General features: G+C 40.9%; 2 protein-coding genes across 6 annotated transcripts; both read right to left on the bottom strand.

Moving 5' to 3' along the window:
- Positions 1–27,523: 27,523 nt before the first annotated feature.
- On the bottom strand, positions 27,524–54,268 carry UCHL5 (ubiquitin C-terminal hydrolase L5). Of its 5 annotated transcripts, none has more exons than XM_089515802.1 (12): positions 54,064–54,266; positions 49,854–49,917; positions 48,719–48,824; positions 43,163–43,288; positions 42,960–43,021; positions 42,742–42,872; positions 40,261–40,324; positions 39,018–39,120; positions 35,633–35,746; positions 34,680–34,709; positions 32,511–32,609; positions 27,524–28,244 (listed from the first exon to the last, which is right to left on the bottom strand). In XM_089515802.1, exons 1-12 carry the CDS (start codon positions 54,146–54,148, stop codon positions 28,200–28,202), a joined length of 1,029 nt encoding a protein of 342 aa, XP_089371928.1. In that variant the 5' UTR covers positions 54,149–54,266; the 3' UTR covers positions 27,524–28,199. The 5 variants fall into 5 exon arrangements, with proteins under 5 accessions (XP_089371928.1, XP_089371930.1, XP_089371927.1 ...); XM_089515801.1 differs by lacking the exon at positions 27,524–28,244 and adding an exon at positions 28,254–28,978 and having other exon boundaries at positions 54,064–54,268; XM_089515805.1 differs by lacking the exon at positions 27,524–28,244 and adding an exon at positions 34,456–34,575 and having other exon boundaries at positions 32,507–32,609; positions 54,064–54,267.
- A 2,128-nt stretch (positions 54,269–56,396) lies between these two features.
- LOC149316550 (uncharacterized) lies at positions 56,397–67,594 on the bottom strand. The gene is made up of 5 exons (XM_089518313.1): positions 66,835–67,594; positions 66,049–66,150; positions 65,709–65,777; positions 64,953–65,168; positions 56,397–56,494 (listed from the first exon to the last, which is right to left on the bottom strand). The coding sequence occupies exons 1-5, from the start codon at positions 67,364–67,366 to the stop codon at positions 56,397–56,399; spliced, it is 1,017 nt and encodes a 338-aa protein (XP_089374439.1). The 5' UTR covers positions 67,367–67,594.
- Positions 67,595–72,089: the final 4,495 nt, after the last annotated feature.

The following is a 72,089-nucleotide window of genomic DNA, read 5'->3' as shown; positions in this document are numbered from 1 at the left end:
AGATCTTGGAAGAGAAACCTACAGATGCTGGTCAGGTTTCTGTGGAAGGAGAGCTATTTTGACCTTTGCACCATGCAACTTGTGTGGGGAAAATCCAGAAGCCACCTTTCTCTTCTGGAGTAATCAGAAGTCTTGCTACACTCCAGTTCTTCCAGCTCAAGATATTGATGGCCTTCAGATGGACATTTTAAGAGCCAACTAAGTCACCCATGTTTCTCTCCATCATGGCCTTAATAGCCAGCAGGAGTAACTGGCCTTTTTTTTAAATCAGACATGTGAAAACACTCAGAAATTCCTTTGCCATATCTCTCTTTACATGTTTGTTAAGAAAAAAGCAATATACAAGAGCAGTGCTTCTTAATCTATCTCATGTAGAGGACCAGCAAGCTTCCCCACCCCTCCATGTGCCAACCATATTTATATCCATTGCCCATAACTGTTTCTTTCTTTCCTGGAAACATGCCACAGATTGGCACCAGTCCACAGTCCACTTTGAGTAGCACTCTACTAGAATGCTGATCTGATGGCTGTTCAACATTAATACAGTATAATTAAATATGAAGAGGAAACCTTTTAAATCAAACTATTTCCTGTCTCCCTTCTTCTCAAATACACTCAGCTCTTCAAGGCTACTGAAACACTGACAGAAATCCTTCAGTCTTATGACTTGTGAAGTCACATGCCTATTTTTGGTACCAGATGGCTAAACAATGCATGATCTCTTTAGCCAACCCTTGAAAGCTCTTGAAGAAATTCCAAGATTTCTTTTATATATGCCTATCTAGAAAGTAAAAATAAATAAAGCCAGCACTTTTCCTAACTGATTCCACATTAATATATTATACCCAAACTAAATATTAGAAGAAGGGGTTATAACCTTTGCTGCCTCCCCCACACTCTTGAAAGCAATTGAACCATTGACTGAAACTCTTTAGCCTCATGATTTGTGATTTCATGTGGCTATTTTTGGTACTAGTTGACTAAACACTGAATATTCTGTGTATGAGAAGAGATATGTTGTGTAAATGTTTTTTTCTGAAGAAGTAAATAGGTAAAGGCAGTGGGAATGGTTCAGAACTGAAAAGTTATTTTAAAACGTAAAGTGGAGCAAATGATCACAGAAATAATGGGAAAGAGGTATCTAGATTTATTTTTAAGCTATGCAGGATGTGTGTGTGTGTTTAAAAAAAAATACCTTCTAACAGGGTACACAGTTTGGGAGAAGTCAATTTAGAGTAGGAGAAGAGCACAGACCTAAAAGAAAACAAGACAAACATTCTATCCTCCCATATAATCCTGGTCCAATTTGCCCTTCCTGTTTTTAAAGCAAGGACAAAGAGACAAGAGACCCAACCCACAGAATTCCAATGTCTTGTCTACTGTCAAACTGTTATTTACACTTTTAGGAAAAATATACATGCATTACAAATCCTTCAAAACTCTCCACTGATCATATATACTCTGTTGTTTATTCATCAGACACTTCTTTCAGAATGCCATCTCTATGGGCAACCTTTAAGGGTGTCAGTTCAGGATCCTTGAGGTTTCCATGCCAAAACCTGACACCCTGGCATCACAATGACTGGGAGTGTAGGAAGAAATTAACTAAGTAAGGCCCGGTACAGACAGGCCACTTGTGCCAATATTAGGACTTGATAGGGCGCAGCATCCATATGCGCCAAGCCCTAATATCAGCACCCTTACGTCACAAGGCTGCGGCCCCGTCCAGCCTCAGAGGAAAGCAAAGGCAAACCCTCTCTGTATACAGATTTTGCCAAGAAAACCCCATGATAGTTTCACCTTAGGGGTATCATAAATTGGAAACTACTTGAAGGCACACAATTGCAACAAAGCAAACCAAGCAACATCCAGATGGCCACTTGTGGGAGTTTTAATATATATAAACAGGCATTTTTAAAAATGCTAAATAGTGTAACCGTGTGTGTGTGTGTGTGTGTGTGTGTGTGAGATAGATAGATAGATAGATAGATAGATAGATAGATAGATAGATAGATAGATAGATAGATAGATAGATAGCCACTGTTGGGAGCTCCAGAGGAGGCATTTCATCCAGGGCTGAGTATAAGAAGGGCAATCCAAGAAGCCTGGCGAGGTTGAGGATCACACAAACACACACGCCATGGAAGAGGGATGCAGTTCTAGGGCCAAGCCCACATGGTATACACAGCTTTGCCTCCAACAGAGGGGAATGCCTGGGGTGGGTGAAGAAGAGCTGATAGAGATAATATGTTTTTAATAATAATATGTTTTATTTATATACCGCTATTCCAAAGATCATAGCGGTGAACAGCAAGTAAGCTAATTTGCCCCCCAACAGTCTGGGTACTCATTTTAGCGACCTCGGAAGGATGCAAGCCTGAGTCGAACTTGGGCCCTTTTGCTGGTCTTGAACTCGCAACCTTGTGGTTTCAAGTGAATGGCTGCAGTACAGGCATTTAACCACTGCGCCACCATGGGCAGGTTGGCTTTCCAGGCTCTCTCCCTCACTCCCTGCAGCATTTTTGTCCCAGTGGCTGCCTGTAACTGCTCTCACTCTCACTTGAAGAAATAATTAAAAACTAATCTCTAATGTTTTACCTTTTCTCCCATTATTGTTTCTATTTTCTCTTTTGCACTGGCATTTGATCACTACCTCCTCTCCCCATTCCTCTTCCCATCTTTTTTGTTTAATTGTACTGGAACACTGCCTGACCTCTGAAGAGCAATCTCAATTTAAAAGCAAGCAAGCAAGCAAGCAAACTTGAGTTCTTAAAGACAGAATTTTCTGGCATCAAGAATATCATGGATGCAGGAAAAATAAACAATAACAGCAGAAACGACATGATTAAATGTTTTCAAGCTGTGTCATAACTTCAAGAATCAAATCCAACTGGAATCAAAATGCTTTTGGGACCCCCCTCAAATTTTCAGCCTCAAGTAAAAGCATAGCCAGTTTAAGTCCTGTATTAGGAGACAAGCAGGATATTATTAATTAATTAAACAAATAAAACCATGATGAATAATTGAGTTTGATGGGAATTTCTTGGGAACTTAGAATCATAGCGATGGAAGAGACCACAAAGGCCATCTGTTACAATCCCCTACCATGCAAGAGTACACAATCAAACACTCTGACAGATGGCCAACCTGCCTGTTTAAAAACCTCCAAAGAAGGAGACTCTACCACACTCCAAGGCAGCTTGTTCCACTGTTGATCAGCTCTTACTATCAGGAAGTTCTTCCTGATATTGAGGAGGAATCTCTTCCCTGTAGCTTGAATCCATTGCTCTAGGACTTGTTCTCTGGATCTGCAGGAAACAAATTTGTGCCATCTTCAGTATAACATCCCTTCAAATATTTAAATACGGCTATCATGTCACTCCTTAACCTTCTTTTCTCCAGGCTAAACTTACCCAATTCCCTAAGTCACTCTTCATAAGATACAGTATTCCAGATGTGGCCTGACCAAAGCAGAACAGAATGGTACTATTACTTCCCTCAATCTAGACACTATACTTCTATTGTTGCAGCCTAAAATCACATTGGCTTTTTTAGCTGCCACATCACATTGTTGACTCATGTTCAGCCTGCGGTTCACTAAGATTTCTAGCTCCCTTTTGAATGTACTGTTGTCAAGCCAAGTGTCACCCAGTCTATATCTATGCATTTCGTTTTTACTGCCCGAGTGTAGTATCCTACATATCTCCCTTTTGAAATTCATGTTTTTAGTTTTGGCCCAGCTTTCAAATTTGTTAAAGTAATTTTCAAATATGATTCTGTCTTCTTGGGTATTAGCTACCCCTCATGATTTAGTGTCATCTGTAAATTTGATAAGCATGCCCCCTATTCCTTCATCCAATCCATTGATTAAAATGTTGAATAGCACTGGGTGCTGTGGCACCCCACACTGGTCACTTTTCTCCAGGATGAGGAGGAGCCATTGTTAGGACACCTTGGAAATCAGATGGTCAACTAATTACAAATACACCTAACAGTCACATTGTCTAGCCCATATTTTACTTGATTTTTTGCAAGAATATAATGGGAGACCTTGTCAAAGGCTTACTGAAATCAACACCCACTACTTCCACCGCATTGTCTTTATCTACGAATCTTGTGTCTCTCTCAAAAAAAGAGATAAAATTAGTCTGGCATGACTTGTTTTTGGAGATTCATGGTAAATTTAGTAATCGTGACATTCCTTCCTAAATTCTTATAAACTGACTGTTTAACAATCTGCTCTAGAATGTTTCCTGGTATTGATGTCAGGCTAACTGAGCAGTAATTATTTGGTTCTTCTTTTCTTCCTTTTTTGAAGATGGGGACAACATTTGCCCTCCTCCAGTCTGCTGGGACCTCTCCTGTTCTCCAGGGATTCTCAGATTTTATTGCCAGTAATCTTATCTGAGATTACATTTGCCAGTTCTTTCAATACCTTGGGATGTAGTTCATCTGGTCCTAAAGACTTGGATTTCTTTAAGTAACCAGGTATTCCTGTATTATCTCTTTACCTATTTTGTGCTGCATTTTCCCTATTGCATCATTGGCTCCATTTTCCCCAGGCTGAGCGTTGTTCTTTTCTGGGAAGACCAAGGCAAAGACAGTGAATAGTTCTGCTTTTTCCCTGTACCCTGTTAGCATTTTGCCATCTTCTGCAAAATATATGGTATCTGACTGTGAATAAGAGCCTACAGATATTCAGTCTACCCATATTCATTATATGGGAACTACTTTGCCAACAAACCAACAAAAGCACTTCTAGGAGCAGAGAGGCATACTATTGCAGACCCACTCTCTACTTTTGTGTGTGTTATGGACGGACAATCTGTAGGCCTCCACATATTGTTGGATTTCCCTTCCCATTAGACCTAGCCAGCAAAGCCAGTGGTGACGGATGATGGGAGCTGGAGTCAAACATCTAGAGAGCTACAGACTCCCCAACGCCTGGTTTATATTTAGTATTTTAAAATGATCCCAAGGCAGTGCTATTTCTGCCTGCTTGTTTGTCATAAAGTGTTATGAGGGGTTTGCAGTCTCTACATACAGGTACCACCCTGACAGGCATGTAAAGAATATATATGGAAGAAATGAGCATTTTTAATTAAAAAATCAAAATCTATGGAAAATATGTCACAAAAATGGAAATATAACTGGAATATCTTCCAGTGTGACACAACTTACAACTGCAATGAAGTATGAAGTTTCTTATGGGCAACATCTATTTGTGCTGAGGGTAACTTCAAAGTCTCATCACTTTAAACAAAGCTGATGACACTTTCTTTCTGTTGGGGAATAATCTTTTGCGGGACCCATCCTACTCTTGGGCACAGCAAGTGTCATAAATTGGCAAGGACTGAGGCTCAGCATGGCCTGTTGCTAAGCCTCTCCCTCAGTTTCACAGCTTTCAGTCTCCTTTTGTGTTTCTTGCAGAAGCCTAGTTTGTTGTTGTGTACCTTCATGTCATTACCAGTTAATGGCAATCCTAAGGCAAACCTATAATGGGGTTTTCTTGGCAAGATTTGTTCAAAAGGGGTTTGCTTGCTGAAGCAGAGAGAGTACCTCCCCTCTAAAGGACAGATTTAGTCAAGGAGGCTCCAATTGTGTTTTCCTAGTTTCAAGTGTCAACAGAATGTCATTATAAACCCTGAGAAAACATACTATTTACTGAACAAATGTAGGAGCCCTCTGGAAGTGATTAGCTGGAAAAAAGGCCTGAGGCAAAAATAAGCATTTAGTTTTTCTCTGTCTCTCTGTTTCTGTGAGAGACAATGGCTATTTCAGTGCTTTCTATCAACAACTTCTGGCCTGTTTAAACTGAAAAGCTGACAACTCTGTGGGGCAATTTATGGCAGTTATAATTAGTTCCAACCTGAATGCTCAGTGGAAAAAAGAGGAGACACAAGGGCCACATTGCTGCAAAATACCACATCATTTGACAACTTCCTTTGAGGCAATCACCGAATCTAAGAACTATGTATAATTTTAAATTAAGGAACATTGAAGGTTAGCAGAAAGTTTAAACAACATATACAAAGTGCAAAGTGTGGAAGAACCTCCTTAACTGAAGCCAGCCTAGAAAGAAAACAGCAAGAAGTGGATATCCATATAAGAGTTGCCACAGTAAAAACTGGAGAGGCCTCCTGTACTTTTAATGGCTGTGCAACCAGCTAACAAGCAATGCCTGCTGAAATTCCCTCTTCTGCACAACCATTAAAAGTACAGGAGTCCTCATAAACTCTCAAAAGTTACTATATGACAAATCATCTTCTGCCATGTCTGTGCCACTTTGCAGCCTATTGAAAGCGTTCCTTCAGCATTCTTATTTTTGGCGAGTGTGTGGATGTCTAGATGTTGCTGAACTGCATCTTCTGCATAGCTGGCATAGCCAATGGTGAGGAATGTTGTGAGCTGCCATCCAACAGCATCTGGGAAGTTGTAAAATTCCACCCTCCCTGCTTTCTACCAAAGATGGGAATCCTTTTTTGAAAAATACCTTCTTCCATTTATAGGACTAATGGTTAAGATATGATCTGTCAGCTTCTGCAAAATGGCAGTATCTTCAACTGCACGCATGCTGATATCTAAATAGGGCTCTGAGTACCCTATGCATAAAACTGGATGCATAAAACAGAAAATAAATGCAAAGTAATTTGTTTATACATATTTATTGCTGTTTAGTAAAAACATACCCTCCAACATTTTGCAGATGGAAACCAGGCCAATTAGTTTCCTTTGAGGATATGTGTGGCCAGGTAACATCAAAGTGTGGACAAGGTGGCAAAAGTTATTAATGAGGAAGAACAGACAAGAAAGGAGAGGCTGCAGCAGCTTGCTTCTGTCTCAGTCTACTGGGAAGGCCAAGATTCAGTCTCCTCTTCTCTTCTTCCCTGTGCTTAGTTAATTAAGAAAAAACAAAATTTTCACTCTGAACTTAGGCCTGTTACAGACAGCCAAAATAAAGCTGCTTTGAGTCACAGTGGAGGTAAGGTGTTTCAATGATGCATGTGTCCTAAGAGTCCAGAAGTCACACCAAAGCCATGCTCCAGACTGGAGCGTGGCTTTGGTGTGGCTTCTGGACTTTTAGGACGCATGCATCATTGAAACACCATACCTCCACTGTGACTCGAAGCAGCTTTATTTTGGCTGTCTGTAACAGGCCATCGTTTGCAGAAACTGGTCTTAGACTACAACTCTGGAGATCAGAGTTCAATTCCCTGCTCAGCTGTAGAAACCCACTGTGAGTAACACACACTCAGCCTCAGAAAACCCTGTAACAGGGGCTCTATAAGCCAGAAATGACTTGAAGGCACACAACAACAAAAAAGCTTCCCTTTGAAAGCCAACATGGCTTGAGTGTTGGACTATGACTCTGGAGACCAGCATTCAGTTCCCTACTCAGCCATGGAAACCCACTGGGTGGCCTTGGGTTAGTCACGCATTCTCAGTCCCAGAAAACCACTTGATAGGTTTCCCTTAGCATTGCCATGAGTTGGAAATGACTTGAAGGCACACAACAACAAAGCTTCCTTTTAGTGAAAGGTCATCGTTTGGATTAATTCGATTTTGGAACAGATATACATGTTTGGATGATATGCATCTTGAAAATTAAATTTGGTCAAGGGAAACACATTCTTCCTGCCCTTTAAGTGGCTAAATACGGGAAAAACAAGTGGCTACCCTCTGTTATTCAATGGATGGGAAATGTCATAATTCTCCCAACATTTCAGTGTACAGCATATAGACATCAACTCTACGTCAACACTTATTGGGATATTTGGCCATGTTTTCTAAATGTTATGCACAGCTAGATTTCAGACTAATTTTAATGAAATGGTATTACAGCTAATGAGACTAAACTAAAAATTTCAAAATCACCAAAAGGTGAGATTTCTTCCTATTACTGCCGGTAACAACATTCTAGATGGAGCTATTTTCAATAGATAGGGGTAATACCAGGCTGGCTCTTTGCCCTACTTTATAGAGGTGATGCCTCTATTTGAATGGTTTGTCCAGTTTATGTCAACCGTTTATACTTGACAATAAGTCAACGTCATGTATAAGTTGAGGGCAGGCTTTGAGGCCAAAATTATGGAGTTTGATATTACCCATGTAAGGTAAATGTAAGTCGAGGGTAAAACATAGGGGCATGTAAAGAAAAAAGTTAAAGGAAAGGGAAACAATGCCAAAGAACTTACAAAATTCTTGCAGGCTTAACTGTTTGCACTCACCTTAAAGACTAGATGGATGAGAGAGTAGAAGGGCTTTGTGCTTCTTTTAAGTACTCCCAGGACAGAATAAGTCCTTGCCTTTCATCACTCTACTCAGAGAAGGGGATGGTTCTGTACAATACTTACATACATATAAAGTCCTATACATGTACAGTGGTACCCCGGGATACGAATGCGCCGCCTTACGAAATTTCCGGGTTACGAAAAAAATCCAGTTAATTAATTGTTTCCGGGTTACGAAGGTTATTCCGGGTTACGAAAAAAATTTTGGTGCTTTTCGGCGCGATTTCACACGAAATCGCGGCTTTCGCTATTAAAGCCTATGGGCTTTTCGGCTAGCGAAAGTTTTCCGGGTTACGAAAGCGGCGGCGGAACGAATTAATTTCGTAACCCGGGGTACCACTGTACTTGTGTACTTATATACATTAACCCATGGATAAGTTGATCCAGGTTTTTTGTGTCAATTTTTTGACTAAAATTTCTAGACTTATACATGAGTATATACAGTTGTTTAAATTAAAGAATGCTAAGAAGGGAGAGCTGCCTTTAATCCCATTTTGGGAGAAAGGCAGGATATATAGTCAGCTCTCCAAATCCACTGATATTTTATCCACAGATTCAAGCATCCATGGCTTGAAAATATTTTAAATATATATTAATTCCAAAAGGCAAACCTTGATTTTGCCATTTTATATAAGGGACACCATTTTACTATGTATTTTCATTTAATGGATCTTGAGCATCACGATTTTGGTATGCACAGATGGTCCTGGAATCAAACTGCAGCAAATAACAAGAGCCCACTGTATATCCAATAAAAAGAAAGAAAGAAAGAAAGAAAGAAAGAAAGAAAGAAAGAGTAGAGGCTTGCCATTTGCTCATCAATAGTGAGTCCCTGGATATAAAATTAAACAGGCACACTAACCCATCTTCCTCACTATGTGATAATATATTATTGTGTGCCTATTTGGATTATGACTGCTACTTCATGGCCCACTTCAGTTATGGCTGCTATTTCTAAACCAGCATTTATCTTTTGGTCCATCTGAGTCAGCAGACCATACCCTTCAACATTTCATAGTTGAAAACCAGGACATGCATGGCTAAGCAACATCAGAGTGTGGTGAAGACTAAACATCATTAATAAGGATACACAAGCCAGGAGAAGCTGCAGCAGTTTGCTTTTGCCTGAGCTTGCTGGGGAGGGCAAGATTCCACCCCTTCTCTCCTCTGATCTCCCTCCTGCTGAGTTAATTGAATATAAAACCACTTTCACACTTTGAACTCAGTTTGCAGAAACTGAAGAAGGCTGAGGACAAACACAGAAAAGTGGGAGAAGGGGAAACTGGGACATTTTTAAAAGCAGCTGAAAAAGTGGGATGGCAGAGAATTAATCAGATCTGTTTTTGCCAAACTGGGCCTGTTGGAGGGTTCTGTGACTTCTTTTTGGTGTGTGTGTGGGCATATTTCCCTTTTTTGGTAATGCCAAGATCCATCAGCCCTACAGCCAGAAAGCTGAATTATTTGGGGGACCTCAAGACAGTATGCAGTGTACCTGTGTAATATGCAGGCGCGGCTTACACAACTTCCAGAATATGCTGGAAGCCTGCGCCGGAAGAAGCCTTGGTGCACCAGGAGGAAACAATGGGGCGTGCATCTACGGCATGTGTCCCGCAGCACACTGCATGCAGAAGCCCCATTACTTCTAATGGGGCTCGAGCATACGCATTTTTCCTCTTACGCGGGGGGTGGAGTCCAGAAAAGATCCCCCACATAAGGGAAGGGCACATTGTATATATGCTCTCACAACCAGCTTGTGAGCTAGGTAACGCTAAGAAAGTGACTCAGCTGAGGACCCATGGACTTCATTGATGAGTAGGAGGGGAGATCTGAACCTGAGCTTTCACATTCCTGATCTCGTGATCCTAACTGCTATACGATGACTGGTTGGTAGATAGAAATGCTGAGTAATTTCCATTGCTAGGCCTGTCTGTTAGATTAGGTTGTCTGTGGAATTCAAGGCACTTTTCTGTTTTATATATAATATCCTCCGTCATTATCCAAACCTAATTTGACCATGGAGCCTTTTTGTCTGATCTGGATAATCTCTGTCCTTTTCAGTAATAACATATAATTCTGACGGCATTTTCTGTGCCTACTGCTGGTCATCTGGTGATTATTTTGCTGTAATAAAGCAATGTTTTTCAGCATCTGCATAGTTTATTTGAGCCTTCAAATTGCATGCCCTAAATATTCACCAACACTTCTTTCCAAAAGCAACATGGGTCCATTAAATGTTTTAACCCAGTGTGATCCATGTGTCCAGCCACCATATTCTGTTCTCCTAGGTTTTCATACTCCTACCTATATTGCACACAAAGAGTTCTAGCATTTCACCTCCTTAGGAAATGCTTTGAAGTGTTGTTCAGGGAGAAAGGGCTTGAAATCTCTTAACAAAGAGAACTTTCACCATCAAGGAACACTTCCCAGGATTTTTTGGTAGGTCAAAGTCCAAGGAATTAAATTGGCATACCTTTAACGATTCTCCATTTTCTTGCCAAAACGCTATGATTCATGTCAAGCAGAAAGCCATTGACTTTTCGTGGTCACATGATGAGGCTAGTGTGCAGAAACACAATATTTAGTGACATCCTGCTTCTATTGCTGGAGGGCCCATTTAAGACCCATGAAGGCCAAATGCCATTTATAGACCAACTTTCAATGAATTTGTACAAGATTTCCACAAGTCTTTAGGGGAAAAACGTAATTTAAACCATTTATATCCCACCTGTCAATACAGTTAGCATCATAATGGCTTACAATGGGCTACAATGAGGAACACATCTCATACCCAAACTCTCAAAACCCAACAGCACATAGTCCCATTGTAACTGTGCTTTTTTCCTTTAGTTTTGCAGTCCCAGGACCATTAATAACTGGTGTATACCAGCCCTAAGTATTAAACAGACTAAGAACTTTATCGCACACAGCTTTTTAAACGTTCCAATGTTCAAATGGGAATGGAACGGAACAGATTTTATTGCATAGCCTTGTTCGCAAGACATTTTCACCCGGTTCCCTGTCTGTTCCGTTCGCGTGAAATGTTCTCGACAATTGTCTTCCGTCCTCCCTTTCCAGTAAACATTATGAGGCCGTGAAATCCATGTGTGCGATATCCTACACATCCCAATTGCGCCCCCGTCCGATCCCTACTGTTATGACATGCCATGAGACCTCTCCTCCGGACTTATCTTCCCTTGCTACTTTTCCTTCCAAGATGTGATATCGACTTAATCGCCTCAAAATTATTGAACATTTTGTATTGAAGACATTTCTTTATATCTTCAATACAGCAGGATTCAGTGTATGCTACCAGAACAAGATCTGATGGCGGGCCATTGTAGAATAGATATTTTAATATGGTAAAGTCTTTGTCCAACCCCCCCCCCACACACACACACACACACACTTTTAATAACAAAATTCTGTTTTGAGGAAAAATAACAATTTGAGGATGAAACATGGGAAATGAAATGCATGGAATGCTGGTGCCACAAACATAATTCCTTGAAAATTGGATGTTTCATGTGGAAATGTGTCTCCCACATGTCGTCATTCCACAAAGCCATCACCTCTTCACACCACCAATTCTTCCTCTGAATGGGATGTAACCACCATCTCTGAGGTGATGGAGATGTGGATAACCATTCCAGACCAGAGGAGGATAGATCTTCCGTGTCAAGGATCTCAGTAAGGGCATGTCTCATAGCAACCTTATGGAAAAATAAGTGGTAGAGAAATTTCCTCCTTCTTCTCCGTTCCTGCTCCATCATCAGGAAATGGGAGATGGTATGGAGAAGAAGAATCCAAACACGTGAATCCATTATACCACAGGGAATGTGGAACTGCTTTAAGCTCCCTTTGAAAATCGTGCCCGGTTTTATTTCCAAAGTACGCATGTGCAGAAAAGGGGCTGGATGGGGCGTGCTTGGGATGGGACCTGGCTGTGCAGTGATATCCATTCACAGCCAGGTCCAAGAACGATAATAAGTTGTATTCTCCATTATCGGTGTGCGACAGCAATAGTTCTATTCACGTTAACATATCACTAAGAACACTTAATGCGGTAGCATTCATCTTCATCCCGTTTCATGATTTGACCGCTTTGTTAACAGGAATGGAACAGGAAAACTATGAGTGCGATAAAGTTCTCAGGGTTCATTTCCACTTACCTTTTAAATCACTGCTGAACTGAATCCTGGATTCGGTTCTAGCAACGAGCGTGGTTCCCACTACGTTTACGCTGGCTCAGGCTGGGGGAAGGCAGCTGCAAGAGCCCCCGGCCATCTCCTCTGTCACTGTCCTCCCTTGTCTCCCTTGCCGGACTTCCCTGGGCTTCCCTGCAATCTTCCTATGACCTCCTTACCGGCTTTCCCGGCCGCAGGGAATGGAAGAATGTCACAGAGAAGCCAGGGAAGCTGGGAAGGAGATCGCAGAAGGAAAGGGAAGCCAGGAAGCAGACCACGGAAGGCCAAAGACAAGCCCAGGTCAGGCACGGAGAGGCAAAGGAAACAAGGGAGGCCAGTGACAGGGGAGATGTCCCTTGTAGCTGCCCCCCCCCCCCCCCCCCCAGTCACAGGAATCAGTGGATTCGAATCCACTGGTTCCCACTTGGGCTGGATCGTTTTATTTGAAAATAAATCGATTCAGCCCCAAAGGAGCAGGAAAGTGTCTTTTTGACGTGGGTTAAATGGGGGAATACTATGCCCCCCCTTTCCGAATCAGTTCCAATTCGATTCCCAAGTGGGAATCATGGTGGTTTAAACCAGATCATGATTTGGTATAATCCAGTTTAAACTATAATGGGAATGAGCACTCAAAGAATCACTTCTGTTAGAAAATGATGGAGACCAACAGTGGCATCATCCTGGATGTTCCTTCTCAGCATGTGTGATGTGGTCTGCTCAGTGCCATTACAACTACCATGCTGCCTTCAACATACCCTCCAATATTTCAAAGATAAAAACTGGGACATGTGAGACCAAGCAACATCAGAGTGTAATCAAGATGGCAAGAGTTATTAATGAGGAAGAACAGGCAAGCTACGAGATGCTGTAGCAGTTTCCTTTGGCATGAGCTTACTGGGAAGGATAAGATTTTATCCCTTCCTCTCTTCTCCCTCCTGCTGAATTACTTGAGTGCAAATCTCTTTTGCTCTTTTATACTTTCAGGAACTGAAGACAAAGGGGAAAAGTGGGAGCAGAAGCAAGACACTAGGAGATTTTAAAAGCAGCTGAAAAAGTGGAACAGCAGAGGATTAATTGGGACTGATCCTGCCAAATCAGGAGAATTGGAATGGATGCTTCAGGTGTGGTAGAAGACCCTGTTCTGTCACCAATACTGAGATAAAAATTAACTGCCACTCCATTGCTTCTGTATTTGAAGTGTCATTTTGTCCTTAGTCTCAAGCAGCAAAATGTCTTGGTTTGGGTCTAAAGAATGTTCTTTTGGTCAGGAAGAAGAGAAGATGGCTTCCTGAAGCAGACTGTTTTCTGGCCAGTGAATAGCAATAATTTGGTCTTCGCCATGAAGTTCTTCCTGGTAGGTGGCGTGTATGTATGTAACATCCAACCAGTCCCTACTGCATCACAGGGCAGTGGAGGAGGCCAAGGCAATCTTAATCCCTGTAGCCCCAGGGCAACACTTCAATGTACCCCACTGAATTTTTACACACTAATTTTGGAACTGTCTTCAGTGCTGATTCCTACTAGGCTTTATTAGGGTACAGGAGCTAATGTCACCACACACTATAGTAAGGCTGGGAAGCCTCTTTCAGCACCGGTACCAATTCAATTTCATAGGGTTCTTTGGGGGTCACATTCCAATGGAAAAATGGCAGGCCAAGGTAAAATGGCAGGCCCAATAATACTAGTATTTTAGCTTAAAGCAATTTATTGCCAACAACTAAGCCTTAGGAAAATAATTCCAACTGTTTGGGGGGGAGGGGGCATCTAGGAAATCTCTAAATGACAGTGTCATGAGGAAAGGAGCATGGCCCTCCAAAGTGGGGACTAGGACCTCAGGAGGGCCAGGTTTAGACCCAGTCTGAGGCACCCTGCCCTTGCACTAGAGCATCAGTCTCCTCTATGCAAGAGTCTTTTAAATTAGAACTTGAGTGTCACAAAGTAAGTTCAGTAAAGGGCTTGGAACTGTGTGGCTGTCCTCACCTTTAGCTATGCTGGGAGTTATAGTTCAACAAGTCTGGAGGGCTGTATGATTTCCACCTCTGATTTATTACAACAGAGAGATAAATGGTAGTGGAATGGGACGTCATGTGGTAGAGAGAAAAATATGGACCAGATCTGCTCCTTTGGAGATTTAGCCTCTCAAACTCATTTCACTTTGAAATGGTTGCATACCTAGGCTTTTAACCTTAGGCCACCATTATATCTATTTTATCAACAGAGCTCACCAGCAAAGTGTAGGGTTTGATTAACCTCCTATCTTTGTTCCATGCATGGGATTGCAAAGATGTAAAGGGTAAAGTAAACACATGACTAATAGTCACAATTTGGCTTGGTGGGTCACAATATTGTACAGTGCTGGCATTGGAGAGTATCATTGCTTTACAGAACTATTCATGCTTTTCTATCCCCCCTACACCAGTCCTCCACCTCAGCCTCATATAAAACCTATTTGCATGCCTAGCAACCAACAGGAAGAGTTTGCCATGTTTTAACAAGTCTAAAGATAGCAATCTATATTCATCTCTACAGCTACAGCCCTTATTGGGGCCAAAGTTTCCATTCATATTTGAATTAATTTTCCTAACAGCAGCAATTTCTGTCTTGAGCCACAAAGATGTTTCTGGTTATTGTTAATTTCCTGTGCTCACTGCTACAACACGTGTGTCGAAAGTCACCAGGATTTACTACATCGTATCTACAACTCCCCCCACCCATTTGCCTCACATTATTAGCTAGCTGTAAAACGTGCAGGCTTATGAGAACTAATTCAGTATTCTCCTATTTGCTATATTGTTTATTGCCCACGACAGCTTAACACGGAGTAAACAGAAGGTGTTATCCTTTATAGGTCAGAAATGCCATAGAAGTTAATGACTCTTTTATAACAGCTGTCTAGTGGAGACATAGATTACATTTCCTATTTTCGATTGCCTGTGTTTATACATTTGTGCAGATCGTAGAGTTGTGCTTCATTTCTACAGACTGAAAATATGGTGACAAGGATGCTCTTTTGTGAAATCAACCCCTCACAGCAATACTTTTTATAATTCTGCAATTTGCATTGGAAACAGTCTCACAAACACTCATACACCTTTCTATGCATCTGGGATGACAACTTTCTGGAAAACATTATAAAATATCTTGAATTTTCCTTTCACGTTAAGTTGTTTGTGTGGTCTTACATCAAAGAGTAGGGGTGTTCATTCTACGCTGTTTCTATGTTCTCTCTGTGTTATTTCTTTAAATAAACATTTCACAAAAATGGCACTGATATCAGCTGGGCCATAAGGAACTGGTGGTTGTTTTGTGCTTTCATGTCATTTCCTACATATGGTTACCCTAAAGTGAACCTACCATTGGGTTTTCTTGGCAAGATTTGTTGAAAGGGGGTTTGCTATTGCCTTCCTCTGAGGCTGAGAGAGTGTCACATGCCAGAAGTCATCCAGTGGGTTTCTATGGTCTCCCAGAATTCTAGTTCTACACTCAAATCACAGTGGCTCCTTAATTAATATGCCTGTTGAAAAATGAAGTGCTGCATAGGCATGGCCTTGGCATTTTTATTGGGGGGGGGGGGGATTCTAATTTAGCAACATAACAGTAATAAGGCAAGATGGTCATGCCACTGTATGTTGCAGTGTAGAGTATTCCCACTCATGGTCACAAGCCAGCCAATTCCTCTTTTGGGATATTCCAATGCATTTCTGTCCTCCCACTTTTTACATCTCCTGCTACCACGGTACTCCCACAGGCCTGCTGATACTTACTCCTTCTCACATTTTGACTATATATAGATCCTCCAAACGAGTGAGCTATTGCTAAATATAAAGTATGCAGCAATTAAGAAAAGGTATTACAGCACAACCCCCATATCTGAGGGATCAGTACCCATGGTTTCACTTACACATGTCTGAAAAATATATGTTCTCTCTAGACATTTTCTACGTTCTCCAATGCAATTCTATAGTATGCCTCTGGCAGAAGTTGACCATAACGTCATATTTGAAGATCTAGAAATGCTTACAGTGATGTTCTCTCCAGGAATTTCTAGGCTCCCCAGTGTGATTGTATGGCCATCTTCCATCAGAAATCATTCATTTCAATAGGGTTTGTTATTATCCAGTTTTGCATTTCCACAATAAGTCCAAGAATGCATTTCCAGCACAGATGGGGTTGTACTGTAGATATCCATATCCTCCAAAATTTTACAGATGGAAACCAAGGACACATGGCCAAGCAACATCAGAGTATGGTCAAGATGAGGGAGATCATATTAGCTAGGAGAGGCTGCAACTGTCTGCTTTTGTCCAAGTCTACAGTGAAAGGTAAGGTTCCTCCCTTCCTCCCCTCCACCTAGTGAGCACAAGCCACTTTTGCACTTTGAACTCAAGTTTTCATCACTTGACGTATGCAAGGCCAAAGATGGAAAGTGGGAGAAGGAGAGATAAACTGGAACATTTTAAAGGCACCTTAAAAAGTGGGATTGCAATTGGGACTGTTCCTGCCAAATTGAGCTCCATAACTATGTGGAGCTGAGCTGACGTGTTCTATGGGAATCCTAAGGCATTAATATATGGAATTATGATATATACATACAGTACAGTGGTACCCCGGGTTACGAAATTAATTCGTTCCGCCGCCGCTTTCGTAACCCGGAAACTTTCGCTAGCCGAAAAGCCCATAGGCGCTAATAGCGAAAGCCGCGATTTCGTGCGAAATCGCGCCGAAAAGCACCAAAAATTTTCTTCGTAACCCGGAATAACCTTCGTAACCCGGAACTCTTTAATTGAATGGATTTTTTTCGTAACCCGGAAATTTCGTAAGGCGGCGCATTCGTATCCCGGGGTACCACTGTAGTTGAATCCTTGCAGCAACAGCAGGGGAAATGGGGCCGGTGGACCACAGACCCTCCCCTCTCCCTGCACTCCAGGATTCCATGTTATAGCAGATTTCCAAAGCCCCTGGAGTCCTTGTTATGTTTTCCACAAGCTACCAAAAGATGGTGGATTGGCTTAATTGTCCTTACCCTATATATCTCCAACCTTCCAATGAAAAAAAGAATGCTGAAAACCAGGGAAAAATCAAAATAGGAAATCACTTCCAGTTTTGATTTGCCTTTATTTTCAGCTGATTTTGATTGTTGTAATGTATTGCTGTGGTCAGCTGAGAAATGTTTGTGTGTATAGGGATGAAAACTGGCTCTTGCCTTTGGTGCACTTGCCCAGCAATATCTTATCCTATAATCAGAGATTTGATTACATTCTCTGTCACCTACAGCTTCTTTTATTTTCAGCTGGATCTGTAGTCATGCATGACGGGAGTGGGAAAAAATTATCCCTCAGTCAACTGACTGACTGACTGATCAGTCAGTCAATCCATCCATCTATTTATTGATATTGTGCTTTTCCCTGGAAAATGGTTCTCTCCAAATGGTAAAAAATGGCTATTCTGATTGAGTCTTCCCATGGTCCAGCCTGGCTACAGCTGGCAGCAACTGGAGTTCAGAAAAGCTCCTCTTCAGCTGCCAGTTGTTCCAGAGTTGCAGAGCTGAAGGGAAGAATGTTGTAGTCCCATCCATTTGCTGCAAGTCTAAGGGTTGCTGAAAGTTTAAAGCCCCCTGTGTCCTCCGCAAGAAGGTTGTAACAAAATAGATGACCAGATTAGCATCATCCTTTGCCCAAAGAAGGTTCCAGCTTGCTCCTATACCCACCTCTGCCCTACCAGATACAACAATCAGCCCCAATTCCCAGTTACCTGGAGACTGCCAAACAAAAGAGAAGTCCAATCCAAGCCCCGGCCATTGGACCAAGAACCTCTTGAAGACTGCACCAAAGATATTCCATAAGAACATCAACATTTTCAACACAAGATCATATTTACTTTTTTTACAACATCAGGATGCAATTGACCTTACTTACTTTACAGAGTTGTTTTCCCTCTGAAAACTGGGTCAATGACTTTGTATACAGACAAATGCAGCTCTAATGCTTTGCAGATTCTGAGCAAAGAAAAGAGGTCCAGAACTTGCTAGCAAATGATTGAATCAAGGATCCACCTTGGTATTCTCTTTTCAGATGCTGACAATCGCAAAGATTTTAGAGAAGGCCAAGGACAGTTTAGTAAGAACCATGTTTCTGGTCTTACAGGCATTCAAAGTTAAATGACATTTTAAAAAGGTATTTTAAAAGCATCTGCTATATATGATATGCATCACACCACCTATAGTGGCCTCCCCTGGTGTTCTCCAGAGGCATTGGACTGAAAATCCCATCATCAACAAATTCCTTGATCAACAGCAATGGCTGTTCTGATTGATGATGGAACTTGTAGTCCTACACATCTAAAGAGCCCAAATTGAAGAAAGTTGAAGTACAGCATGGGCAATCTCTACCTACCTCTTTCCCTTTAAGGCAAAGAGATTTACATTATGTTTAGCATGAATACATATGAATCAGAATGGGAGTATCCATGCCTCTTCAGACATTGATGAACTAACATGCTGATTATTCCTCACAACTGGCCAGCCCGGCTGAAGATGATGGGAATTTGATTGGGGGCAGGGGGGAGACCTAGGGGCTCTTCAGACCAGCCATTAAGGCTTGCCTGGGGGCAAAGTCGGGGCATTGCATCCACATGATGTACACTCTGACTCCACCCCCAGGGTGCCATGACACCACACGCCGCTCCACACAACACACGGTGACACGGCACTCCTCTGGCGCTGTGTCTGCACAGCACAGTGCCAAAGAAGCACCATATAGCCATGGTGTCATGGCTATCGTGCCCTTTCCAGGGCACAAAACAGAGCTGTGGCATGTGGTTGCCATGGCCCCGATCCAGCTAGGAAAGGGGCCATTTCGGACCATCCCTTAGGGGCTGTAGGTACAGCCCCCTAGAGGTCACTAGGTTCCTCAGCCCATGCTAGAGAGTTTATAGCAATTTATTGCATGCGATATCCATGCCAAGTTACACACAGCTTATACCATATATACGCGTGTATAAGTAGACCTCATGTATAAGTCGAGGGCAGTTTTGGGGTCCAAAATAATGGATTTTGATATGACCAATGGATAAGTCGAGGGGCAAACACTGGGGCATATTACAAAAGATCTAAAGGGGGAAACAAAGCACCACTTCCCTCCCTACATCTCCCTCTCTGGACTTCTCCCAAGTGTCACATTCTTGGCATGGAAAATGTGGAAATAAACCTCGGCGCATGCGTGCACACACACTAACTCTTCCCTTTACCAAAAGCATCTCCAAGGCTCATGGCTTGCAAAATGGGGTCAAACCCCCCCCCTTTACCCTTCACCCCCAGGATTTCAAAGGCTCATGGCTTGCAAAATGGGGAAGAAACCTCTCTCTCTCTCTGTCCTTCACCCCCAAGATTTCAAAGGCTCATGGTTGCAAAGGGGTGGGGGGCAGACCTCTCTCTCTCAATGGTACTTATTTTTGGGGAGAGATGTATAAGTGTGTACTTGTCACATTAATGCTTAATTTACATGACATGTCTGAAGGCAATCCTCCTCTTACGGGATTTTCCTGGGATTTAAACCCTGTTTATGCATGGGATCTAGGCGCTTATGAGAACCTAATGAGATCTATTCAATAAAGCACACTAATGCAAACAATGGGGAAAGCTGGCTGTAGAACAAAACACTGGAAGGGCCAAAGGGCAATTTGAAGAGCTCTGGTGCCTCTAACCAAATTTTAAGCTCCAGGATTCCACAGGATGCATCCATGGCAGTTAAGGAATGATAGTGCTATAATTGTGTAGTGTGAAAGGGCCCCGGTGTATTGCAAATCTACTCTTCTAGTCTTCTAAAAGCATGGTATAGTAGTTTGATTTTTGGACTAGAACTCCCAAACAGGATTTGAATACCCGCTTGACCATGGAAACCCACTGCATGACCTTGGGCAAGGCACACTCTCTCAGCCTTAGAGGAAAGCAATGGCAACAAATCTTGCCAACAAAAGCCCATTATAGGTTCACCTTAGGGTAATCACAAATTGGAAATGATTTGAATGTGCACACTACCACCACCACAGGAATTTATTTTAGACATAGTACTCCATCTTGACAAGTTGCCCATTTTAGAAACAGGTTTCCCAAAATATGTGCCTCCACGTTGGCTTCTTTTTGGCTCATTGTTGCCTTTTCTATTTGGAGATAATTTTCTTCCCTTCAGATGTAGCTAAAAAGGCTTTATGCCTTTGTATGGAATGGGGAGGCTAACATTTTCCAAAATCATACAAAAATAGATCTCTAAAAAAAATAAATCTGTATGACTGTTGCCTGGTGACCAGCTTGCATCCGGAAACGTGACAAAGAAATGCTCATATGATCTTCTGGATCCAATTCCTAGTGAGTGCTATTATTGACTTATGTGAATAAGTGAAAGCCCTGGGCTGTGTGTGTGTATCGGCACGTCTGCTGGAGCACACAGCCAACTGTTTTCGCATGTCTGTGTGGTAGAATGACTATTATTAAACTACCAGCAAAGTGCCTGTCATTTGGACTGGCTGAATGTGTTGGGAAAACTACATGGATGCTGGCCAGGCTGGCTGAAGGATTCTGGGATTTCAACTTCAAAACAGGAATGGTTCCAAGCTCTACTAAGCACACTGCAGCACTTCCCAAATGTGACCCCCACACTGGATAATAAACATGAAGTTCATTTTCAGGACATTAAGGAAGGGAATAAACCTGTTGATTCTCCCACCAATGTAAGAACAACCTTGCAGATGAGACCTATGTTGTATCTAGTCCAGCATCCTTTTTACTACCTTAGTAGCCAACCAGGGCAGTTCCAAAACCAGGATATTAAAAAAAAAAACCACAGTATAGTATGTACACTCCTCTCTAGGGCAGGAATGATTCTCAGTGTGGCTACAAGGAAGAGGAAGATGATTAACAGTAGGAGAAGTAATATCACAGACAATGACAGTCTCTGTCCTTAGACCAGTACAGGATTGAAGTAATAGCTAAGTAAGCTACTACTTACTGTATACAGTAGTTAAATAAGATACTTGAATACAGGTAATACCAACAACAAATAGTACTTCTTAAAGGACAACTGTGTAGTCCAAGGACCACTCAGCTCCATTTCCCACTGTTCCCCCGCTCCAACATTAAAATGCTCAGAAATGCCAACAAAGGCTTCTGGAATTACTGCTGTTCAATCTAGTTAATTTTTTCCTTAGGCACTTTATTCCAATAGTTATTTGAATTATACTTTTTTTTGGTAATCCTCATACCCACAGATGATTTATATAACTTTAAAACAGTTTATGAAGACATTTAAATACATCAAGATTTTCTACACCTTGGCCCAGTTAATTAATCAGAACGGAGACTGTGCAGTCAAGAAATCAGAAGACTAGGATTTGGAAGGGCAGCTATGAAAGAATTAGACAAGATCCTCCAATCTGAAGGTTTATCATTCAATTGCAAAGTCAGGAATATCCATGCCATTGTATTTCCAGTTTTATGTGTAGTAGTGAAAGCTGAACAATGAAGAAAGCTGATAAAAAGAGAATCAATTCATTTGAAATGTGGCACTGGAGGAGAGTTCTACACATACCATGGACTGCCAAAAAGACAAATAAATGGAGCCAAGAGCAAATCAAGCAGACTTGCCATACATACCAAAATGACTAAACTCAGACTGTCATACTTTGGGTATATCATGAGAAGACATAACTCATTAGAAAACATAATCTTACACTGTAAGATAAAAGGCAGTAGGAAAAGAGGAAGACTGAACAGAGTCGATGAAGGAAACTATGGCCTTAAGTTTGCAATATCTGAGCAGGACAGTTGATGACAGATGATGTGGAGGCATCTCATTCATAGAATCATTGACAGCAATTAATAACAACAATGGAGCTTCTCAAACTTGAAAGAACATAGAGTATATGTCTTAATCTGGTCCTGCCTCAGATTTACAATTCAAAAAGATAAAACTCAGAAAGAAAAGGGAATGGGAAAGAAAAAGGATAATGAAAATTCAGGCAAAAGATTTGTAATGTTAAAAGCTTCTTCAGTCTGGCAAAATGATTACTAGATGCTAGCTGACGTTTTAAGATTTGTGTATCTGGCTTCTCAACCAGCAACACATTTCAAATGAATTGACCCTCTCCTCCTGTTGTTCTCCAGCAGAATATTGCATCTGAAATTGAAGGTCACAGATGACACCAAGTTGCTGGACAAGGGGGTGTAATGAATACTCCAGAAGGCATGACCAGAACTCAAAAAGACCTTGACAGATTGACAAGCTGGGCTAAAATCAATACAATAAATTTCAACAGGGAGAAATGTAATGCACCACAACTAAGCAAGAAAAATGAAATGCACAAATATAGAATTGGTGACACCTAGAATGTGACTAGAGACCACCAACCGATATGATCTATGGTCGGAAAGCAAGCCTTGTGAGGAACAATTTAAGACTATGTTTAAACTGGTTATGTTTAGCTTGGTGAAGACTGAGAGGTGACATGATAGCTATATTTAAATATCTGAAGGACATCTTATGTAAATGACATGTCAGAAAACAAGCCTGCTCCATCTTCTGGAACATGAACCAATGGATTCAAATTACAAGAAAAGAGATTCCACTTATACATTAGGAATAACTTATTTACTCTAAAAGCTGTTTGACAGTAGAATGGCCTGCCTTTAAGGGTGGCAGACTATACTTAACGGCAACCCTAGGCAAGCTTATCATGGAATTTTATTGGCACGATTTTTTAGAGGAGGTTTGTCATTACCTTCCCGAGGCTGAGAGCATGTGACTTGCCCAAGGTGACCTAGTGGGTTTCATGAATGAGCTGGGAACTGAACCCTAGTCTCCAGAGTCTTATTCCAAAACTCAAGCCACTATGCCACAGACACACCCCTATATAACCATACAGCACAACATTCTAGTTACTTTCTATAGCCATTTTAACAAGTAGCTATCATGCCTTATCTCCTTTCATCTGTCCTTATCCCCTGCTGATTTGTTTATTGCTTGCTTAAGATAGATTGTCTTTGGCCCTAAGGCAGTAAATGGGGAAATATTAAAATAATTTAAGTGGGAATCAAGTAGTATGGAAAAAGCATCAGAGGAATAAAACCAGTAACCATTCCTTAAAAAAAAAAAAACAAATACTGAGCAGAACCAAAATGTTCTTCATGTCCATTGGAAAAAGAACAATGAAAAGGATAAACTAATCTTCCTGGAAAGAATCGCCAAACTGGATGCTTACCCTAGAAGAGTTCCTGCTCTTCCCTCTTTGCTAAGTTAACCTCTCTCAGATATGGGACACACAACATGATCTTGAATGAAGATTGCAAAATACACGTTCGTACCAAAGTAAGACATTACTAAGCAACTGAAGTAAAACTGAAAAACTGGCACACTGAACTGAATCTAGGAACAATCTAAAGCCAGTGCAACTGATGGAGAAATGATATAAAACACGCCCCAGAAAACTGTCTCCCTGCAGCATTTTTGCACTAGCAACTTTCTATTTTGGGGGTAGTCCCAAATAGAGCATTGTTGTTTGTGTATGTGCCTCCAAGTTGCCTGTCATCGTATGATGAGCCCATAATTTCATTGGGTTTCTTAGGCAAGGAATATTCATAGGTGGTTTGCCAGTTCTTTCCTCTGAAATATAGCTCAGAGCACTTGGTATTCATTGGCAGTTTTCCATCCAAGTACTAATGAGGGCCGACCCTGCTTAGCTTCCAAGATCAGAGAAGCTCTGGATATAGCATGTTGCAGCAATCTAAATGGAAAATGACAAAGGCATTTGCATTATGAACTGATTTGTACTATGTGTGTGTTTTTAATAAAGATGATAAACACTAGGGGGGAAATATGTCACTGTCAGATACTACCTTTTTTGGCCAATAGAATGTAGAAATAAATATTATTTACATAGTGTGATCACATAGCAGGCTATGGTAAAGTGTTCCATTTCTTCAGGGAGCCGTGGTGGCACACGGTTAAATGCTGCTACTGCAGCCACTCACTCACAGTTGCAAGGTTGTGAGTTTGATACCAGCCAGGGGATCCAGGGTTGACTCAGCCTGGCATCCTTCTGAGGTTGTTAAAACAAGTGCCCAGCTTGTTGGGGGAAATTGGCTTAAACATTGTAAACCGCTTAGGGAGTGCTTAAGTGCACTGAGAAGCAGTATAGAAATGGACTTGCTATTGCTATTCTTGGCCATGTTATGGAGTGATCAAGTGCAGGAACTGGTTGTCATACGCGCACCTGGAATCTCAGGGGTTTAGAAACCTGTGGCCCTGCATTTGCTTTGGAACACAGCTCCCATCAGCCTTCATGAGCATGACCCATGATGAAATGATGGGAGTTGTAGTGGAACATCTGGAGAGCTACAAGCTGCCCAAACTACCCTAAACTTTATTCAATTTATTTAAACTTTATTAAAGCAAAGATGAAGATTACACAGCCCTTCTAGATGGTGTTGGACTGCAACTTCCATCAGCCTTATCCAGCCCAGTCAAAAGTGAGGAATTCAGGGAATAGAAGTCCAACAACATCTGGAGAGCCACATGATGACTACCTATTTTAAACCAAGAAAATATATTGTCTGTAGACACATTTTATATCCAGCAACATCAAGCCAGCCACAGGCTATTTGTGAAAAGATTTAAAGAACACCACAAGCTCAGTTGCTTAGCAGTAGGCTATATTGTTGCAAACTGATGGGACTACTTGTAAACTGAGATTCTAAATATCACAAACAATGGCCTTGGAATGCTTAGCCAGGCAGGGTTATCTAAAAGCTCTCTGTCTCCTTGGATGACAAGGATCTTTGTCTAGATGGAAATTGATTGATTATTTTTCCCTTTCCACATTTCCTCAAAAGACCCTACAGGAATCTTCTGGCTCCTGTTTGTCTTCCTGCCACATATTGCAGTGAAGTAATGGAAACTAGGATTCTCATGAGGCAAGAAGACGGTGCTTCTGGAGACAAAGACTGCTATCTCATTAAAGTCACAATACCTTGGGCAGCCATTTCTTACCATATGAATGTCTGTAGATTAAACTAAAGCTAAAGGGTGTTTCTTTAATAATATTGTTACCAGGACAGGTTTTTAAAAAAAATCATTGTAGCATTGGTGTCTAACATTGTGAAGCTAGTGCCTAAAAATCAGAACTGCATTTACTTTACTCAGGGCTAGCTTCCAAGAATTTGAAATATTTCTGCTATAACTGTTTTCTTATCTTAGCAAACCTGACCATGTGATAAGGTCATCTACAGAGCCTTGTATGTATGCCATGACTCCTTGAGAATGCAGGAAACCTGAAGAATTTAACACAGGATGCAACACTGAGATGAAATGGCATCTGAGCGGCATGTTTACCCCTCTATCCACCACAGTGAGGCATGCTTTCTATGTCCCTTTGCTTCGTAACCTTGTGAAATGGCCACTTCACATGGGAGTATACCAAATTATGTGGAGGAGAAATCTGCTATAGGATTTCCAATACTATCCCTGTAAGCAGATTTCATATTGAACCGGGAAGGAGGGGAGTCAATCAATAAGATTTTTTCCTCTCTCAGTCTTATTTTTTTTTAAAAAATTGGGAGAACAATGCAATGTTTATGTAGAAACCAAATCATGCACATATCTGTCCAATTTTCCAGCTCAGGTTCCTAACACTTTATTACCGCCACCCACCCACCCCAGCCAGCTTTACCTAAAATTAGTCTTTTTTCATCAATAGGATAAAAAACTATTCTTCCATGGTTAGTATTCCTGGCAATTTCAATTAGAAAAGGAATACTGTAGGTAAATTACATATTGGGCAAATCATATTTGTTGCTACATCCCAGCCTTATTGCCAAAGTAACAAGTTATGCCTGTTCTGCTCTCTTTGCTGTAAGCTAACCTAAACCAATTCTGAGATGAAACCAATTCAGTTATTCTTGGAGAATAAACAGATGGAGGTTTTTCCAACTAAGCAACTGATGTAACTACTAATTTAGAGAATGTTTACAGCAAGGGGTAAAAAACCCCACATCTCTGCACTCGTACAATGACTCCGATGGCTATTTTTATGCCTATTGACAAAGGATCCTATAGGCATCAGGGAGGAGCAGAAATACACCTAGGGAAATGGTTCTCAAATGTCTACTTCCAGAATCTTTGAACATACTGTCTGAAACTTTTGGGAGTTTAGTCCAAAAACAGCCAGGAAACCAACATCAAATTTGGAAACCATAGTCCTAGAAGATACACGTATACACCTAATCTGTATATGTATCCAATTGCTAAGTACCTTCCTATTCTGTTAAAATGGTAAGGACTCCACAACCAGTTGGACATACTTGTATTTCACACTGGCTGTTACTATATATGCCCTGGGCATATTGTGTGAACTATTTCCAAGAAACCTTTAGTTCAGAGTTGGCGAATGATGTTGCCACTCCAGATGTTACTTAACTCTAAGTCCCATCAATCCTCAGTTGCTGTGTCCAGAGGTTAAAGGCAACATGCTAGTCATTACTTTGTCTCTCTCTCTATATATATATATATATTAACCAATTTTAACTTTCTCTATTTTAACTAATAAAGTTACAGGATAAATTATGGTTCCTCATGAAATATATTATATAGGCTCATGAATACGTGATCACTATTCAGTGAACATAGTACATACAGACTGTTACTACAGACTGCAAGCATTTTGCAGCCATAAACTTTTACCATCCACGACGTTTAGTACAAAAATAGAGATGCACGTGCATATTCTATGTAGGTAGAGAACTTGTGTGCTTCACCCATTAAAAATCACTGACCATAAAAATACCTTTTCTTTTGAAATTCAGTAGGATAAGTGAAAGATGCTTTCTGCCGAAACCCTGTATGATACAACCCTATTCCATAAGTAAATATTTTCATAGTGGAAAATACTGCAAAGCTTTTTTTGTATAACATTGGTATCACATAAAGAACTATTGAGAAGATAACAGACTGGTTTCCTGTCTTAAATCACACTACTTGTTGAAAATAACACCTCATACAAAGATTTGCCAAAATAAAAATGGGAATATTTATTTTTCTACTAAAAGCAATAAACTTTTAAGCTTCTTCACTGGTCTTTGTAAATGATTCTACCATTTAATTTTTTTTCACTTCCAACTCTGTAGAAAATTTAGACACAACTCCATATAAACAAGAACACAGAGCAAGCCACTGAAAGACTCAGAGACCAAGACAGCTAGTTGTGACAAGCAAAGAAAGTCCAACTTATTTGTTAAAATAAGTCAACCTTTCTTCACATAACTATATATCCAGGTTCCACTGCAAGACAAGATATTTAAATATGTTCATTACAGTAAAAAGATCTACATTACTTGCACAAATTTGGGTCTATACAAATTTCAGCAGCATTTCCTGATTAAATATGAAGAATCAATCATATATCCTGTTGAGTACTCGAATCTGAAAGAGTCTCTAAAAATCATTACTGAGAGGCAGTACATGCACATGATGCGGGGTAGGGGGAAGCTTTATAGTTTCCGTGCATATGGGACAGGACAAACTGTTACAAACTGGCAAACATGCGCTGGACAAATTTAAATTTTACAAGACATCTTGCAGGGTTATTTCCATGAAGACAAAAGAAATTCGGAAGCGCAGTTCCCCCTCCAAATAGAAAAATAATGCACAAAAATAAAAAGAAGAAAAAGAGACACTAGTCTTCATTTGGCTTCTTGGGCTTTCTTAGCGTTCTGTTTTTCTTTTGCCTAGAATACAAAGGCAGACATTAAGACAAGACTGCATTGTTGTAACAACATTTTTAAGACCAGTTTTCTTTTCCCTAAAACCTAAAATATTTTCTTGCAATTTTTTAAATGACATTTAATATAGAAGCACTGCATTTTACAAATCTGCCAAACACCCTTAGATGCAGTTACACACCCATTCACAATACCTATGAATCACTTCAGCTAATTATTAAACAACAAGCTGTAAGCAGAATTGCACTTCTGCAAACAGAACGGCTTCTGTCATTCATGGATGGAACCCGGATACAGTACAGGCTAAATATGAACTACCAATGGGACAGCTAACGGAAGATGAAGAAACACCTTCCCTTTATCTCCTTTTTCCCCAAACACTGGAAATAAGAAGTTGATACCTTGGGAACAGGGTCTCTTTAGGATGCAAAAACTCTTTAAACTCTTTATAGAATAAATATATAAATAAATAAACACTTCCCAGGTGTGCGGAAACTTCAGCTTGTGGGTCACATGTAGGCCCCTGTGATTTTTGTGCCTCTCCCATTTTGAAAAACGGTATTTGCTCTGAAATTATGCCATGGGGGGTAGTTTCACTGTTTTGCCCTCCTAGGCTGTTTTATACCAGGAGAAGTCTTTCTTTTCTTTTTTCAAACAGGAAGTAGGCTGGATGTCATTCTAATTCAAAAATTAGAATTTAGCATTTCCATAAATTCCAGTCTTCTGGATGCTTTCTCATACTGGATTTGAATGAAGAACAACATGCATTTGAAATATGCTGGGAATATTTTTAAAAATCAAATTGTTCTGTAAAGTCAATTGTCTATATCTTTCAGACTGTTTTGCATGGCTGCGTAATGCAACCCTCTGTTTGGTTAAAATACTATGTCAGGTCATCATTCTGCAGATGGTCAGACTTTATAATAGAATTGGTGCCATTCAATGACAATGACTTTTTAGTTATAGCATTTGTGTGCTCTCACACAATTAAAAAATTAAATTCAAAACAGATAGCTTGAAAACTTAATGAACCAGATCATGTACTGCTGTGGTGGTGAACCTATGGCACGCAAAGCCATTTTTCAGGGCATGTGGAGGGTGGAGAAGAGGCCCAGGAGGATGTGGTGGAGGAGGACCCTTCTCCCTGCCTTGCTCCCCTAGGCCTTCAGGTGTCTCCAGAGAGGCAGCTGAATGCTTGGGAGGGTGGGGAAGAAGTCCTGTCCCTGGAAGGCAGAAGTCTCACCCTGGAAGTCCTGTCCCCCTGAGGTCCTGACCCTGGTAACATCAGGTAACATCTGGTGCTGGAACGCCTTTTAGTTTGGGCACTTGGTCCCTAAAAGGTTCGCCATCATTGATGTATTTTTTGTGTGCCATAATCACAAAAAGTCAACACGGGTTTCAGAGAAACAAATCATGCCAGAGAAATCTGATCTCTTTTTTTGATAAAATTACCAGCTTGGTAGATGAAGGGAATGCTGTGGATATAGGGTATCTTGATTTCCGTAAGGCCTTTGACAAGGTTCCCCATGGCATTCTTAGAAACAAGCTTGTAAAATGTGGGCTAGACAAGGCAACTGTTACATGGATTTGTAATTGGTTGACTGGCCAAACTCAAAGGGTGCTCAACAATGGCTCTGTTTCATCCTGGAGAGAAGTGACCAATGGGGTCCCCCAGGGTTCTGTCTTGGGCCCAGTGATATTCAACATCTTTATCAATGACTTGGATGACAGAATTAGGGGCATACTTATCAAATTTGCAGATGACACCAAACTAGGAGGAGTAGCTATCACCCCAGAGGGCAGGATCAAAATTCAAAATGGCCTGAATAAACTGGGAAGCTGGGCCAAAGCTAACAAAACGATATTCAACACAGAAAAATGTAAGATACTGCACTTAGGGCAGAAAAATGAAATGCATAGATATAGGATGAGGGACACCTGGCTTAAGGAGACTACAGTCCGTCCTCGCCTTACGCTGGGGATCCGTTCCATATCCTGCCGCGTAAGGCGAATTCCACCTATGCTCGAGCCCCATTGGAAACAATGGGGCTCGTGCACAGCGGTGCGGCGGCGCGCAGGGCGCAACGGGCGCACGCGCCCATTCAATTGAATGGGACACGCCACCCCTTCCGCCCTGCGGCTTGAGCACGTATGCTCAACGCCGCGTATGGCGCGCCTGCGTATGGCGCAGGCGCGCTGTACATGTGAAAGGGATATCGGAATCCAAGTAGACCACATGACATTTAACTAAAAGGTCCAATGCAATTTTGGGCTGCATCAATAGAATTATAGTGTCTAGATCAAGGGAACTAATAGTGCCACTCTTGGAATACTGTGTCCAGTTCTGGGCATCACAATTCAAAAAGGATGTTGAGAAACTGGAGCGTGTCCAAAGAAGGGCAACTTAAATGGTGAAGGGTCTGGAAACCATGCCCTATGAGGAACGACTTAGGGAGCTGGGGATGTTTAGCCTGGAAAAGAGAAGGTTAAGAGGTGATATGATAACCCTGTTTAAATATTTGAAGGGATGTCATATTGAGGAGGGAGCAAGCTTGTTTTGTGCTGCTCCAGAGAACAGGACCCGAAACAATGGATGTAAGCTATAGGAAAAGAGATACCACCTGAACATTAGGAGGAACTTCCTGACAGTGAGGGCTGTTCGACAGTGGAACACACTCCCTCGGTGTAGTGGAGTCTCCTTCCTTAGAGGTCTTTAAACAGAGGCTGGATGGCCATCTGTCAGGGATGCTTTAATTGATATTTCCTGCATGGCAGGGGGTTTGGCTGGATGGCGCTGGTAGTCTCCTCCAACCCTATGATTCTATGATTGCTTCACACCTAGATTTAATATTGCAAGCAAATTCTTCTCCATATCTTTGCTGCAGCTGAGGTCAGATAAGATAGTGTCAAGGACCACATCAAGCTCATCAATGGGTTGCTAGCTGTCTGTCCCCACAGAAAGCAATGTTAAATGTTTGTCAGTTCTCTCAATACCTAGTCTAACCTATGAAGGGTAGGTCCATTTCAAAGTATTACACTATTCTCCATAGGGGCAGTGTATAAGCTTGATTTTATACATATCGCCTGAGGCTGTCAGAGAGGCAATCGAGATTCCTCATCTGCAGGATAACAAGTTTATCGTCTACCATTTTGTATACATATTCCTTGGTTTCTGATATAACTGAATGCTCCAAACGATATCGATACAAGACACAAAATAAAGGACACTTTCCTTTGTTAACGAAATAATCAACACGTTTGTCACAACAGAATTGTGTTAAGGCTTAAATTTAAGTTGCCTGGGTGATAATGGATTGATAGAACTTGTTTAAAACAAGAGAAGTGGGAACACTTATTATGGATATGAAATTCTACCCATACTGACAGAGAACATTTGTAACCCTGTATCTAACTTTACACAGAGAGAGAGAGAGGGAGTGGGAGAGGGAAAGATTTACCAGTATAGAAATCATGGGGGATACAGGTAGATTTTGTTGAGAGTAGGTTGACTAAAATAATGAAATACAAGTCATTAATAAATTAAAATTCACTTATTTTAACTGGATTCAGCCCATACAGCTCAGTGGGATTTACATTCCATTAATGATCTTTACATTTACAACTTTTGCTGATGCTCTTATTGCATATTAAGAGTTCAGTCTATACCCAAACACCAATACTACAATAAATTGTGGTTCATTAAAGTACTAAAAGTACTCTGCTGTTTTAAATGCTGACTGATGTTTTGACTTGCATTGACTTTTTTAGCACTATAATCCCTCATTTTCTATCTAGAGCACATGGAAAGGACACGTGCAAGGCAATTTCAGGACAGAAATCCAAATCAGGTCAGCTAAACCACCACAGTTTAATAGCACCACGGGGACAGGCTGAGCACGTTACTTTCCTCAAACGTGTTTGGAGCTGAGCCATATCAGCAAATCAATATTACAACTCTAATCAGAACACCGAGGCAACAACAACACTAAGAAGTCAATATAATCAGTAGAAATCATACAGAAGCAGAAATCTGCTATATGCTAAGGCTTTGGAGAGATGCATCTTAATAGACAGTGTGCCACCTAGTGTCCCCAGGCTGATAGTCCAACAGTGAGGCTTCAGATACTCATTTTATTCCGAAGAAGTAACAGCATACTAGCGTGTGTATCTACTTCTACTGAACATTTTGGGAGTTTCTCACCAATAGTCAGGTAGATACTATTTTTTAAAAAACAGCTTCCGCCACAACAAAGCTCATAGCAGAGCACTTACCTTTTCTACAAGTGGGATTAATTGCTGATGTTCTGCTAAAGTCTTTAGTAATTCCATTATAAATGGCAGGTAGTTATGTTTTCTTCTAATGTTTTCTATCTGCAAGCACAGAAGGGACATGGCATGAATTAGTATTAAATTCCACTACTTGGACATAAAACAAAGTGTCCAATTCCTCACATGAACAAGTGCAATGGATAATATTTCTGCAGTATGTACCTGAGGAAAACCACCGGCTCCTCAAGTTAGTCCCTAACTCTGATCTTTAGAAATGACAAGGTCAGAGGAAAGAGATACAGCTAAAACATACAACACAGTATCAGTTTCCCTGCTACCTAGACAGTTTAAATCTTCCTGAATCAGGAGAAAGAAAAATCAACAATCTGAAAGTTGGCTGTGCGCACAGAACTTAAGGTATTTGGGCCTATACTGGAAACACATTGAATGAGGTTCATGCAACATGCAAGCACCTCAGCAAAACAGCTCTGATGGTTAGGCTTCCAGTCTGAATGTAACTGACAAGAGACATAGATTACTGTATATACTCCTCTATAAGTCTAAAAATGTATGGCCAAAAATTGACCCGAACATCCCAGGTCTACTTATTTACGGGTCACTATGGTAATGTGACAGCAGCTCTTTCAAATTTCTCCCTGCAGTGCACAGAGTTTATTTTTCTCTGGAGCCAAGCAGAAAGAGTCCTGGGTGATTGATTGATATCGCTATTTGTTTAAGAATCCATCTCCTGCCCGTGTGTCTGGCTGAAACGAAAGCTGAAACGATGAAGCAAAAAGCTTCAATGAGAGTCTCTTTTGCCATAGGCACACATACACACACTGAAGAAGCCTCCAGGCCAGGGGTAGGCAACCTGCGGCCCACGGGCCGGATGCGGCCCGGCGAGGCCTTGGGACCGGCCCCAGCCCGGTCCTGCCGCCGATTGCCGCCGGGGTCTTTGGCGTCTCGTGCAAGGGGCATGGTGGGGCAATTGTCTATAGAAGCCTCAGAAACATGCATTTATCTTAACATTTTTTAAAAAATCAGCAAATTTTTTCGTGTGTCCTCCATTTTTTATTTAAAAAGTGCCCTCCATTTGAAAATTTTGCCCTCCATTTGTCCTGGTTTATTTATTTATTTAATTTTTAAAAAAATATTTAATTATTTGTTTTTTGGCTTCGGCCCCCCAGTTGTCTGAGGGACAGCAACCCGGCCCCCGGCTCAAAAGGGTTGCCTACCCCTGCTCCAGGCTTTACTCTCAACCTATCCACGATCGTGGCAAAATCTATAATTTTGGCCCCAAAACCTGACCTCGACTACTGTCTACTGTCAGAGGCACTGTGGGAACAATAGTCCAATATAGTGATCTCTAAGCTCTGATTCCAAGTAAATATCCAAAAGATAGATTTGTAGGCTAGGAAACTATTAATGGGGGATTATAACAAGTAGGCATACAGCATGAACCTCAGACAAATATTTTTAACAACCAAACTTAGTTATTATAGATCTGTATATGATGTATTAACGAATGACACCAGTTGCCTGCAAAATCTTACACATCTGAAAATCAGAATAAAAAGCAAGCAATTTATATATTTAACTTAGGGAGGGACAACATTATTTGTGAAAGAATTACAAATACAGTGAATATTGATTTTCTCATTATTTTAAGGAAAAGCTTGCAGTCTTCATGGCTAATCTAAAAGTGCACACTGCATCATGTAACATTACAATCACATTGTTAGATCAAATGTAAAAGAAATTATTCAGAGACCAGAGTATTATGACAGGCAGTTGCCCTGCAAATAACTACTCGAGCAAGCAGATCTTTGCATGAAGCACTTTGTCCAGTGATCAAGATCAACCAATATCATCTCTTGGTTCCCCAAAATAGCAGTTACCATTTCCCTCTCCACGCCTCAGGTGAGTTTAAGTCTTTCCATGTAAGTACCTCTTGTATATGCAGTTATCTAGTAGATTTACTTGACTGCACTAATTCTTGAACTGGCTTTGTGCAACACGCTAACACTGGTCCCACATAAGAGAGGCCACAAGGCAAGTGAGGGGATACCTTTTATTAGAAAATGAGAAAATATTCAAGATTATGGAATCTAGCTCAAATAAAATAAGTTTGAAAAAAAGGAACCAAATGAATTAGATTACAAGTCATCTGACCTTGGTGGAGGGATCAGGTTGCACAGTCCCCTAGAATCAAGGTAGAAAAGAAATTTCAACAAGGTATGGGAGGGGCGGGATAAAACTAGCCATGAAATATAAAAAAACTTAAGAGTGCAAGGCATCTTTCCATTTCTAGTATCTTCAGGCCCTGCATGTACTTTCTAAAGCAGATTATACACACTAAACTAAACATTCAATAAGCAGAACTGAAAATAAATTTAGAAAAGGTCAGTTCAGGTTGAATACTGTGGCCCTGAAGAAGATTTTCTGAGATCCTCCTAACTTTCAAGAAGAATACAAACTTTACTGTATTAATATTGGAGTTTGGGACATATCTTTTCCAGTCAATATTTGCTTTATTTATGTCTGAGGTTGTATAAAAGAATCTAAATCTGATTTAAACACATGTGAAAGAAGCATACGTGAAATGCCTACTCTTTTTGAACAGATGATTATTAATCCATCTTTGAAAGAAACAGATTTAATTTTTTTGCTAAATTACTTCTAAAAGGTTACAAGGTAACTGAGATGCCATGCCCCTCCCAATGATGTTCAAACTGTGTTCTGAGAAACCCTGGAGTTCATTACTGAGAAAGTCAGTCATGATGCAAACACTTCTCAGAAAAACAGCTTACCTTTCACTACCAGTCTGCCCCTGAACTGCAGTAAAAAGACTTTGCTAGGTGTGGGACAACCATGGGGCCCAAGAGGTTTACGGACCAAAAGGTCCAAATGAATTTATTGCATGCTAGATAATATATTCTCAATGTTTTTGTTGTTGTTGTTCTGCACACCAAATGGACCAGTTGTTTGAAAGCTCACAGTATCTACTTTTTCATCTGTTTCATCTGTTCATCCTTACAACCTGTGGAACCAACACAGCCATAGAGTAACACGATTCAAACATATGATTAGCTCTTTTTACTATTCAGAGCAAGAACACCACATACCTTGTACCTTTTCAATTTTTGGTTTTCTTCTTCAATTAACATCTGATACTTTGCAACTTCTGACTGAATAGAACTTAGTATATTACTGCTCTGGTCTGTATCCATGGGCTCTTCCTTTTTGGGAAAAAATAGTTTATTAATTTGCATGTTAGCATTTCCAACACAGCAAACTCTAGTTAATATATGTACACATAAATAATAATATTTAATAGACAAAAGAAAATAATACTTCAAAATGATCTTTGCAGACCCCAGTGGCAGAATCACATTTGAAAAGGGCAGCAATTCCACCTGTTTCTGAATAATGAAATTTATCAACATAAAGAGTACAAAATACACCTGCTGCCCCAATTTCTACTATGTATTCTAATACTTGTTTGAATGAATAAATAAGTATTACTCATTAAATATTTTGCATTATTCTATGTACAAAGAAATAAAGGAAAATACCATATAAACTCGACTATAGGTCGACCTCATGTATAAGTTGAGGGCAGGTTTGGGGGCCAAAATTATGGATTTTGATATCACCCATGGATAAGTCGAGGGTAAAACTTAGGGCCATGGAACAAAGGATGCAAAGGATGGTGCGAAGGAAAATGATCTCAAAGAACCTAGATAATTTTGGCAGGCATAACTGTTTGTGCCCATCCTAAAGGCTGGATGGATGAGAGAGTAGAGGGAATCCATGCTTCCTTTTGGTGCTCCCAGGATGGACTATGCTCTTGCCTTTTATTCAGAGAAAGAGAATGCCTCCTGACCCATGGATAAGTCGACCCAGGTTTTTTGGGTCAATTTTTTGACAAAAATTTCTAGACTTATACATGAGTACATACAGTCTATGGTTAATCTATTATGTGGCATGTTAAATGCAAATTTACCTAAAACAACCTAATTTTAAAGGAATTAGTATAAATGTCACAAAGAAAACAAGGCAGACATTGAAAAGCATACATCCTGAAATGCAGTAAGATAGTACTTCTCAGGTAATCTGACATGGAGAGCAGTATTCCTCCCCCCCCCCCCCCCCAATATGCCAGGGACTGGCACCACTACAGGGACTACCACTCTAAAGTAGTGCTGCTGTAAGATGTGAAGACACAGCAGCAGCAATTTGTTTCATTGCTAAATTATACCCTGCATGTGTTTGGCCACATTGGGTTAAATGCTTTCATTAACATTGTGATGACCGCTATGTATATACAGATAGTGTTTTCATATTCCACTTGCTTTTTACATAGACAGTTACATTGATAATGAACATTCTAATATGGGAGAAATCTGTAAGAAGAGCTGTCCTCAGTGTAGGCTAAAAAATATTGCACGATCAGTCAATTCTAAGCCATTTTATATTATTAACTATAATTTCATCCCATACCCCACCCTGCTCCTTCTTTAAAACTGGGCAGCAACATGACTACAGGATCACATTTAGTATTCATAGAATCTTGTGAAGTGAGTGGGTTGAAATGCTGGCATGAAAAATGAGGGAAGGTGAAAATCTCAAACTTGGTCCAGGGTTTTCATGGTTTGGCCAAGGCTGTGCATTTCTGATCAACTGACTGGCACTTCCAAACATCATGCCAATGTTTTCAAGCTCTGTGAGAGTTTTCAACAGTGAAGCCACCCTGGCAGGCTGCAAGAAGCAGAGTGAAGTTTGGAGGAAGGTCAGTCAGTTGAACTCAGGAGTGGGGACGTGTGTGTGTGGGTCAGATGTGCACATGTTGGCACAATATATATATATATATATATATGAATCTCTCTCTCTCTCTCTCTCTCACACACACACACACACACACACACACACACACACGACAGAGAGCGCGGGAGGCAGCTGCACTCTCTATCCAGAAAGCATTCAGACTCACACCCAGAGGGAAAAAGAACATGAGGAGAAGCAGTGCCTTGGAGAGACCAGAAGTCCTCGTGCAGCTACTCCAGGCTGCTTGTTGCAGTGGTTGCTTCAGTTGGTCCCTTTCCTGGGTTGCTCTTCTTGTTTGCTGCTCTCTCCCTCCTCCTTCCCTATCGCCCCCCACCTCCTTATCTTTCCCAACCAGTTTAGCAAGCAGAGAGGAGAAAACAAAGCCTCATATTTAAATTGGCAGGGCTGAGTTGTGCCAGCAGCATTTTTACACTAGTACTCTGTGAAAGGGAAAGGAGGGGTCTTTAGCAAGGGATAGAACTTCTCAGGAAAAAGGGCAGGAAGCCACCTAAGAGCCATGTGAGGCAAGTGGCTTGAAGCATTGGCAAGGAGAATGAGGGAGTGTGGAAATCTCCTCAAACTCAGGCCACGCTTTTCAGAGTTTGGCCGAAGTGCACGCATTTCTGACTGACACCTCTAAACCTCACTCTAATGTCTTAAAACTCTTGCGCTCTTGCTGTAGTCCATCTGGGGAAGAGCTCTTGCAAATCCTCTCCCTGCCACAGCTCTTTGGGATTTAACTGTTATGGCAGGGAGAGTGAAGGGGATTGGCACATCTTTTAGGACCCTCTCTGCTCTCCCTGTCATGGTAGATAAATCCCAACTAGTCACCACTATTTTTAGCAGTATTACTGTACTGATCTGTGTAAGTTACACAGGCTTTTTGGTCATTTTTTTTTTTTTGGCATTTCTTTTTAGCGATGTGGTCTCTTGCAACTGTATGATTCTTTGAACACACACACACACACATTAGGCTGGAGCATATGCTAAATCAGGGTTCACTAGTTAATAATTTTCTTTACATACCATTTGCTATGTATTTTGCTTTTATTAGTCAATATAATTTACTTTACAATTTTATTTAACTTTTCATTACTATCTTGTACATTATTTGCATGGTCTCCTCTTCAGTTATGTTTAAGCATCACCATTGATAGTTAATAAGAATGATGACGACAATAATATAGTACATTCTGCATTTTCACTGCTTTTAAACTCATCTATTGCTTTTCAGTAACGTGTAAAGTGAATTTATTTTTGACGTTGTTCTGGTTTAACCACCACTCTCTATAAACTCACTGGAGCAAAATAAAATAGTGACAATGAAGAACCCATTATTGAATTTTAAGATTAAACCTTTCCCCAGTTTGCAAATATTTTCCAGTTATTGCTTATTGTTATAGGCAAAAAAGCTCCATACTATTTTGGAAAACCCAAAGAGTGAGCATTTTCAGGATTTCAAACACTTCACTGCTGTTCATATTGTTCAAAACTGATATATACTTGTTAATATTATACTCCACTTTCTCTCTTACATGGAGCTACCATTTCTTTTCTTTAATGGAACTGATTAGGTCACACCTACTCTGCTTTAGAAATGTTACAGAATAAATGTCTAAAACAGTCACTAGACCTTACAGTCCAAGTGTTTTAAAGAAACAGTCAATTTAATTGGCAAAATACCTCAGCAAGCTGTGCCTGCAATTCTACAATTTTCTGTTCATATATCATTTTTCTGTCAGATACAATTGCCATCAAGTTAAATCTTATTTCACCTTCACTGTACCTACAAAGTAAGAAGAAATTTGTCATTTAATGCCATCATTGTAAGACCACCCACAGAGCCACAAAAAAGTAATAATTTTAGGCACTTTAATACACTATTAGGTCAAAAGCCAAGATGGCAACTGAATGCCATCATGTATCCATTTATCATGAAGAAAAAGTAATCTGACAATACACAGAAAGTAATGATCATCTCTTCTTAGGCACCAACTTCATAATGTTTCAGCAAGTACCAAACATATTCAAGTATATTCTGACATGATTTCTATCGTTCTATATACATCAGGGCTGGAAAACATTTTCCCTCTAGTTATTTTGGACTACATATAGCTTCCATAATATATTACTACTGCTCATAGTAGCTTGGGCTTCTGGGAACTGAAGTCTCAAACATCTGTAAAACCAAAGGTTCTCAGCCTTGGGTTACCAAGTTCTAAGTTAAATCAGCCTGCAAGTTTGGTTAGTTTACCAATTGTTATTTTAATATTTTTCTAGTCAGAAAAGCAAGTGTGGCATGGGTGGCAATGTAGGCTGCAATCTTCTTAATTTGTTCTAGTTTTGATGACTGAATATATTATTTGTTATCTATCCAATAATTTATCTGAATGTTCTTCTTTTCGATATAACTGAAACTGAGATAAGGATGCGAGTGCATGCATGCATGAGTTCTTGAGACCTAGTGCTCCTCCAGTCTCTCTTTACCTTTATTTGTGCATACTTAAAATTGCATTGTTAAAATAAGAAAACTTGAGAGATCTAACAGTTTTTGATTAGAAAATGTGAATGGTCTGCTAAATGAAATCAAAATATCAGGGTAACCCATGTGAATAGTTGCACAAATAGGCAGCTGGTAAGGTCCTATGGCTGCTTATTAAGCTGTCCTGAATACTCCTTCTGGCAGCCTACTGAACACAGGGTAGTAACTACCATTAACTGTCAGAGTCAAAATGCCCCTTTGTTAGAAGTAGAAGACTGGCAAATAAAAGTGGGTTTCCAAAACTAACATTCTCTAAAAAGACAGACAAATGGGTAGGGAAAAACTAAGCCCACTTCACTTTCATTAGCATTCTAAAATTAAATCTAAGGGGACTATAGCCTTCCCAGTAAAAAACAGCTCAGCCATAAAATTATAGGTGCTTACTTTTGTATTCGTTTTTCTATGACAGGCCTTACAGCACTGATCCAATCATCTTGATTGCATACCCCTAAAATGAAAGTACACAAATATTGCTTGTTACCATTTCTACATAGTTTCTCATGCCATTCTTCAATACCTATTCAACTAAGATATATTTGTTAGAATAGTGGTATTTTTTTACCTTGGGACCCCTCTTTACATCCACATGTGGACGTTGTGCCCCCCTCCATTCAAGGTAGTATAGGAATAAAAATATTTTGTTTATTGCGTGTGTGCATTTTCATTTGCACATTCAGGTATATTCATATTTTAACATTTTCTAAGGAAATAACATTGCATAAATTAGAACAGTTTTATTTAATTCAATATTTAACAGATGTGTACATTTTACACATAAAAATGTTTGGGAAGAAGAGGAGGGGGGGATCAAGATCTCCAACTGTTGCACCATCTGGGGGTCCCACCCCACCATTTGAGAAGCACTGTATTAGAAAATTGAAGGAAATGTCCCAGGTGATTTTTGGAGATGTTATATGAGTTTATCTCAAATAAATCTCCTGAACTGAATCCATGCTTGGCTTACTGTAAATGGAACTACTTTCATGGAAGGCTTTTCATCTAGCAAGTAATCTCACTGATGGAATGAGGGAGAACACAAGTACTCATTCTCCACTTCTCTAGCCCTCAGTGCCACTTCACATATTACTCTTTCAGACACTTCTAAGCTTCCAAATCAGATTTTTGAGAGACTCAAAGAACTGCAGAGGGAACTCTGTTTACAAGATGCTCTTGTAGACATGATGCAAGTCTAGGTCCAACTCATTCATTTTAAAATTAATATTTAAATCCCAGAGATGCCATATAAAGTATTTTTAAAAATACTAATAACACATTTTTGACATAGTATGTAACCAGCAACGATGATCATAGTTGACATTTTTTTAAAAAAAACTGTAACAAGATGACTAAATAACCATTGCAGTTCAATGTTAAAGGTGCATTTATTTAAAATTCTCTACTCTTAACATGAGGTGAAGCAGACTGGTGTCTTGGAATGGCCTCTGGCCACTCCAGCCACAAATGGACCCCGACTGGCCAGGGACTGAGGCGACTGTATGGCCTGCTCTCCAAGCGGGCCACTGCTGTGATCCCAAATGAACCACCAGCAGGTGCACTTTTTAATTTGACTTTTTAATATGGCTTTGGGCTGCCATATGCAGCCTTGCAGTGTTTTCTGACTGATCTAGGGGCATGTGTCATCTGCACGACATGCCCCCAAAATGACCGGAAGCTGGTCCTTTTGGCTTGTCTGTTTTGGGCATCAATTTTACATGTTTTCTTCAAAGGATAATCTGTGAAATACAGATGATGGTAAAGTTGTTAATCTAATATGGGTTAAAGTGAAGAAACCAATTTCTTGAGGGCACAAGAGAAATCTAATTTAGACTTCTTAAGAATATTTGATGGATGGATGGTTTGAAAATTTTGGTTTCCTCTCATTCCTAAAATAAATATCTTAATGATTGGGTATTTTAGTGGAATACAAATGTTTGACTAAACCCCATTACCTGCTATTTTGAAACTATATAAATTATTAAAATAAATATTTTGGCTGACTTGATAGATAAGGAGAAGTGCTAACAATGGGAAGATATATTTTTAAAAGGCTTCACTGTGTAGACATGTAGTTCTCAACCTTTGGTTGTTCTTACATTTCAAGTCTCAGAAATCCCAGACATCACTGCTAATGGCCAGTAATTCTAAGAATTAAACTCCCTAACATCTGGAGGACAAAATCTAGGAACCTGGTGTATACCATTTTCCACTACTTGGCTTACATAATTTTAAACTACAATCTTCTATTTTATCTTGATCCCTGAGATATACCAAGGGCATGTTTTGGGACCAAAAGTATGTATTTTGATATGACCTGTGTATAAGTTGAGGATAAATTTTAGGGGCGTATAATGAATGATGTAAAGGGCAAAGCAAAGGAAAACAGTGCCTAGGAACTTACAAAATTCCAGCAGGCATAATTAGTCATGCTCATACTAAAGGCTGGATGAATGAGAGAGTAGAAGGGGGTCAGTCTTTCCAATGCAGATTAAACTCTTGTCTTTCACCAGGAGTGATGTGTGTGTATGTGTGATTTTCAGTATACTTACATTGACTCTTGGAGAAGTCGACTCAGGTTTTTTGGATCAATTTTTAACCTAAATTTGTAGACTTATACATGAGTATATATACAGTAGTACTTTTTCCCACCAGGAAAAAACCTTTGAGGTTTAGGCATTAATTATCCCTGAATTGTGTGACATTTGTTATTCTGTTCTATCTTAAAGCAGTTTTTCATCCTCCAGATACCACAACACAACTAACAATCCTACTATATACATTCCGTATGTTTATAGTAACATATGTAACAACAAGAAATTCTGCATGAGAAAGAGGCAGATTATAACACACACTAAATGAAAACTTTACCCAAATCTATTGGGCCTTCCCGCAGACCATCCAGTTCATATAACCTTCCATTTACAGGAACATAGCTGACAAAATGAAAAGCATCTTCTTCTTTTGCTGTTGACTTTGCATCAAACTCAAACATTTGTTGTCTAAAGGCAAGTGAAAGAAAAGATTGAAAAATAAAATAAAGTATCTTTGGAAAGTGGAAGATTTGGAGAGTTTTAACTTTTTGTTACCTGGCAAAACTGTTGTGAACTTGTCGAATCACTTCTGAGTTACTTAATGCCAGGCCCTTCATCTAAAATTAAAATAAGAAATTCATTCAACTGATCATGTACAAGTTGTTTAAAAAGAACAAAACCAACAAAATAATGTCATGAGCAAGTTCTTTTAAGAACAAAGAATAGGTGATCATAACTAATAGAATAATTTCACATACCGCTGCATCAAAGCTTTGAGAGAATTCTTTAAATTCAGCCAGCGTTTCCCCTAAATGGACATCTTGGTGAGTACAGTTTAATAGTACACTTACTATGGCTTGGGTTGCACAAGCATTATTTATTACCTGCAAAGGTGTAAAAAATAATTCAGTTCAGATCAAATTTATAAATCAAGTTTCATTAACTTTAAATAATAATAATAATAATAATAATAATAATAATAATGTATTTATTTGTATCCCACCACTTCCTTTTTGGGGATTGAGGCGGGTGACAACAGAAGTTAATACAATACAATACAATACATTTATCCACTGCACCTGCAACCTTATTTACAGACGAATAACAGAAACCCTTCATATATGTATAATGTTGCCTCTGTATCCTCTACGGAAATGTGTGCATCTACAAACATAATGGTTTACGCTTTGGTTTTCATTTGGAAAACAAATTCAAACTGCTGACCTATTACCCTGAACATGAAAGACATTATAGATACACAGACCATACTTCTGTATAGTTAACAAAAAGCTATTGTGTTAGCATTACTTAAGCAGCTTTTCTTGTAGAAGATAGCTGTAATCTTCTTCAACAGTACAGGCTATGATCCAAAATACTACTTCAGTTATAATCAGCATCTATAAGATTACCTGAAGAGTTACAAGCAAAGTTCTTCATACTTTAAAAGAAAACTGACAAAAAAGATTTAACATCAAACCCAGACTTTCTAAACAACAGCTTCCTATTAATTGCTTGATATAAATAAATACAGAAGGCTTTAAGATGCATTTTAACTAAGAGTTACCTTACAGTGCAATTCTATTCAGGTTTACTAAATGAGTCCCACTAGGTTCAATGGGAGATACTCTAGGTAAATGGGAATAATCAAAAGATTTTCAGAGGTGAAACTATGGTCCAAAACACACGGCAGAAATTATTCAGTTTGAGACTGTTTTAACTGTCCTGGCTCAAAGCTAGGGTATCCTGGCAATTGTAGTTTATTGTGGCATCAGATCTCTCTGACAGAGAAGGATAAATGTCTCACAAAACTACAGTTCCCAGAATTCTCTAGCACTGAGCCAGGGCAGTTAAACCAGTCTCACACTGGATTATTTCTGCAGTGTATTTTGGATCTATGTCTTTAAAATGATAAAAGAAAGCAAGGTACTATTTCAATCATTAGCAGGAAAATCAAATATGAAAGGTGACCTAGCTCTTTCAAGAAATACCCTACAAAGAAGAATGAAGGTCTTAAAAGAGCAGTGATAATGAAGTGATATGCACATTTTTCAATTTTATTTATTCCAGGGTATTAAATTAGGACAATGCAGAATTATAAGAATGCAGAAGAACAAGGTCCTACTGCCAAGTATAAACCACATTAGCAAAGTAAAAGACTGCAAATCTCAAAGCTACAGACTTTTCTTAAAACACCCCACCTTTTACCTTGTTTAAAAGATCTTTCTATTACCTGTTCCTTTCTTAGTGATAGATAACAACATTTTAAAACAAATGTAAATATAAATACTAACATAACTGCACACACTTAAAATATTGCCCCATATGCTCTATATCACACTGTAAACCAGTTAATACAGTCTGAAAGAGATGTACTTCAGAATGGGGGGGGGGGGGGGGATACACCAAACTAAACCATAGATACTGAGTAGTCAGAACTGTATTTATGTGATCCATTTTTATTCTACTTTGTTTGATTTCTACTTACTACTCTATCACTGATCAAGGACAAATACCAAAAAATGCATAAAAGTGAATGCCAGTCCAACAATTTTAATGACCTAAAAATGCTAGTGAATTGTAGATGTCAGTGTCTTTGTACCCAGCTAGGCTCAGTGACTGGAAAACAGTTTCCCACAAAATATAAGAATTCAAGTTGCATTCTTATGCATTCTTATCTAGAAATAAGTCCAACATGAACTTAATAGGGCTTAGTTCTCTGTATATATAACATTACAAGATCATATTGTATTTACGTAGCAGGGAGGCCAAATTTCTACCAGTGTGGATATGAAGCTAACTACATTGTAGTTTGCTTGCCAAAGATACACTGAAGAATTCCAGACAACATTAATACACTAAGTATCAGTGATAGTTCATTAATAATAACAGAAACTGCTACAATCAGAATAAAATAATTGGGCCATGTAATGCAGCACAGTCTACACTCACTGGCAGAATATGCTGAGTTTCAAATGAGTCTTTCCCAGCCTTACACGGTTATCCCAAGGAGTGAATCCAAAAAGACGTGCATATCAAGTATTTGTTGTATCGCTGAACTATTGCTCTGTTCATTAGCGTTCTGCCAATGGATCCAACTGTATGTATGTGCATATAAACAATATTCAAATTTCACAATACAAAGATATGATATGCCACATCAGAGTATTAAACTGGACCCAAATACCACCTAGATGGCATGTTAGATTCTTCCTAAAAGGTCAGGCAAATAGATCTTAATCCACTATGAACAGCTTAAAGCAACCAATTAAGTAATTCATATTTGAAACACAAAGACATGACTAGCAATGCCCCATCTGAAATTTAAATTTAAAATTGAAATATTGCCAATGTATGGCACAAACAACATTCCACAAACATCTGTCAGTGGAATCTGCCCTGAGGGACCGTGATGACATGAAAAGCAGTGTGTTTGATATATGACACAAAAATTAGAAGCACAAGATTTTCAAGAGAAATGATGAGGCACAAATTCAAAAATATGAAATGAATCTTAACTGATACCTCAAAAACAATATACGCTACCACAAAAAGTGACATAATTTAGCCTACTGAATTATAAATAGAACACCTAGGAGATATATATAAGAGGAGAACTAAAAGGAATACAAAAACCTATTTTATCATATTCACTCTAGTCCTAGCACAACACTTTTCACAACATGGTTTTGGGTGCCATCAGGTGTCACTTTCTGTGAACTGCTAGTCTGAAGTGCTTTCTTTCCGAAATTTTCTTCAAACTACAAGAACTGCCATAGTAGCTCACTGGAATGCAAAGTGTTCCCAAAATAGTGACTATTTTATCTTAAGGAATCAGAACATGCATAATTCCTTTTAAACAAAGTTAGTTCCAAGTTATTTAATTTTTTTAAAAAATCTTGATATTTTTGCTCAGAAAAAAATGTCCTACCTGAAAAAAATGTTGTCTGAATTTGACATTTTGTAGTTATCTAGACAAAGATTTAAAATTTAACTCCATCAAGAAACAACACAGCTCACTGTTATAACTCTGTTACAAATGGCTTCTCTACCTGGAAACTACTCCTTCAAAGAATTCAGAATAGGAGAAGAAGGGGGAAAAGGATGAAAGCCTGTCATCTAATAAACAGGGCTGAACAAGGAGACAGGATATTCTCTTTTATGCATTCTCACAAAATCCCAAATTTGTTATACATCATGAGTTTTAGGTAAAGTTTTTTAAAAATGGCCTGAATCCTATTGTTAGCCCCATCTAGACTAGACCCATTGGTTCTATGGGATTTGCCTATGTGTGGTCCACTTTTGAACAATTGATTCAATAGGTTTATTCTCTTTGTGAATAACCAAATAGAATTCCAGACCTTGTTTCTCACACATTTTGACCAAGCACACAATAAAACCAGGAAAAGACAATGACGATTTTTGCTCCAATGAGGAGATACTGGTCTTGTAGAAAGCACTTGTAAGAGAAATGCAATAGAGGCAATATGTATCTCCTTGTAACAGTTGATGGAGTTGTTAGTGGAAGGTCACAGAGATAAAGGCTGCCAAATTCTTTGATGTTCTTACTATGCCAGAAAATCATGCTGCTATTTTGCCTTAATTTCCACTGAGTTGTACAAAAAACCCAAATCCCACTCTGCCTCACCTGACAATGGACAAATGTAAGTTTTTATTCCAAACGACAGTGAAATCCAGAATGCATTACATATTATATGTTATCTCTCTTCAAAACAATTTATTCTCGCAAATCAAACATTGATTTGGATTAAGTGACTGGAAGATTTCTTTCTAGTAGTCTTATTAATTTCTTGAAAAAAGGTATTAAAAATTGTCATCAAGAGTCACGAAATACAAAGTATTTGAAGAGCTGTGTATTCTCATCTTCAGAAGATTAAAAAATCTTCCTCATAAATTTCCTGAAGATCTTCTTGCAGCCAAATCTGATGCATATTTAACCAGAGCAGTGATCATCAAAGTGGACAATATGCCGGGGGCAGAGGAAACATACAGGGGGGGGGGCAGTGAGGCAAAAGGGTACAGCAGGGATGGGCCTTCAGTCAAAGTACTGATGCTCAAGAAAGGCAAGGGGAACCAGCAGCCTTTAGGACCTTTAGTGAGGACGAGGAGTTAGAGCACAGGGTGGCGGGGAAGAAGCTGTGGCAAAAGGAAGCTTTCACATTTGAGACCCTGCTTAAATTTTGTGAGCTTTGCTGGGACTTGGCTGGCAGGTTGGAGCTGCACTACTACTCCTGCTTTCGTCAGACAGGCCAAGAGAAGAGGTAGCAGAATAAACAATGTGTGGGTGGGTGGGTGAGGGGATGACTTGAAGCTGTATGGGGAAGTCATGTCTCTGGAGAAGAAAGGGGAGGAGTATCCAAGGGTGATTCTTCACCTCTCTTGGAATGAGAGTTCTTCCTCACTGGAGAGAAAAGTTTGAAGCTGGCTGTCCTACTCTCTGCCCTAGCTAAGAAACATTGAGAGTCCTTCCTCACCAGAGAGAAGCTTCTCCTTTTGCATCTGTTCTCCTTACAAGCAGCAACTGAGCAGCAAATGAAAGCCCTCTCATCCATGCTGGCCTTTGCTGCAAGACTGGACAGGTGAGAGGCCTCTTGGTTACTGCTCCCAGAATGACTGAGTGCAAAGGGATCATGCAGTCAGTGGAACATTGACTGAGAAGCCTCTCGCTTGCTCCAGCCTTGCAGCAAAGGTTGGTGCAGTAATGAGGTTTCTTGGTCACTGCTCAACCAGCTCCTTGGTTGTTGATTGACTGGCTTCTCCCTTTACTCCCACTGGCACTGGGAGCAGCAACTGAGCAGCTTGCCAGTTGGCCTTTCTTTCACTGTAAGACCTGTGCAGGCAAAATGGACGAGTAGGTGGGCCTCTAATTCTGCTGTATTCACACATGCGAGGATGTGGAAGAGAAGGTAGTGGTGAGTGTGTGCGGCTGAGATAGATGCCACTGGGTGGGTGGCTGCTGCACAAACAGTAGACCTAATATCAAGAAATAGGCATGAGGGGGGGACTAGGGTTGTCACCTAAGAGGAAAGGAGGCAGTAGCCTGAAAAAGTTTGAGGACCACTGAAGTAGAGATTGATGGCATTGAGATAAAGGAGACCTTCTTTGAATAAATCTGCACAGTTTTACATATTACAACATTATTCCACTAGAATCACAAAAAACATTTTGCATTCACAAATATATACCTGTGGTGCTTACCTAAGGTAATTTTATCTGACCTTTCCAGCCCAACTTGTGTAACCATTCTTAATTTTAAAAAACAGTAAGTATACAGAAAATCTTTAAATTTACTGTACCTGTTTAGCAAAAAATATTGTATCTAATCTGGAATCCTGAACAACAGCGCCAGCTGGTTCTTCTCCTGGTTGCCATTTGAATAGAAAAATCAATCCATGAACAGGCCTAGACATAGAAAATAGCACAAAAAGGGGGGGGGGGAATATATATGGTAAATCACTACTTTGTAACAGGTATAGCAGGTAACTCCAATCCACATTCCTGACAATAATGTAACAGTTCAGTAACAAAATACTAAATTGATTCAGAACTTTTTTTTCCACCAGTGGCACTTTTATTCAGAATGTTTCTAATGGTAGAGAAATGGGAGAAAAAAGTATGTGTATATGTACATATATATGTATGTATGTAAAAGAGTATGTACATACAGTATCTACACACACACACACACACATTCCAATTTCCACATTTGCCGAAGCTACCCTTCCTCACTGATATGGTAGCTGCCAAACACTGGTAATAGAGTTTTGGAAGGACACAGATGACTATAAAGCGAGAGGAGGATCTATGAAAATTGCTTCCTCAACTATTTAAACAACTGAAATATGTTCCACTTAACTTCAAAAATCAGTTTATTGTGTTTTAAATCCAGTTCCACAGGCATACGAAGATCTTCTGCCTCCAGAAGGCAAATTCTGATCTAAACCAGCATTATTTCTGCATTAAAAAAGAAAACTGTATATACTCGACTATAAGTCGACCTCATATATAAGTCAAGGGCAGGTTTTGAGGACAAAATTATGGATTTTGATATGATCCGTAGATAAGTCAAGAGTAAAACTTAGGGAAACATAATGAAAGATGCAAAGGAAAACAATGCCAAAGAACTTACAAAATTACATGAGGCGCAACTATTTGTACTCTTATTAAAGGCTGATGAGAGAGTAGAAGGGAGTCAATGCTTCCAGGGCACATTAAACTCTTGTCTTTCACCAAGAGATGGGCACACACACATGAGTTAAAGTACAGCACTTACACTAACCCAATGAATAAGTTGATTCAGTTTTTTGGGGGTCAATTTTTAACCTACATTTCTAGACTTATACCTGAGTATATACAGTAATTCTTTGAACATTTCTAGGGATGATAAGAAGTGGAGAAAGAGCAGCAGATTCTTAGAAGCAATAAAAGTACCTCAATTTTTCAAAGTTCTCTGGTTCCAAACTCCATATTTCCTCAACCTGAGCACCTCTACAACCTGAAAAAGAATGGAAAATTATTGCTTATTAACTTAGTTTTAATGCAGAAACAGACGAAAAGGCAGAAATTTCAAAACTAATCAAAATGCTTTTTGTTTAAATGCACAGAAATTTTCTTAAGTACAGAGTGCCCCACAGTGAGTGAGTGCTTTCATATGACAACTAGTCAAAGCTCCAAAGGAACCCTCACCTCACCTGCCTAGCATGCACCGTTCAATCATTCCCACATGCAGCAGTGGTAGGTTAACTTATAGTGTTCTGGCAGCAATGAGCTTTGCATCTTTAGTTTCTTACCTCCCTACAAAACATAGAAAGACTCCAGGATTTTGTCTTTTCTTTTTTCTTTGGCTCTTTGGAAGCAAACAAACCAGACCAAGGAAGTTCTTTACTGTCAGGAGCATGATAAACCGAGCAAAGATCTATGTAGCTAACTGTTTGTGGGAGCAACTGAACAGTATACACTAGAGAATATCCCCAAATCTTATCCAGTTTACAATGAAATTTGTGCAAAGATTAACATAGGGGCTAAACAAACGAAAAGAGGTGCTTTCAGGCTGACTTGAAGGTGAGGTGTTTAGATGACACATGCCTTGAAGCCAGCAGGAAAATGACCTCTAGGCGCCTTATGCAAAAAAAGCCTTTTCAAAAAGAAGCAGGTTTTTTTCCGCTTCTTCCTGGCTTGAAGCCATATCATACGCTCATGACATGAGCACTCCAGCTGCCTTGGGAGCCGGCGGTGCGGTTTCAATGTGGCTTCAGAAAAGGCAGCTTCAAGCCACTTTTTCCTGCCCATCTGTTTTGCCCCACAGAAAAACACCTTGAGGTACTAAAAGAATTGATTCACCCCAAATTAATATCTCAGTTATTATGGGAGATCCTACAATCTGAAGAGAGCACAAAAAATTAAAATACCTAGTTGCTTTGCGAGTGTTAATCCAGTGAAACAGTTAACAAAATGAATGTTGATACTTTTAACCATTTGAGTTTTAATTCCAGTAGTAAACTAAAGACATGGGAGAGTATTCTAATAAATATACTTTACATGGAGACTTGGGCCTGGTACAGACAGGCCTATTGGGCGCCCTCGTCATATGCTAGGGGTTGGCCGAGGGCGCTTCACCCACATGTGCCTCAATCCTGGCACGTGATGAGGGCGTAACAATGGCGGTGCCATGTACAAATGGCCACCACCATTGTTACATGCAGGATGCCTAGCGTCCGCACGTCGCAGCTTCATTATGACGTCGAGAGTGCACCATTGGCGCACTGTGGTATCATAATCGCACCGCAAGAATTGCTCCGCGGGGAAGTCCCACGGTCTGGAGGCTGCAGATTCCCCACGGAACAAAACTAGGCGGTGGCAGACCGCCCTTTTTGGGTGGTCTGTACCGGGCCTAAGTCACTTGACGATTGGCAGCGATGAACAAATTTGCATTAAGAGTTTTGGTGAATGCAGTGAAGCAAAAATTATATCAGATGAAATTACTCTGTACTGTGGCAGCATGTACAATGATTCAGGTTCCCTAGTTGCAAAATGGGAATAACAACAAACAGCATCTAATAAGCAAGTTCTATTGCTTATTCTCGTTATAATTTACTGTTGCTGTTGTTAAATACCCCCGAGTCGACCCCAACTCATGGAGACCCTGTGGATGAGACGCTTTCCCATCTTCCACTGCTCTGCTTAGGTCCGTGACCTCCTTGACTGAGTCCATCCATCTGGCATGTGGTCCTCCTCTCTTGCTACTAACTTCTGCCTTTCCCAGCAATATTGCCTTTTCTAATGAGCCATGTCTTCCCATGATGCGGCCAAACTACGACAGCCCCACTTTAATCATATTGGCTTCCAGCGAGATTTCAGGCTTGATCTGTTCTAGGACCCATTTGTTTCTCTCTCTCTCTCTTTGCTGTCCATGGTATTGTTGCAGAAAAGCAGCTAAGCACTGTTCTAAAAACTGGTTTTCTAAGTTGCAACCCGGAGGTGAAGACCCAGATCCATGAAACAGAGCTATGTTTATTTGCTGGCAAACACACAGCCAGAACTAGCGATCTGATAAGATGCTGAGAGCCCTTAGTAAAGGAAAAACTACATCTTTTATAGGTAAACAGACAAAAGATCCACTCAAGCAATTCTCATTGGATACAGAAAAAGTTTAAACATACAGACTTTCTTGCAATCAGCGTATAGATTCATGAATACATTAAAATACACCTAAGGTAGATTTTAGACCCTCACAGTTGCTTTCCACTCTCCCCTTATCAGTTTTGTTATTAGTAAAAAGGCCCCTCTGTACCAGCTTTGTACCAAGCTGTTCATCCCTTATCATCAGTTATTTAGGCTTCAGGCGCAGACATCCTTCAAAAATGTCATCTTGTATTTTTAACCCATCAAGTTGAAAAATCCTTTCCCAGCATTCCTAGCTGAGGCCCCAAATTCCTTCTAAGGGCACGTTTTCTTGCTACCGTCATATACTTTTACGAACTCAATACTGATTATTAATTTCTACTGCCACAGTATCCTCAGCACTCTTCTCCAATGAATTATCTTCATATCTGCTTCTTTCACCGTCCAGCTTTCACAGCCGTACATAGCCATAGGGAATGCAAAGGCTTGAGCAATTCTAACTTTAGTCTTTATTCTTCCCGATCTTGTCTAATTCTTTCATAGCTGCCCTTCCCATTTCAAGTCTTCTTAACTGCAGTCTCCATACTGTTCAGTGATTGATCCGAGGTATTGAAACCCTTTAACTATTTTGGTTTCCTCATTGTCTAGGTTGAATTTGTGTAGATTCTCTGTAGTCGTCGTTTTTGTTTCCTTTATGTTCAGAAGCAAGCCTGCCTTTGCGCTTTCTCCTTTGACCTTCCTTAATAATCATTCCAAGTATGTGATGTTTTCCGCTGATGGCATGGTAAAATAAATCCTATTATTATTATGGTGTCATCCCCATATCTTAGATCGTCGATGTTCCTTCCTCCTATCTTCACTTTCCCTCTTTCTGAGTTTAAACCTGCTCTTCATATGCTATTCTTTGCACTGAAGATGAATAAGTAGGGCTATAAAATGCATCTCTTTGCCTATTAGGAACTACTGTATTCTGTTTCTCCACATTCTGGCAATAGTCTCTTGTTCTCAATACAGGTTTCTCATTGGATTATCAAATGTAGTAGCACTCTCATGTCTTTGAAAGCTATCCATAACTCCATGAGCCATTGTGTGTTTTCAATGTGGTCCCTAGTGCCTCTTCCTTTCCTGAATCCTGCTTGCACCTCTGGGATTTCTCTTCCATGTACGGTTGAAGTCTATGCTGCAGCGTTTTGAGCATGATTTTGATTGCATGGGAAAGCCTGCTATCACTCCCAATAGTATAACGCCCAACAATAATAGTAATAATATCATAATTAAGACAGGATTTTTTTTATTCCTCCAAGAAACACAGATGAATATATTTCTCTATACTATAGCAAACCATAAAGGCAGGCCAGACAGAGAGGGAATAGGTTGCCTGGGGTCATCCACTTCATATCGCATCACACATTAAATGGCGCAAAGTTAATATACGTGAGTATCGGCCCTAAAAAATCAGTTCCAATTAGATCTCTGTGGGACGCAGAGAGATCTTGCAGCTCCTTTGAGACTAACTGAAAGACATTGGCAGCCAGAGCTTTCGAAGGCTTCACATCTGAGGAAGCAGGAAAGCCCATGCTGCCGATTTCTTCCTTTCAGTGAGTCTATGCACTGATTCTGCAGACTGACACGGCTGTATCTTTGGGCTCTGATCTACATGACACTTTTGCAAAGGCACGTATCCAGACATTACGTATGACGCTTGCAGAGGCTGTGTGCAAGTAACGCTTCCCATTTACACTACAGCTAAGCGGACCCTTGTCATCCGCTGGGGTTCGGTTCCCAGATCCCCCATTCGTGGATAACAACGTCCGAGTCTGTCATACTTCAGCCACATCACAAGGAGACAACAGAGATGTCTTTGTCTGGCTCTCTGCTATGGAATTCTGGGAGTTGGAGCTTGTTGTGGGCTCTGGGCCCCACAACAAACTCCAACTCCCAGAATTCCACAGCATGGAGCCACAAAAGAGTGCGACGCAAGACACCAGGGATCCCTCCCTCTCTCCCTCCCGAGCCTCACCGAAGCCCTTGATGAGCTCCGTGAAGACGCCCGGGTCGCTCTCCATGAGGCACCACTCTCCGGCGCTGCCGCCGCCTCCCGCCATGGCGCCTCAGGAGGAGAAGGAGGAGAAGGAGCCTCTGCCCGAAGGACGCTCACAGACAGACTCAGGCGGCAGGCAGGCACGCCGCGCCTTCCCGACAGCCCTCGCGGCCGGACGCTCACTTCCTTCCGCCCTCTCTATGGTGAAAATAGATCCAACCACAGAGAGGAGAGGCTAGAGAGGCGCGCTTGGAGGTCGGCAAGGCCGCTCCCTTCCTTCCGCCCTCTCTATGGTAAAGGGGACTCGACCACAGAGAGGAGAGGCTAGAGAGGCGCGCTTGGAGGTCGGCAAGGCCGCTCCCTTCCTTCCGCCCTCTCTATGGTAAAGGGGACTCGACCACAGAGAGGAGAGGCTAGAGAGGCGCGCTTGGAGGTCGGCAAGGCCGCTCCCTTCCTTCCGCCCTCTCTATGGTAAAGGGGACTCGACCACAGAGAGGAGAGGCTAGAGAGGCGCGCTTGGAGGTCGGCAAGGCCGCTCCCTTCTTTCCGCCCTCTCTATGGTGAAAATGGATCCAACCATAGAGAGGAGAGGCTAGAGAGGCGCGCTTGGAGGTCGGCAAGGCCGCTCCCTTCCTTCCGTCCTCTCTATGGTGAAAATGGATCCAACCATAGAGAGGAGAGGCTAGAGAGGCACGCTGTGAAAGGAGATCCGACCATAGAGAGGGAGGCGCTAGAGAGGCCCTCGCTACTGGTTGCCAAGGCAACGCAGGAGGTGGGAGGGGCATGTGGGAAAACTGTGCCAAAATGGGGGATGCTGACCCCTATTTGCCTTCAAGTCATTTTCATGGGGTTTTCTTTTTCAATGGCAAGATTTGTTCACAGGGGAGGTTTGCCATGGCCCTCCCCTGAGTGAGGCTGAGAGAGTGTGACTAAGCTGGGAATCAAATCCCGGTCTCCAGAAATCCGTCTGTTATTACCTGAGAGGACACCTCTCTAGGAATCTCTAGGTCCTCCAGTGCAACTCTGTGGTCAATGTTCCACAGACACTGACCATGGAACTGCCCTGGAGGAGCTACAAAGGCCTAGTAGAGTATTCTCTCTAGGAATCTCTATGTCTTTCAGTGCAACTTTTACTTAAAGTTAACCATAGAGTTGCCCTGAAGGACCTAGATATTCCTAGAGAGAACATATTATTATTATTATTATTATTATTATTATTATTATTATTATTGTGCTTTAATTATATAGCACTGTAGATTTACACAGCACTGTACAGACAAACAATAAAATACATAAAAGTAAACCTGCCCATGGCGTATTAATCAAATCCGTGAATAATCCGCAAATATGGAGGGATGCGTGTATACTTGTTGCAAGCTTTCGAAGCTACATGGGCTTCTTTCTCAGATTACAAACCAAACAAGATAAGAAGAAAAAACACAAGAACTGGAGATGTCGATCAGATGCCTGCTTGTTGTTTCAGTCCTTAGTAAAGATGGTATACTGGGGAGGATATATTTTCTGCAGGCAGGCAGGCTCCTCCTCCTCCTCTTGGCCATGAGGCAATAGGGAGTTTTTCAAAGTCCAGGAAATTTAAAGTCCATTTGTGCATTTGGGTTGGCCGATAAAGATCAATACTTTCCTTCTGCCCCCCCCCCCCCCTCCACATGCATGCTTTCACATCAGTATTGCAGAAGCACATTCTCCTTGGTTCCAACTGACCCTCTCTTTCCTCCCATCTTCTTTGATCTGTCTCATGCATTTGAGAGCTGTTTCCTTTCCTTTGCCAAGGCCTTCCCCTGAGGCTGAGAGAGTGCGACTTGGCTAAGGTCAGCCAAGTGGTGTTTGGCAAAACAAACAAACAAACCCTCTCTCTCTCTTCATAAGCGCAGCCTTGCTGTGTCTGTTGGCATCCCTGAGGAAGAGGGGAAAGAAGATACTGGTCAAAGGCACGTCGGGGGTCGGAGAAAGAGAGAGGGAGAAGGAGAAGGAAGGCAAAGGAGCACCCGGGGGCTCCCCAACGGAGGCGGCAGCGGCGGCATCCGCTCCAAATCCCCGGAGGCCACACCGTGCTCTGTGGGCGGCACCACCAGCATCTCCTCCTCATCTTCTTCTTCCTCCTCCCTGGAGATCGTGGAGCTGAACGTGGGCGGCCAGGTGTACGTGACGCGCCAGGGGACGGTACTGTCTGTGCGGGGCTCCTTGCTCTGGAGGATGTTCTCCGAGGGGACATCCTCCTCCTCCTCGCCTCGGGACTCGAAGGACCGCATCTTCCTGGATCGCGATGGCTTCCTTTTCCGCTACGTGCTGGACTAGGAGCTGGTGCTGCCGGAGAGGTTCCCCGAGAAGGGCCGCCTCCAGAAGGAGACCAAGTACTTCCAGCTCCCGGACCTGGTCCGCCGCTTGGCCACTAATATGAACGCCATTCCATGAGCATGATATGTTAGCAGACACAAAGGCCTAATCTGCACAGCAAAAATAATGCAGTTTGACACCACTTTAGCTGCCATGGTTCAATGCTATGAAATTCTGGAATTTGTAGTGGTTTGAGAGATATTTAGTCTTTTCTGACCAATTGCTCTGGTGCCACAACAAACCTCAAATTCCAGGATTCCATAAGATGGAGGCATGGTAGTTAAAGTGGTGTCAAACTGCATTATTTTTGCAGTGCAGGTTAAACCAAAGAACTGTTCAGTTAAACTGGACAGCAGTGGGCACATATATCAGAGGGAGGGAAACAGGTAAAGAATATTTTCTTGCATGTGCTGGTTGTGTATGCATGTGAATTTGTGTGAATTTGAAACCAGGTGGTAATTTAATAATAGAATTTGACTACCTAGGAAACATCACCAATAGGGCTGTCCTTTCATTGTACAGTGGACCCTTGTTATACGCTGGGGTTTGGTTCCAAGATCCCCCGTGTATAACAAAATCCGTGTATGCTCAAGTCTCATTAAATATAATGACATAGCAAAATGGTGTCGCTTATAAAAAATGGAAAATCAAGGTTTGATATTTGAAATTTACACTTTTTAAAAACATTTTCAAACCGTGTATGCTTGAATCCGTGTATAAAAAATCCATGTATAAGAAGGGCTGACTGTACTTGGGACATAACACTGCTAAGCCACATAGCCCTTGGGACATGTGACTCTATAAGGTCAAGTGAAGCCTTCAATGAAATAATCACATGCCTCTTCCATTTTGGGTGTTTTATGTCAGCATGCTAAACTTTGCCTTGAAGTACTGCAGTTGATATTTGGGAACACTGCTGCCCACAAGGCCTTCAAATTCACCAACACATTTGTGTACATGGGACAGTAGCAGCATTGATTGCTGGCAGTGAGTAGTAATAATGGTTGCTAAATAAAACAGATTTTTTTCCCTACCACCATGTCACCCTGAGCCCCTCTGATCTCCCCTGATTTTGATAGCTAAGCAGAAACAGCTTATTGTTTGGTAGAACATCAGGGAATTTCAGGAATTCCATATAGAGGCAGGCTAGGCAAAAATCTTGGTACGAACCGGTCAGAGATACTTGCCTAGATGGAATATAGGTCTAACCTAGCATAAACCCTATGTTTCCATGATGTTTACCGGGGGGGGGGAAAAAAGCTTTGGGATTATTTAGTCATATTGGTGTGGTACAGACCTCCCAAAAAGGGAAGCCTCCCAGTGCCTTTTTCCCCCCACAGGGAAGCTGCAGCAGCCAAACCGCATGGCTTCCCTGTGGCAGAAGAAGTGCACCACTGGCACACTCATTATGCAAGCACCGTGTAACAATGGCGGCGCTCATGTGTACAGGGCACTGCCATTTTGACGCCCTCATCACGTGCTAGGATTGAGGGGCATCTGGAAGCCCCACCCCAAGGCAACCCTAGCATGTGATGAGGGCATGCTTCAGGGCACATATGTACATGGCCATTGTTTATAAGACCAGATCATAATATAATATTGCTTGGGTCAAAGGTATCTAAATGGTAAATGGAAAAGGTAGCCCATTTTTATTCACTCTGTTCATTTCGTGCAAATGAAGCCGTGGAAATCAAAATTGTACCTCATCAAGGACAGAACAGCCTTCCACAATTCTAGCACACTTTTGACTATGGGTGTTTTTAAACTACACAGTGTATCACTGTCATACTACTTTAACTATTGTAGCGGTGTCCTACAGAAGCCTGGGATTTGTAATTTGGCAAAGTATCTAGAATTTGTTCTCAGACAGTTTTACTGCTTATTTACACAGAATTCTAAGTAAGGTGGGCCCTTGGTATTCGCTGGGATTTGATTCCAGGATCCCCTATGGATACCAAAATCTGTGAATGTTCAAGTCTTATTAAATACAATGGTGTTGTAAAATGATGTCTCTTAAATAAAATAGCAAAATCAAGGGTTTTTGTTTTTTTTGCACACACACACACACACACATATGTATAGCAGTGGATCCAAAGTGATGTGAAACTGATAAACTGTATACTGTAGATACATCCTGCCGTTCTCCTGACAACTATTAGAAATTCCCTCCTGAATAAATTGTTTGTGCCAAGAAAAAAAGGGAGCAGGAGCAAGGAGAAAACACAGAATAGCTACAAATCAAAAATAAAATGTTTTGACTCCCTCTCAAATTCTGTGAGTAAAACAAAGCAATTGAAAAATAAAAGGCTGTCCTGAAAGCACTTTCTGGCCTGGAGTAAGACCATTGAATCAGTGGGATTTACCTATGTATTGATTTGCTGATATACTACTTTAATTGGTACTAACAATATTTTAGCCACAAAGAACAAACTTTTGCCCATTTCTGTAGGACAGTGACAGACCTTCAGACTGTAGGAGAAGAGAAAAGGACTTCCCAGCTTCACACAGGGGGATAGAATACCAGATTGTCTATTGTTGTTTATTGTTATTGTGTCTCTTCAAGTTGTTTCCGACTTATGGCGAATCTATCATGGTGTTTTCTTAGTAAGATTTGTTCAGAGGGGGTTTGCCGTTGCCTTCCCCTGACGCTAAGAACATGGCTAAGCGGAGTGCTACTCTGATAATGGCTTCCTCTTTACAGAATGCCCTCTTGAGGGAAGTTCATCAGAACTGACTATGGAGTTTATCATACTGGGCGGATCCCGTGCAAAAACGTGATTTAAAGTGGAAAAAAATCTGCAAAAGCAGGTTGTTTTTCAAACGATGATTAGGCTTATCTCGAACATAAATTAGAAATAAGCCGCAAAACTGGGTAGTTTTTCAGATGACGTTTGCATCAGTGAGAAATAATGTGACATTAATCTGAACGCAAAGTCGACAAAACCCTTTCCTTTTTACTTTTGGGAACTTCCCAAAAGTAAAAAGGAGTGTGTTTGTTAACTTTGCATTCAGATTAATGTCGCATTATTTCTCATTGATGCCAACATGTCTGGACAAACAACCTGCAAAAGCAGATTTGAAATTCCAATTTCTGCATGGGATTTAACTAATTTGCCTTCATGTGATAAAGTCCTATTTATCCTTTTGACATACAACCCAAACATAGCTGTTCCAGAAAGCTTTAGTTTCTTTTTCTTATGGCTTTATTGTAGAGCCTTTCTTTCATGACAGTCATTTTGCTCTCCTTGAGTGTGTGGTCATTTTACACTGGGTATGTTCTCAAGGATGAGGATTTAAGCTGTTTTATAGCAATAGCAATAGCATATACATTTGTATTTGCTTAGCAGTGAACTCAGCACTCTCTAAGGACCTTATCGCACTTACAGTTTTCCCGTTCCGTTCATGTCTACAAGCCAGACAGATCAGGAAACGGGCTGACGACGAACGTTATCGCATTAAGTGTTGTCAGCGTTATGCGATCGCAACAAGAACGATCGCTATCGCACTCCGCTTTTCAATAGAACGACCTGTTGTCGTTTGTGGACCTCGCTGTGAATGGATTTCACCGCACAGCCGAGTCGCATCCCGATGACGCCCCGAACACCCCCTGTCTTTGCGCATGCGCAGTTCAGGAAAAAATTGGCGCGCAGTTTCAAAAGGGAGCTTGGGTTATTCTCTTTCCCTCCTTATTCCCTGTCGACATGGATTCCCATGTATTGGTTCTTCTCCATGCCATTGCCCATTACCTGTTTATGGAGCGGGAAGGGAGAAGAAGGAGGGCACTGTTTTACCGCTTGCATTTTAGAAAAATAGCTCTCAGGCATGCCCTTGCTGAGCTCATGAATGCAGAGGACGTTCCCCCCACAGATCTGCTGGAATGGCTATCTACCTTTCCATCACCGCAGAGATGGTGGTTACGTCCAATTCTTAAAAAGAATTGGTGGCGTGAGGAGGTTCTGACACTGTGGGCTGATAACATGTGGGAGACACATTTCAGAATGAAACGTGCCATTTTTTTTGAACTGGTACAAGTGCTCCAGCCCGACCTTGAGAGAAGCTGCAGTAGAATGAAGAAGCCAATGTCTGTAGAAGAGAGGGTGGCAATGACGTTGTGGTGGTTGTCGAGCCCTCTTTTGTACCGTAAAGTGGCATCCAGATTTGAAGTTGGGAGATCATCGGTTGCCGAGATTGCTGTGGAGGTTTGTCTGGTGATTGAAAAGAGACTTCTAAAAAAAGCTATTCAGCTTGGAAATTATCACATGGTAATTATTTCCATTTTTATCAAACTAGAAATCATTGCATTTGTAATATTGGAAGTAAGATATTATTATATTGTGTAATGTTGCTTTGTGTATGCTGCATCCCAGCACAGACATGCATACACGCATACAGTGATTTAATTACAACCATATATACACCTGTACATGCACACAAACATCAATAACATCAATGATTTAGATAGAACGCTGTAGGGTAATGTTTTTATATTTTACGTGTAAAGAAAATTTACACTGATTGCTGCAGTTACTTCATGAAACCTGTCCCTAGTTTTGGTATGGGGATGCTTAGATCTTGATTTCCTGCATGGCAGGGGGTTGGACTGGATGGCCCTTGGGGTCTCTTCCAACTCCATGATTATATGTCTATTTTTTTGGAAAGATTATATAACATTTAAATTTTAAAAGCAATAGTATACAAATGTTAATGTCACATGTTCTGCAGCTGACAACTAGACATGTAATGTGCATGACTGGCTGCCCAAAAACAGCAATGTTTATTTCGCATGTATATCACAGCGTAACATACAGCAACGGTTATTTTTCTTTATTGTTCACTCAGATAATGGACGGTTTCCTTAACAAGGGCTTCCCTCATTGCGTTGGGGCAATTGATGGAATGCATATTCCAGTTAGCCCACCACGTGGAAAGGAGGAAGAATACCTCGATCGTAAGCAGGGATACTCCATCACGGTACAAGGGACAGTTGACCATCGCGGAAGATTCATCGACGTGGAACTGGGACATACTGGGAGAGCGCATGATAGCCACATTTTCAGGCACTCCGCTTTGTGGCATGCCATGGATGAAGGATACTTTGTTCCTGGCAATCCCACCATCAATATTGCTGATGTGCGTGTTCCACCATTGATAATTGGGGATGGAGCATACCCTATACAGCCGTGGCTCATGAGGCCGTTTCCTGCTCCGAACTGCCCTGAACAGGTGTACTTTAACAAATCATTAAGCAGGGCAAGAAACATCGTGGAAAAAGCTTTTGGCCATTTGAAAAGCAGATGGGGCTGCCTTGCTGGCAGACTCACAGTGAAAGAAGAAAACTTTGTTACTGTGACTGCGGCTTGCTTTGTTTTGCACAACATTTGTGTTACTAACGGAGAGGTGCTGCATGATGACATTGAGGCACCAGCTCCTATTGTTCTACCACCCATGCATGCCAATCAGAAACAGTATGATATTAACAGGAAAAGGGAGGGCGAACAGATAAGAAATGCAATTGCTGGATGGATGTTTACGAATTTGCGGCGATAAAGTTTTTACTACTGGAAGCTACGAAAAAAGAATATCGTCATCCATGTGCCTATTGTGACATTACTCCCTTTTCATATTCAAATGTAACATTCTTTACGTTTCACATGATGCGATCTCAACATTTCCTAATAATTAATTCCTGGAATAATATGGGACAGGTAGCCTGTCATAGTGTAAATAGCGTTGCTGAACCTTACTGTTCAATCTATTTCAGCTACAGAAAATGTATATGTTTCTGTAGGGTTATTGTATTGTTCAACACAAATATGTTTATGTCAAAGAAAGCAAACACAATGATATTGTTAACCATTAACAGTTATGTATTTAAAAAAATAGAACAACAATAAAGAACAGTTAGTGCATGTCTCTGTTCATGTGTACATATGCAGCAGTATATTTGGAACATTACATGTTTTTATTTCTAGTTTTCCACATGAAAGAACAATAAAGGTTTTGAGGAATTAACTATGTAGTTTTTCCTAGAAAACGGGGAATGAATGCATTTATAATTCGCTGTTTCTCTCAAAATACTATTAACTTGGTACAATCCCACTTTGACTGCTGTAGCTGCCTCCTGTTGTTGCATTCTTGGAGTAGCCGTCCCAGGGAGGGGAATTTAGAATTCGCAGGCAGACCACATGTCTTCATGAGAATTCAAAATACTACTCCTTAAAGTTGCCAATCCAAGAATGCAACATGAGGCAGCTACAGGAATGAAAGTGGAATAGTTGCAGTTTAAGAGATTGGTGCGATAAACAGCATAGTTAGAAATATGGCAGTAAAATGTAATCGAAACATTTTTTTAAAAAGAAAAAAGGTAGACTGCAAAGTCTGTGAACAATATCATTGGTTAACGATTTGTATCTGATCACATGCTAATATCGTAAACTCTGCATATCGTATATAGGCTTGACATTACTTAAGAACTACCTGGAGACGGACTCCTACCTTGCGATACATATACAATAACATCCCAGATTAATCTCCATACACACACCTTACACACATTTTCCCTTTAACTTTCGGTAGCCTTTACATCAGTTAGGTCACGTTGTAAGGTGCGAATATGTATAGAATTGCCATACCTATCCAAATTAACATGGGATCCGGTTTAGTAAAAATTTCCATTTCTAGCTATTCTGACGGTACAGTTAAGCACTTTCTAAAACCAATCAGACAGGAATAGTTCTTCAACAATCTACACGGCAGTGCTTGTAATGCACGCTTGTTCACATCAAGGACAACAACATTTAGTACTACAGAGTACGCTACACCCAGTGCCCTGTTGTACTACATTACTATAGACAACCATGCAGTCCACCAATTTCTATATAGAACAACATTGAAATATCTCGAACACTTAGATTGCTTAGATTCATTTTTTGATTTCACGGAGATTGTGTTAGCTGCAGTTTATTAGTTTAGAAATCCCACATTGGGAACATTCAACTATCAAACGAGAACATATACGGGCAATGTTGTAATGCATGTTACTGCAATAACGGTGCTTGTCACGGTATAATCTTGGAGTGCTACTATTCCACTATGCGTGCTCCTGCTACCTCATGTTGCAGACTAGGGCCTGTTACAGACTGCAAAAATAATGCTGCTTTGGGTGTCTTTGGAGGTATGCTATTTAAATGATGCATGCATCCTAAGAATCCACAAGCTGCACCAAAAACTGCACTCCGGTGCTTAGGAATGGGGTGTGACTTTGGTGCGACCTCTGGACTCTTTGGACCCATGCATCATTTAAATAGCATACCTCCAAAGAGACCCGAAGCAGCTTTATTTTGGCAGTCTGTAACAGGCCTAAGATTAGCTAGTTTAGGGAGGGGAATGTAGAACTCTCAGGCAGAGAAGATGTCTTCCTGGGAATTCAAAAAAAAAATCTTTAACTCTTCCGATCCAAGATTGCAACAGGAGGCAGCTTGACCTGCCACAGTGGAATAGTAGCACAATAAAAGATCAGTGTGATAAACATCCATTTTTCTTTGTTATTATAGGAAAAATGCTGGCAACATGTGCCAGTACATTATGTAACTATATAAACAATACCAACAAATAGCAAACCCTTCATATTTCTATTCTGATATCTCTTGACCGTATATATTTGATTGTAAGCTTTTTAAACAGATCCCTATAACCAGGGGATATGGCCCATCATTTCTATATATTATTACTTGCTGCATGCATGATATTATATTAACTATATTAATATATTAATATATTAACTATATTAATATCATATTAATATTATATAATATTAACTATAGGGACAAACATTTAAATGTGGTGCCACAGGAACGCAGTGCAGAATTACGTGTAAGAGGAATATTCTTTCCCTAACCCACAGTTCTAAGGTGAGTACCTTTGCCTTTTTTTAATACATCTGCGAGATCGTGTATTAGCAAACTGAGAACATTCTTCTGACTGGGTTAACAACCATTGGCTTTGTGTTTATGGTTCAATTTCCCGATGTGAGTAATTTCCCTGAATTACAGAATCCACATGCGTGACAGACGACATACTGCTTTCTGGAATTTGATTATCATCTTGGTCTTTACCAGTGCTGCTCCTATTTTTCTCTGGTGCTGCATATTCAATGTCTACATTATTATGTAGGGGTACTAGGTCATCATCTGTTTCACTATCACTGCTATTATTATACGTTGTCAGTCCAAACAGAGTAGGACGACTGTTATGGTAGTTAACATGTTCTTTGATCCTTGTATATTTGCTTGAATGTGGTCCTCGTTGTAGCTGTTGCAAAGTTTCTGGAACCAGGATTTCAGAGGTTTGAGAATGAGCTCCTGAATTGTCAGCATGGCAATTGTCAATGTTTAGGCTAGTGGGTGGTCTGCTCTTACTTAATAGATCAACAATAGTAGACATGCAATGAAGTAATTGTTTTCTGTCCTCTTTGCTCGAAAACACATCCTCTTTCATTATATTTATCAACTCGCTCTCTTTACGGGCACTTTCATCCATCCTTAGTAAAATTTCTTTCTGCAGATTCTCTCGCTGCTGTCTACTAATTTCCGTTTGCTGGTTGGTATTTTCCATGATGGTTCTCGCTATTAGTTCACCCCTCACCGCTCTTCTACTTCTGTTCCTTATTCTTTGCAGACGTGTATTTGGAGACATGTTCACCACTGTAAACATGTCATCCTCTTGATTTTCTGTAGGGGAGATAAAGGAAATATTGTTCATCTATATCATTGATAAACCATTTCTTGCAAGTGTAACAGGGAGATTAAAATTAGGCACCCCTTTCAGATAATGGATTATCTGTAAGGATCTATTTTTGTTAAGCAAGCATTCTATATGTTCTTTTGAAAATTTTCTATTCAGCTTCCTTGTGTTCTTAAAATAAGACCTAGATAAATAATATTGGTGCCCAAGTTTCGTCTTATTAATCCCATTGACCATGTAGTGTTCACATTCTCTATATCAGAGATACCCATAACATCTAATAATACTGGAAAGTTTCCTCAAGGTACGGAAATCACTATACTGGGTATCACACGTCACGCATATTTGCAATGGCATAGACACTTGTAACGGAAGACACCAAAACAATCGTAGAAATATATAGGGGAATGGAAGACTTTCTTTTCATTAATATTGATCGTTATCCACACATTATTATTCCTGTATTTCTTAGCAAGCGCAACATGCCGAAAGAAATAGGTGATAGTCCCCGGATGATGGACACTAACCTTCTCTTCCATCCGAAATTTCGTTCTCTTGTTCTGGTGAGTTACAGCTGGAATCGTTGTTATCTGCAGCTGGATAAACAATAAAAAACAAAGTTAAACACACAACAGAACAGCAGCTCTCTGAAAGAAACACTAAGTAGTACATACTACAAATATTAGTTTTAAACTCATACTGCTCTCCATTACACATATATCTCTATCTACTTTTAAGGATATGTTTGAGTCCCGAGGGTAGAGGAGGGCTCATTGCATACTGTTGTGCTATTTTTTTAGGAATTACCTGTAACATATCAAGTTCTGTCAATGAATGGAGCTGCAGACCACTACATACATGCATTACCTTGTGGACTGTTATCTGGTCTTGTGTTGGTGAATGAATTATTTCCAGTCTCCGAAGCATGACGTAAGGCTCCTTCACTTGTGTCCATAGTTGTGTAGCAAGCTGTTTTCAGTGTTTCAAATAAAAGGAAAATAAATACTTTAGGTTCAGAAACAGTTTTCTATGAAAAATTTACTTGATTTGTCAAAGATTCACAGGAATGTTGAACATGAATTTAGACCCTGGTGGAAATGAAAAGCTATTCACTATTCACAATTGTTATGGAATTGACAAGAAAGGAATGAGATGACTTGGCCAACGCAACTTCTGTTCTGTTGCCTGTAATCTAGCAATTAGACAATATTTAAATATAGCAATGAAATATTAGGTGGACCAGAATAATAACTATCCATGATTCTTTGCCGAAATGTCATTGGACAAATCATTACCTCAACAGTAACCTATGGAAATCTTGGCACATACACACACACACACACACACACACTCTCTCTCTCTCTCTCTCTCTCCCTCTCCCTCACGCGTGGACACACTCCCACTCTCTCTCTCTCACACACACACACACACACACTCTCCCTCCCTCCCTCCCTCCCTTCCACCCACCCTCACACACACGCACGCACTCTCTCTCTCTCTCTCTCTCTCTCTCTCTCTCTCTCCCCCTCTCTCACACGCACACACACACACAGACAACCACATTCAAGCACCATAAAAAATAAAAGGGTAAATGTACTGTTCCTGTAGTAACAGTAATGATTCAACGATAGCTTGACACTACTTGATACTCACCGTTTGTGTTCCTTCTCTCACATGGAGGTACCATGGGGATGTTGGATGGGACTGATTTCTGTAAACCCTTCCTATTTTTTCCACTGGGATCGGAACGTCTGGACTTTGCAGTCTGGTTTCCTCTAGTTAGATCAATACTCCTGGACAACCTATTCACAACAATACTTGCGTCTCCATGCAAAATGTTATCTAGTTCTTTAAAATAGGGGCAACTAATGGGGTCTCGCCCACTCATTTTGTTATAGTTTACCACCTTTTTGTATTCGAAACGCATGTGTTTGGTTTTGTTTCTGCACTCCTGCCCTGTTCTAGCATGATTCCGCTTCTTCATCTCTTCGGCAATGTCTTTGAATATGTCCAGATTCCGATGAGATTCCCTCAGTCTGTCTTGGAAACGCGCTGCCCCCCAAATATCAAGCAAGTCCAAAATCTCATTTCGACACCAAGGGACACCCTTTGTTACTTTCTCATTACTGCATACGGTGTTTTGCACGTCCGTCCCGGACAGAGATTGTGACATGTCTCCCTCCATTTTTCCCTTTAGATCACCAACGCTCCACAGGAAACCTCTTTGAAAACCCGCCGCCACAATAAGGATGGTGGATTCCTATTGGCTAATTGTACCGGAAACACGTACAGCCATTTCCTGTACACTCTAGGAATATTGGGAAACTCGCTGTCCCTCTCTGCAAAAACGCGGAAGAGACATTGCAGCCGCCTCCTGTCACATTATGGGGTTGACAGTTTTAAGGAGGGGTGTATAGAATTCGTAGGCAGGGAAGTTCTCAGACTGAGAAATCAATATACCACTCCTTAAAACTGGCAATCCCACAACAAAACACGAAATATTAATTCAAAGTTCTTTATGTAATGCCACTACAGTGTTGTAATCACTGATAAAAAAAATCCACAACAGTAACGAAAGGAAATATTTATCTATTACGTGATGTCCCTCCATCTAGAACTGCTGTAAATGTCCTCGGAAAACTAGTGCATACAGTAGGACAAAATATAGCTATCAATGTTAAAAAAAAATTTTAAATGTTATAAGAACAAGGTAGATTTTCTCCATAGCTTTGTTCTTTCATTTGTCCCTGAATTAATTGGATATTTCAGGCAAAGCTACCATTATGTTGCCATTATAGTCCACTATTGCCAGGGAATAAATGTAGGACAAAATGTAGAACAAACAGTAGGACAAATGCAGCACCAAACTAAAGCACAAAATGTTGGACATTTTAGGTCCTAAAGTCATGGCTTACTTTAGGTCTTCAGTTGTCTTGTTGCAGCGGGACAATTATTCAAAACCTAACATACCTACCCGAGATTGTTACCTGATATCAAACACAGTTTCCTGTTTTTTTTTTTTCATATACAAACATGTCTACATGTTCTATAATTTTCACTGATGAAAGTCGTTAAAACATCTTGCAAGGGGACCAGGTATAGGAAAGATGTCATGATGGACCATCGTTACTGTAGGGACTGGACGGGGATGGAATTGGAACGCGTAGGATATCGCACACGGGGGATTTTACGTTCTCATAACGTTTACTGGAGAGGGAGGACGGAAACAAATCGTTGGGGACATTTTACGCGAACGGAACGGAACGGGTACGCACTGTAAATGTTTCGGTAACGAGGCTGTGCGATAAAATCTGTTCCGTTCCGTTACCGTACAGACCTCGGATCGTTTAAAAACGCGTCTGCAATAAACTCCTAAGTGGTTTACAATCTGTAAACCAATTGCCCTCAACAAGCTGGGTACCCATTTTACTAACTTATGAAAAGATGGGAGGCTGAATGGACCTTGGAATCCTTGGATCAAATTCACAACCTTGTGGGTACAGTGTTGGCATTTAACCACTATGCCACCAGGACTCCCTCGTTTTGGATGCATTTGTGGAAAGAAGTGGTACACTTTTTATTTTAATTTTAATTTTAATGCCCCATTCTTTTATATAGTGGTAAAGAAGCAAAAACAATACAAAGCAAGGCATATTTCACTTAATGGTGCTAGTGTCATAACCACAGCACAAGCAGGATTATTTCCTGATTTGAAAAACAGAGCCTTTTTCCTAGATCTACCTCTTATCCTTAATCCTTTCTCATTGGGGCCACCACCAAGCTGTGGGACTTGGCAGAAGTAATGAAAAAATAAACATTTTCTAGGCATCCTTGCTTAAAGATTTTATAGCACTGCCTGCAGAACTATAAGGCTAGGAGGACTCAACACAGAGTGGCAAGTTCTTACTAATTTTGCCTTCTTGCAGGTGGGGAAAAAAAATTCCCATCCATTTCCATTCAAACATCCTTAAATATGGAAAACATTCATGGGTAGCTGTGATGGCCGTTTAACAAATGCAAACAAAAATGTACAATATACTTGTCGCAAGCTTTCGAAGCTCCGTGGGCTTCTTCATCAAGCAAAATGTTACAGATCAAACGGAAGAAGAAAAAAACAATTGGAGATGTTAGTCAGATGCCTGCATGTTGCTTCAGTGCTTAGTAAAGATGGTATACTGGGGGAGGTTATATTTTGTGCAGGCAGGCTTCTCCTTCTGGCCATGCAGCATTAAGGAGATTTTCAAAGTCCAAGAAATTTAAAGTCCATTTGCAACTCAACAGGGACCCCTCTTTTGCAATCAAGTATGTCTCCATTCCAGTGAGGTCACAAGTCTCTGCCTCAGTCTCCCTGCCTGAGTTAGGCAGGGTGGCCTCGGGGTTGGGGTCTCCTCGTCTATTAGTGCTGCAGGACTTCAACATCTATGTTGAGAATGCCCTTTCAGGAGTGGCTTAGGACTTTATGGCTTCCGTAACAATCATGGATCTGTCCCAAGTGGTATCTTGCTGCTGGGCACACTCTGACCTTGTTTTCTGTGCCGGGTGGGGTGATTATGATCTTAGTATGGTGGAACTCTCCACAGTTCCATTGTCATGGACAGATCATTATCTGTTCAGGTTTAGACTCACTGGGACTCTGAACCTCTGCAGGAGTGGAGGACCGATTAGGAAAGTCCGTCCCAGGAGCCTGATGTATCTGGATGGATTCCTGAGGGCTCTTGGGGAGTTTTCTGTCACCTTGGCAGGTGCTTCACTTGAAGCCCTGACCAACCTTTGGAATGAGGAAATGGCCTAGGCCAGTGATGAGAAACCTTTTTGAGGACACATGCCCCAACTGCTTTTTTTATGGCACTGGGCTCTACCTGGTGCTGGGGGTGAAGCTTCTGCCCTTTAAAGGGTGGGGGTTCTCCCGTACAGGGAGCGGGGCTTCCACCCCATTTTTCTGGTCTCCAGCTGTCCGGAGGATAGGAGCCAGAGACGGGAGCCTTTGGCTTCTTGCCCTGGGGTTTGCCAGCATTTGAGGGTACCTTTGGGTCTCACAGAGGCTGGAGTATGGCTGCCAGAGCAGGGAGCCTCTGGTCGCCACTGCCCATCCTTTCCCTGCCTCTGAAGGTCCCTTTAGGTCTCTCAGAGGCCAGTAAATGGGCTTTGAAGGATGGCTGCCAGAGCAGGGAGCCTCTAGTCACCTCCCTCCTTCATTTCCCGGTTACTGAGGGTCCCTTTGGGTCTCTCAGAAGTTGGGAAACATACTTTGGGGGATGGCTGCCGGAGGAGGGAGCCTCTGGTCCCCACCCTCCGTGATTTCCCAGCCACTGGGGGTACCAAAGAGACCCTCAGGGTTGGGGAAATAGGCTTTGGAGGACAACTGCCAGAACAGGGAGCCTCTGGTGGCCGCCATCTGTCACTTCCTGGCCACTGAGGATCCCTTTGCATTAGGGTTAGGGTTGGCAGTTGAGCTTTCCCAGGCTTTCCTTTGGATGTATTTGGTGGAGTGGAAAACCAGTGATAGGCCTATACAGCGCCGCGTGGGGGAAAGCAATGGCGTGTGTGCTCATGGCATGTGCACCGCACCACACCGTGAGCTCACCCCCCATTATTTTCAATGGGGCTTCAGCACACACATTTTTTCTCTTACTCAGTGGTCCAGAACAGATCCCCCAGGTAAGGGAAGCCCCCCCTAACAACAACAACAACTGGAACTCCATTTTAACAAACCAGTCTGTTTCTGTAACAGAAAGGCTGGTAAAAAAAGAAGAAAACTAATAAATAAACATGTCCCCTAAAAGTCTTCACTGATGTTAATATCCATCCATTTGTGTTTTTGGCGATGAATGACTGTGCTTATAAAAATTAAAAATTTGGTACCTCAGAAGTAGTAGTTCATTAGACCCATCAGTGCAGTTGTGGCAAATCAGATGTCTATATCAGGCCTGCACAACATACGACCCCTAAGGGTCCTATAGGCCGGCCCTTTTCGGCCGTGCAGGAATACATAGGATCAGAGAGCTGGAAGTTACTACTAAGGGTCATATAGGCCATCCCTCTTCGGATGTGCAGGAATACATAGGATCCGAGAACTGGAAGTTACTACTAAGGGTCATATAGGCCTAGCCTCTTTGGCTGTGCAGGAATACCTAGGATCCGAGAGCTGCAAATTACTATTAAGCGTTATATAGGCCAACCCTCTTTGGCCGTGCAGGAATACATAGTATCCGAGAACTGGAAGGTACTACTAAGGGTTATATAGGATACCCTCTTCAGCCGTGCAGGAATACATAGGATCTGAGAGTTGGAAGTTACCACTAAGGACCATATAGGTCTAGCCTCTTTGGCTGTGCAGGGATACATAGGATCCTAGACCTGGAAGTTACTACTAAGGGGCATATAGGCTGACCCTCTTCAGCCGTGCAGGAATACATAGGATCCTAGAGCTGAAAGTTACTACTAAGGGTGATATAAGCCAACCCTCTTCGGCCGTGCAGGAATACAGATAATTCAAGACAGTGGGAAGGGAAAGGAATAACTGGGATAATTGGAGAGTTTGCAATGGAAGGAAGCTGAGGATGAAGGGGAAAAGGGAAAGAGAAACTGGTACATTATTAAAAGCAGCTGAGAAACTGGGAGGTCAGAAGGTCTGAAGAAAAAAAACAGCAAAGTGAACGAACACACACATTACTATTTAACATAACCATTTTTTATTATAAAATAACCATACTAGAACTGTCTTTCGCCAGGCTTTTTGGACTCTCTGCTGCTGGTTTTGCCTCTTTGGTCTGCTGCTGGGCTGATCAACAGGGAGCTGGTTCATCATCACCCTCCCATTCTCTGCTGCAGATGGCAGGCGGGCGGGCGGGCGGGCGGGCGGAAGGAAGGAAGGAAGGAAGGAAGGGGAAAAGGAGATTTCCCCCTGA

This window comes from Sceloporus occidentalis, unplaced genomic scaffold, assembly GCF_023333645.1.
Source record: "Sceloporus occidentalis isolate IW3139 unplaced genomic scaffold, rSceOcc1.0.p SCAF_3, whole genome shotgun sequence".
In the NCBI taxonomy this organism is placed as follows: Eukaryota; Metazoa; Chordata; class Lepidosauria; order Squamata; family Phrynosomatidae; genus Sceloporus; species Sceloporus occidentalis.
The sequence above is the reverse complement of the archived record's forward strand: the minus strand, read 5'-3'. Positions and strand labels throughout refer to the sequence as shown.

What these genes read in the sequence shown, in the direction of transcription:
- UCHL5 (XM_089515801.1), bottom strand. Translation starts at nt 54,148, where the DNA reads ATGGCGGGAGGCGGCGGCAGCGCCGGAGAGTGGTGCCTCATGGAGAGC. An exon ending in GTTCACAACAGTTTTGCCAG is followed by an intron (nt 42,873 to 42,959) that starts GTAACAAAAAGT and finishes ACTTGCCTTTAG; the next exon opens with ACAACAAATGTTTGAGTTTG. An exon ending in ATAGAAAAACGAATACAAAA is followed by an intron (nt 39,121 to 40,260) that starts GTAAGCACCTAT and finishes CTTACTTTGTAG; the next exon opens with GTACAGTGAAGGTGAAATAA.
- LOC149316550 (XM_089518313.1), bottom strand. Translation starts at nt 67,366, where the DNA reads ATGGAGGGAGACATGTCACAATCTCTGTCCGGGACGGACGTGCAAAAC. An exon ending in AATTTCGGATGGAAGAGAAG is followed by an intron (nt 65,169 to 65,708) that starts GTTAGTGTCCAT and finishes TCTCCCCTACAG; the next exon opens with AAAATCAAGAGGATGACATG. An exon ending in TGAAAGTGCCCGTAAAGAGA is followed by an intron (nt 56,495 to 64,952) that starts GCGAGTTGATAA and finishes CGTTCATATTAG; the next exon opens with TGGCCAAGCGGCGGACCAGG.